This window comes from Eleutherodactylus coqui, chromosome 4 (assembly GCF_035609145.1).
Source record: "Eleutherodactylus coqui strain aEleCoq1 chromosome 4, aEleCoq1.hap1, whole genome shotgun sequence".
Taxonomy (NCBI): domain Eukaryota; kingdom Metazoa; phylum Chordata; class Amphibia; order Anura; family Eleutherodactylidae; genus Eleutherodactylus; species Eleutherodactylus coqui.
The window spans coordinates 116,524,090-116,596,178 of NC_089840.1; the positions used below are offsets into that span (position 1 = coordinate 116,524,090).

Genomic DNA, 72,089 nt, shown 5'->3' on the forward strand with positions numbered 1-72,089 from the left:
TGCGGAATGTAATTTTTTCACTTTCCAGTGTCATAGAAACGGGAAATTTGGCACGAGCATTGATTATGTCATAAATAGGAAAAGCGAATGGGTCCCAACTCCATTATTTAATTCTAGCGCAAAGAATTGGCGTTGAAATTGTACGTGCGGAATGTAATTTTCTCACTTCCCGGTGTCATAGAAACGGGAAATTTGGCACGAGCATTGATTATGTCATAAATAGGAAAAGCTAATGGGTCCCAACTCGATTATTCAATTCTATGTGCAAAAGAATTAGCGTCCAAATTTTATGTGCGGAATGTAATTTCTTCACTTTCCGGTGTCATAGAAACAGGAAATTTGGCACGAGCATTGATTATGCCATAAACAGAAAAAGCTAATGGGTCCCAACTCGATTATTCAATTCTATGCGCAAAAGAATTAGTGTCCAAATTTTACGTACGGAATCTAATTTTCTCACTTTCTGGTGTCATAGAAACATGAAATTTGGCACTGTGAGCGGAATGAAAAGTTCCATGATATTATTGTCTGATGTGTATATATAAAGATATATATATGCATGTTTTAATATTTGACATATTGAACGAATATAAAATATGGAACATTTGAAGGAAACATTTGGAAGCTGCTAATCGTTCATTAATAGAACTTGAAGATCAAACCATGATATGTCAAAATGCATATTCCAGCCCTAAATTGTATGTTTATTTTTATGTTTCTTGATCACATTATGAAATAGTGATATGATGGCTACAAATGGCCAAAGGGTGGATTGTGGTGCAAATACAGTATAATTGGCTATTTGTAGCCCTCCATTTTGTCCTTCATCCTCCATTTTGTATTTTCTTTTATTCTCTATTCTGCATTTTACATACGAATAGCTATGAACATTCATGTGGACTTCAAACCTGTTTGGTATAGGAAGCTTTGATGTAACTGTGAAATGTGTATGTGACTTGTTAGTTCTTTGTATAAGATAGAGGTCTAACATATGTATATTGGTCTTACTTATACAGAACAATGCTACCTGCTTTTACTACAATTCCATTTTGTATAGGTTTGTTTGAGCTCTGTCCATATACATTGTATGGCCATGAATCTGTTGAGTCTTGTTAATCCTGTGATACCATCAGCATTGTCTAGGGAATTGAGTTGTTGATTCTGAACCTTTGATCAAAGAAACTGGCTACTTCAGATGGTGGGGGGGGGGGGTCCAATTGAAAGCACATGGCATAGGAATGTTTTTGTCCTTGACAAACAGAGAGGAGAAACAGGATGTTTCTCTCATGAAGCTAAATTCAAGAATGAACTGAGCGTGCTCACTGAAGTTCCTCCCAGATGGATGACATCACAAGCTACCTCACAAATACCTCCCTCTGAGAACGACCAATCGGCTCGCTAAATACTGTATTCCTAAATTACTTCATTTCCTGTGTTAAACTTATTTAAGTTTTTTACGCGCGCCTAACAGAGAGAGTATTCTCGGGGGCACATGATGTAGACGTGTGGTCTTTGAAAGGCTCTCCAGGCCTGCACATATTATCTTAATTTGGAAACGCACAGTATATCGAAATAGCGAAAATTGCGCTAACAAATTTGGAGGCACTGCTGAGAGTAATGAAGATACAGAGATATGAAGATATTTCATCGTTATCCGGACACAAGGGGACTTCGAAGCAGAGACGGACAGATAATGAGCTCAAACAAGGTAATAAGTTATTCTTGTACCTGTCCCATCTCTCCCTCTCTGCTATGATCCGCCCCAGGCCAGGTGAGTTGAAATATGATAAGTCTGTATCTAAAGAACTATGAAGCAGATATACTGTGTGGTTTTTATGTTCTCTGTGAAGTAATGTGCTGAGTGTAAGAAGGTGTGAGCTATTGGGGTTATATTGTCTCTGTAGTAGTGAATGGTGTGAACAGACTGTGCAGGTTAATAAGGAACAAAGAAAGTGTAGTATAACTTGTTAAAAGAAAGCAAAAAGGAAAGTTGATATAAGCAATTTTAGCTGAAGGTTATAGTAGTGAGTAAAGTTGCTGAGAGTGTCCATGCGGTCAGAGAGTTTCCATTGTGCAACATGTGGTTGATGAGGTCTCCCTTTGTTATGTGGGGGGAGGGGTGCACATGGAATGCTTGCATTTGCCATGTTGGCAAACATCAACTCAAGGGAATTTGGGCTTGGAGTAAAGATGTGGGCTAGCCAGAGATTCTGCTCTGATTATGGCAGGCCAAGCAGGCTGTTGAGGTTCCACAATGTGGTGCCAAAAATACAGATCTGTGCCATGAGGTGCAGGAGTAGAGAATCTCAATTAATTAAGGATTTTTCTAATTATGACAAGATGGGCAGGGGTGAAATTGTAAGTGCTTATTAATAAGATAAGCCAGACCTGTGTCGTGAGTTGTGGGAAAAATCGATGACTCGCAAGCAAATTCAATGAGATGATGTTTGTAAACATAACTGGACACACAAAAATGGGAAAGGAAAAAGCAAGTCAATGAGTTAAGAAAAGGTAGAAGGTTTAACAATGAACGGTGATAATAGTTGCTATCTGGAGTGGTGAATATAAGTATGTGGATGGAAATGGGCATAAGTTGTATTGTGTTTGTCATTGGATAGCCTATTCTGAACAAAATATGTAAAAACCGCGGTACATAAGAGTTTTTCTTATATATATACTTTGTTCAATATGGGAAGTCCTATGTACAGTAAATACAATCCCAGTTTCTACTTCACATGAGATACTTATCAGTCTGTGTATGAGTGAATGAAAACCCCAGTGAGTGTGAGTTTGTGTATTAATGAAGGGCCCGTATGAGAGTTAGATTGTGTTATATGGTGTGTACTGTCCGGTGGCTAGAAATGAAATGAGGCAAGAAAGACCAAACGCTGAGCCAGGCCACAGGGGGTGGAGCTAGGTGATGTAAGGAGATGGGAAGTAAGAACAATAGGAAGAGGTCTTGCTCCACCCTCAACACAGACCAGCCTAGGAGAGAAGTGTGTCTCCATTTAAGTGGATGTTGGTATATATATGTATATTGTGGTAATGTATAGAGGGAAGGTCACTCTTAGACTCCATGTTAAGTCTCTCACTTGAACAAATGTAGGTGACCAAAGGAGGGGCATCTAATTTTATTCCTGAGGGTAGTTGTGTGAGATAATAGTCCAGGATTACCACAGTATATTTATATATAGGTTCATGGAGTATGGGGAGAATTTAAATAATTTAAAATTATTGAGCTGTATTTAATTTGAATATTATTGAATTAAGATACTAAAATGAGATAATTGTGTACTTGAGACACCTGATAAGTACTTTAGTCAAATAAATAGCAAAAGTTCTATTTTAGAGTGTATCTCATTTTCAGTTAACAACAGTATTTTAAAATTTTTAATGACAGAATTTGAATATATCCCAAATGGTATCAGGGATACCAGTCCCTTAGTAAACCAGTAATTAACCATCATTGGTGCAGTTGTTATGGTCATAGATTGTAATAATATTTCCTCTCCTGTTTGCAGTACGTTTTCCTGCAGGTACCAGAGATGGTGTGGGGCCCCTTAATATCACGCTTCCGCAAGGGGTCATAAAATACTGTATAGAGTGCAAACTAAACATCTTTCAGCTTCCAGACTATGTATGAGACTGCCCTGCTAGCACCCTCACATATCGCAATCAAGAGGGGTAGAGTTCCAAATGATGTTTCATGTCTTTTACTGAATTTAGAAGGTTGAGAGGAGGGGCAGCAGGCGCAGACCATGACATTAAATAGCAAGCACATGATTGTATGGTTGTAGAAACACGAATGAAAAGGGAAAATAGGGTCCTAACAATAATGTTGTAACTGCCATGATTAATGTAAATCTTGAGTTTTACCCATAGATAGTTCCAAATATCGACGAAATGGACAAGTAAAACAGGCTATGCAGTGGTAACCGACAGAAAGAGGTAATTGTACAAAAACCACTCTTTCCCTCCTGAGACACTCAGTTACTCAGGAAATAGAGGTGATGGCGCTCACTGAAATATGTAAGCTGGCTGCAGGTAAGACTGTTTGTGTCTGCACCGACATAAGGTACACATTTGGAATCGTACACGATTTCACATCTATGTGGCACAGTGGGAGTTTCATGGGGTCCTTGAGTAAGCCAATCCAGAACGCAGAAGCAGTGTCTTTGTTCTACAAGTTTTTAGCTCTTTCCGCACAGGTGACTTATCATCAAGTCCAGGCTTATGCCACAGAGACAACCACTGAGGCTGGAAGGAACCAGAGAGTAGGCACCACAGTAGCCTGACTTCCCTTGAATGAGGTAACGGCTGGTAACCTGCTTGCACCTGAAACAGGTGTAGATATTTCTCTGTTGCTTGAATTACAGGAACAGGCCTCAAAAGAAGAAAAAGGAGGAGTGGAAAAGCGAGCGGAATGCTACTGGGGTCTGGCAGAAAGGTAAATGCCTGTGCCTCCCCTGCACACTGTACTCCATGATGTCACACCTGATCCCTGAGCTAACCCATTCATCCAAGGAGGTAATGTGTGGTATGGTGTCTTCTGCTTGGCTTACCCCAGGGTTCAACACTGCTGCAATAGGGTTTGTACACGGGTGCATGATATGCGCCCATTACAATCCAGGCCAATTGGTCAAGGTACCTTCTCGATGCGAGCCAGACTATCTGTATCAGTGACTGCAAAATGATAGCATACAGCTACCACAGGTAGGTGTTTGGAGTTGTTGGTTTGCATAGACCTCTTTTCATGTTATTTGGAGGCGTGGCTTGAGAAAAAAAAAATAATAATAATTTTTACACGCCAAAAATATGACCTAAGAATATGTATTATGAAAGTAATTTTGAATATTTAGGTACACCAGAAGTAATAATAAATAATAAAGGTAAACATTTTATTAGTCATCTACTTGGTTAGTCTTGCCCCAGGGGGCCCAAAAACTCCCCGACACAGTACTCAACAGCCTTAGCATCGGTACTACAGCATTGGATTCCACCGGATACTCAAGTTGTATTACTGCAGTATGTGGATGACCTACTACTTTGTGCCCCCTCAGAAGTAGTGTGTTGGAAAGCTTCTGTTTCCCTACTCTGTTTCTTGGCAGAGAATGGATGTAAGGTATCAAAAACAAAATTGCAATGCGTGAAAACCCAAGTCATCTTTTTGGGTCATTGTATTTCAGAAGGGGCCCGTCATCTCACTGAAACAAGGAAAGAAGCGGTAAAGAATATTCCCATACCTACAAATCTTGGGAAGCTTCGGACATTCCTGGGTCTTGTGTCATACTGCAGGCTTTGGATTCGTTCAGCTTCCCAGATGATGCAACCGCTATATGAGTGTCTATCATAAAAGCCTTTCCAACTTACACAAGACGCAGTAGACAATTTTCATTCCTTAAAGTTGGCCATTGTCTCAGCACCAGCATTGGGTACTCCAAACTACGAAAAACGTTTTTTTTTTTTCCTGTATTGTACAGAGATTGCTGGACATGGTACGGCAGTTTTAACGCAGCATCATGGTCAGCAAAAGCGTCCAGTTGCCTACTATTCTGCAAGGCTTGATCCAGTAGCGAGGGGGGCTCCTTCCTGTGTCAGAGTCATAGCGGCAGTACAATTGCTGCTTAATAAAGCATCTGAGATTGTACTCACCTATGACATCATTGTTTACACTGCCCATGATGTATATGCCATCCTGAACCAAGTTCAACCACGTCACATATCAATGGCCAGGCAGTTGCGTTTACAATGTGCTTTATTGCTTCCGCCAAATGTCACCTTAAAACGATGTACCACTCTGAATCCAGCTACATTACTTCCGTTGGATTCAGGGGGGGGGGGGGGGGGGGAATATAGAGAATACCCTCTTTTTTTTAAATCTTTGGATGAAGGCAGGCAGGATGACATCTTACATCCTCATGATTGTATAGCATTAATGGCACAAGAAACTGTTGGGTTTGAACACGTGAATAGCCCTAGGAGCATCGATAGTGAGAGTTTGGGGCTTGGCAGTATACAACGGTCGAGTAATAAATGGAATAGCGTGTGACATGGCCAAGGCTCTAAAATGCTACCTCCCAAGCCCTTGATTCACTACTTTTAGACGTAAAAGAAATACGAAAAGCCACCTTGCAAAATAGAGCCACTATTGACTATATGTTGTTAGCATTAAATCATCATTGTGAAGAATTTGAAGGTATGTGCTGCTTTAACCTGACAGATAATTCCGAGTCTATACATAAAAACATCCAGGATATTCGAAAAATTGTGCAAACCCTTAAGCAAGACAAGGACAAAGGTTGGTTTGATTGGCTTTTTGGCTCATGGTTTAGCATGTCCTGGATCCGACATTTCTTGGGAATTATATGTAGTTTAACAATTTTTTGTATTTCAGTATGCTGCTGCCTTCAATGTGTGCCCACTTTGTTTGCTCTATGTACCGGTTGGGCTACTCAAATCAACAGAAATATCAGGGGGGAGGTACACCTTTTAAGAACTGTCCATCCGCAATATTGACAAATAGAAACAGGATGTAAAATGTTGTGAGATATTTACCTTGTCATGGATTATCACTAGCTGTAGGAAGGGATTATATTAGGAGACAGGGAAAGGGCCCAGGCGTGGGGTGTCACCCTTGCGGGAGGCAGCCTCATGGCGAAGGTGACAGCCAGGGTCCCCTGTAGGTGGTAGGGAAAGGCCCGAGAACACAAATAGGAAGGAAAAACCATCCATGACAACAAAAATATTCACAAAAAAAAAAAAAGAGGGAATTGTGAGCGGAATGAAAAGTTCCATGATATTATTGTCTGATGTGTATATATAAATATATATATATATATATATATATATATATATATATATATATATATATATGCATGTTTTAATATTTGACGTATTGAACGAATATAAAATATGGAACATTTGAAGGAAACATTTGGAAGCTGCTAATCGTTCATTAATAGAACTTGAAGATCAAACCATGATATGTCAAAATGCATATTCCAGCCCTAAATTGTATGTTTATTTTTATGTTTCTTGATCACATTATGAAATAGTGATATGATGGCTACAAATAGCCAAAGGGTGGATTGTGGTGCAAATATAATTGGCTATTTGTAGCCCTCCATTTTGTCCTTCATCCTCCATTTTGTATTTTCTTTTATTCTCTATTCTGCATAGTAGTAATACGTAGATATAACTCGTCAAACTGAAAAGTGACAGGTACCACGCCCCCTGTCACTTTCCGCCCCTTATGTTGCTGTGTCAGCTGTGCTCCTTCTGGTGTATAACAGTGTATAACTCGTCAAAATCAGCCTAAGTTATTATGCCGTCCCTTTCGTTCAGTGAAACTTAGATTTCTGTCCCTTATCTTAATGCGGTATCTGCTTCCCTTCTGGAAGCTGGGAGCTGAACTTTCGTTCAGTGAAACTTAGCATGGGATAGCAGAATTGTCAGGTACCTGTCACTTTCCGCCCCTTATGTTGCTGTGTCAGCTGTGCTCCTTCTGGTTCAGTCTAAGTTGTTATGCCGTCCCTTTCGTTCAGTGAAACTTAGATTTCTGTCCCTTATCTTAATGCGGTATCTGCTTCCCTTCTGGAAGCTGGGAGCTGAACTTTCGTTCAGTGAAACTTAGCATGGGATAGCAGAATTGTCAGGTACCTGTCACTTTCCGCCCCTTATGTTGCTGTGTCAGCTGTGCTCCTTCTGGTTCAGTCTAAGTTGTTATGCCGTCCCTTTCGTTCAGTGAAACTTAGATTTCTGTCCCTTATCTTAATGCGGTATCTGCTTCCCTTCTGGAAGCTGGGAGCTGAACTTTCGTTCAGTGAAACTTAGCATGGGATAGCAGAATTGTCAGTCCTATGACGTGTCAATCATGATATACTCTGCGGAGCAGAGTATATTCTGAATATGTCCGGATTTATCTACATCCGAAGCCTATTACGATTATGTCCGGCTTTACCTACAGCTGATATTGAGTATATTATGAGACTTTATCTACAGTCTCTTATTTCATGAAGTTATCTATCTCCATACATCCCCAGCCTTTTAGCCCCCCACCTACATCCCCAGCCTTTTAGCCCCCCACCTTTTTTTGTTTTCACAACAAGAGAGAGAGAACGCAGGAGACTGATGCAAAGTTTTAAAAAGCTTTATTGAGTACACGTGCGAATACATAAATGAAAAAAAGTTATAGAAATAATATATATAATTATTACACAATGAGCTTTAACACGGATATAGTCGCATTTTTTACAGTGATTTACAAATTTAACCAAGCAGTTTGAAGCATTGGTAGACTCCTCTTTTTAGGCAGCAAGGTGGCCTGTGTCCCACTTGGCGGTGTGGAAGGATAAGGGAGGCTTTTCCTCTGCAGGGTAGCGTGTGGGGAATCGACGTTCAGGTCCATTTTCAGCGCCTGGAGAATTTCTCTAGTGCCGTGGCTGCCAATGACCGTAGAAGGCATATTAATCTCGGCCATCGATCGCATAAAAGCGTCCCAACCCAGAGGGTGATTTTTCTTGGTAGCGCTATGGCTCTGCGTAGCATGACGGATCAGGTCCAATATGTTGGACCCTTGAACGGGTTGCCCTTTGTATACGAACTCCTCCTTAGCATTCCACGCTGTAATATCGCCATTCTGCGATAACCTGTTTAGCAAAAGTTCTGCATTTTTTCTGAAACGGGGATTGACATGATTTACAATTTCATGAACAGCATTTCTATTAACAGGTTCGGCATTTGACAATTGCTGATGACCAGTATCACTCGGAGTTACAATGTTTAACGTTGTTAGCTCTTTTGCAGCCTGTTTAGCATGAACCAAGTATCTTTGTAAAACAGCGGTGTATTTTTTAATTTTCACATCATCCGGTAGGTCGCTACGCTGTAAAACTGAGTTAATCTCGTCATCAAGGCGATGAATAGCAGCCTGTCGTATGTCAGGGGTTGTAGGAACACTTTGCCTTATTTTGTTCAGTTCGTGTTTAGGAACCAAATACATTTTCTCCGCATGCTCCATTATCGGTTGGCAAGTAGACTCGTAATTATCGGTATTGCAAAACCCAAGAGTGAACCTATAAAACCGCCGGCCTGATTGACTATACGCCTCTTTTTCTTTACGGTCAGGGTTTTATCACCCAAACGTCTTATAGCGCTGCGCCATTTTTTTAACGCGCTTCTTTGGCGTTCTTTTAGGGGTATACGACCTTTTAAAATGTTTAAAGCGATCTCCGCTATGGCTGTAACTAAATCATTGCTAGCGTTGCGTAAAATAGATTTTCTGACGTTGGGTTTAGCTTTCACCAGCCTTTTTAAGAGACTCCAATTACGACGGATTCTCTCAGACATCTTTTCACCAGAATGCACGGGGGATAAAATAGGGTGCAAGACGGTGTACTCACTTTTTAGAGGTGATTTTTTTGTGAATATACACAGCTGGTAAGGCTGGTGGAAACAAGCCCGTTCTCAAGCGCAGCTCCTCCGGCGTATTACCCCTTAAATCTACCAGCAAATACCCATAAGGCTCGCGTGTCGCATCCTCAAAGGCTTCTAAGAAGAAGCGCGTCTTTCCGGGGTACATCTGTCTCGCTAGTGTGACAATTTGCAATACATCACGAGGGGATCTGAAGAGAATCAAATACTTTGCATTTAAATTTATCGTTCGGCTTTTCTTACCTTGACAGAACACATTCTGCACAAGATATAAAATGCTGAGATTTCTGTGATGTACATACTTGGTAAATGCTTTTTCTATTTCGCTGTTTTCACTAGCGATCTCCATAAGATCATCAACAACGGTCAAATTTACCTTGTCGGGCGGAAATAAGTCATCATCTATAAATGTCTTCGGAAGGCCCTCGATAAATCTGATGATAGGGAAAGAAGCAGACAGTTCATCATACAGTTTTTGCCAGCAGGAGTAATACCACACAATGTTTTGGGGCTTGTGTGATATATGTGTTTCGGCATTATGTAACAACTGCTTTACAAAGTAACTTTTCCCAGAGTTAGAGGGTCCGGCTAAAATACACGAGAAGGGGTGTTGCAAACGTGTATCCATTATTTCAGCGCTAATAACCGAGATGTTATATTGTAAATTCGTCTAATAATCGCCTCCTCACTCGGTTTTGTACTTTGTGTAGTGCACCTGCGCCAGAGACCCGATGCTTCTTATTTCTTACAAAGCCTGGTCAGGAAAAGAAGCAGACGAGTCATGATACAGATTCAGCCAACATACATAAATTCAAACGATATTACAGGAACTGAATAGAATGTGTCAGACGTCCGTCTGACATATGAGCTAATAGCCGAAAGGCAATGTCGTAAAATCATCTAACAAGTATCTCTTTGTGTAAACACATCTTTGTGTTTTGCGCAACGGCCTTGTTTCAATATCCCAGTATTTCTTATTTCTCACAATCCCAGGCTGTTCTATGTGAATAGATTTCTGCGTTTCAGGGGAGGAATTGTGCTGATAATCCAAAACTAGATCTTTTAGGCTGTCAAAATTTACATGTTGCGTGTTAGCAACGTTTAGAGTTATGCCTTTAACTTTTAAGACGGTTTTACCCGTGTTCAGCTTGTAGCCGTAGGTTTTAGGCCCCGCAGACACAAACTCTGTGATGTATGTGTCATCGGGTATCTCGCTGGTTAGCTCACCCAGGTAATCGCCTAACGGCGGATTCCACTCGCCTTCTCGATGCACAAAAATGACCGAGTCTGTGTCGTGATAAAGACACCTCTCCTGCAGTCGGTCCAGAATAGAGTACAATTCTAGTCTGGCGTAAGCGGTTGTGAAACAAGCTATAAAAATGTTTGTGTTTTTGTTGATTTTGTGATGTTCTTTTGTGTATTTCCAGGTGATGTTGGCTGTCTCGTCATCAATAAAATTCAAACCTGAAATCTCATAGTAGGGGAGAAACACGTACTCAAAAAGCTCGTTGGGATTAGTCACGATGCTGGTACACGGAAGGTCAGGTTTCTGGGCAAATTTACCCCACAAGGAGTTAAGGAAAAGTTTGGAGATTTGCCTTTTAGCGGAATTCACAACCACATTGTCAGGCTGTAATTGCACACCTTCTTTTTCAAGAAAGGCGGCGATGTATTCGCTTTTCTTGACATCATCCGTACACCAGCTTGGGTAACCAGAGGCCTCCTGTTTGTCCCTAAGATGTAACTTAATGTAGGGTGCAAACAGATCATCCGAGGTTCTAGGAAAATGCCAGATTTCGTAGATGTGTACTATCCTGTACCCTTTCTCTACGGCCATCTCTAGCTCTATCGTACACCAAGTACCGACAATAGCGCGGTCCTCCTCACTGTGTGTGCAGGGTTCTACCTGTGTGTTTAGAGCGCATCTGTAACAGAGGGGGAACATCAACTTCTTGTTCATTTTCACAGGCAATACCGGGAAAAATAAATCTCTGGGCGGATATACTTTAACTTTTGCAAGGCCAAAGTAATTTTTGATGTAACCAAAATCTTTATAAATGATCTCAGGGTGTCCTACAGGATATGTTTTTGTTTTGTTGACAAAGGGGTACAGACTGGTGAAATCGTAGTAATTTATCATCTCCCCAGCAGCCTGCTTGTGATAGAGCTTTATGGCGTTAGTTCTCCCGCCATAGAGGGCATCACGCGGTTCTAGCGGAACTGGGAACTGCATTTTGAGAAGAAATGATTGAAGCTGTGGTTCCTTTTCAACCATTTCCTTCCACTCATGCTCCCACAAGACGCGCACTGTAAAACCGCATTGTTGTAAGAAACGTTTCTTGGCTAGAAAAGTGTGATACAGCTGGCTGTATGTGGTCTTAGTGAGTTTGTTTACATCCTTTTCATTGTAACAAGAGGGGCATCCGTGAAAATGACACCCCTCAAATTCAAAAGCGACGTGCTGACCGTTAACAAACGCATAGCCGTCCAAAAAATAGCGGCCCACCTGTTTTTCACCTCCTCTCAGAGCGTGTTGAATGTCAATGTTTTCTGTGTGAGACACGTACATGAGCCACTGAATAGCGGGTGTCGAGTAACGTTTTTTTGTTTTGTGATAATTATCAGCAGGTACAATGGCTATAGTGTCTTTTGGAAGGAATTTAAACATGTACATAGCCATACACACAGATGCCAGAGTGATGAGCTGAAAAGGATCAACACATATCGTCGTCGGAACCTTTTTGCGCCGCTCCGTACAGTATTTTAAAACAGTCTTTTTAGTCATTTCCATGACTCGATCTCTGAAAAGTTCGCATGCTTGTCTCAAAACAGCAACATCTTTTTTGCAATAATTCTTTAGCTCTGCTTTAAAATCAAAAACAACATCTTTTTGCGACTCATACCATTCCATAAACTCCTTTTTCTCATCAGACATCATGTATTCTACCCCATAATATTTAACACCAGGTAGGGGTCCGACATAATTTTGATTTTCCTCAGTGTTGAAAAAGTGTGGGAAGTGTCCCTTGGAATCAGAAAAGCCCATAGCTTGCGGCAACTTGCTAAGTTTCATGGGTATGAAACTCAGCGAGTCTATGAACCTCAAGTTCATATCAGGCACTGTCACACACAAAAGCCGACCTCCTTGACTAATCAGCTTTACACGTATTCGTTCTCGGATCAACTGCTTAACGATAAAATATGCATCATATCTACCAGCATTGTGGGCGATAAAGGTGTAGCCTGCAAACTTGCCACTGGCAAAGAACTGGACAAAGTCACGAGTGCACGTTTTACCCTCGAACTCCCAAGAGTTCTGACCGTACAAGGTCGTCGCAAAAATGAAATTCGCTATATGCAAACCCGTATCCTGTGAACATTCAAAATCGTAAAAAATATACCGTTCGTTTTTCTTAGGCGGTTTGTAGCGCTGCATGTAGCACAGATGTCTATCAAATTTTTGCAACGGGGCACGACAAACGTGGCAGCACAGCCCCTTACATTTATGACCATCATCACTGTTGGGCACAAATCGATAACAACGATCACAAAATGTTTTAACTCTGCAAAACGTAAAATCAATCGCGGCCAACTTCTCATGCCGTAATAAACATTCGCTCGAGCGACAAAATACACGACAGTTGGGACAGCGATACTGTTGCCCGATACTGTCAGCGCAATCATTTTTTTGGCATGCTGTACAAAAATGCTGGCAAGAATGGTTATTCTTGTGGTGGTAAACTGAATTACAATGATCACAAAAATATTGTTCCCCAATAAAGCTTTTGATGTTTGTAATTCCGTAGTAATGTTTATCATGATACAAAATATACACAGTTTTACCCGCGGACACGGAGCCTGTGTGATAATAGCGCCAATCACCATCGCTATGATACAGAATTTTGATAGATATGTTCAGGTATCTCTCAAAAGCATCTACATCACTAAAACTGACCAGCTGGTTTTCAGGGATTCCAAGAGCAGCGTGTAGCTGCTTAGCACGTGCCAATAAATCACCATCAGCAGCAGGAGCAGCTGCCCCCACCTCCAGCATTGCGTACAGACTAGCAGCCAAACATAGGTTTGAATCATAATTGTTAAAGTCATACAACCAGCGCTTTTTCTGTTTGATGATCTTTGTGTAAAGTATCGAATTCAAGCGCCTGCGACGAGTCACACCACCTCTCCTATTTTTTATTATTGTGACAACCAGATGCAAACAATCGCCGGATAAACATTCTGCATTACTTTGAAGTGCTGAAGCCACAGCGCTTAAAAAGCTCTCCACATTAAAATCATCCCTGAGCTGCTTTTTGGAATAAACCGTATCCAGAGAACTGCCACCATTCAGACTTAGATGTATGTAGTCGCCGGGCTGAATATCAGTCCGTATTCTATTGAACAAAGACTCAACAGCACCATGAATGGCCCTCATAGCATCGGTAAATGACTGTATACGGTCTAAATTCACAAACCTGAAATGCTCTACATGCTCAATGCCCCTGAACCTTGAAAGTTCGCGGCGTCTATGAAAAAAAGACTCTAAAAAAACCGACGCAGCACCAGGCTGATCAACAACTACATCGGGCTCATGATGTTCAGGCAGTTGTGAATGTTGCAGAGTGTCTGCATCCTGTCTCTGTGTTGTGTTGTGTCGTGTAGACTTTCTACTTTTTCTACGGTCTATGGACATCCTAGCTGTGTGGAGCATTTTTATAGCTTTTTTAACAACCCGTGATCTGTGAAAGCCAAGACGTTTGTTTTTGTTACATTTTTTCAATCCAGAGCCTGTCATTGACAGTCATGAGGAGCCACTTGCGTGCTTTCTCACTAATTCAGTCAATTCTCGCTTTAAAGCAAATATTTCTGGACCTCTGCGAGAGTCTGGCTCGGAGGTCAAAAGCTTCTGAGCCCTTTCGTGTACAGCTTTCAAGGATGCTGCTATCCCACCAATCTGAAAGGCCATATGGTGTATGCTAGCAAATTCATTCCCTATAGCTGCAGACCAATACCTCTCTGAATTGACAATGGTTTTATCATCGTGCGTTTTTTGTCTTTTACCCTCTGTGTTTTCAAGAGCTGCCCCCCTCTTTCTACGACTAACAGTGTTAGTGAGTGATCCAGATAGATTTTGCGGTGTATCAGGCCCCACAGCGCTATGACCGGGCAGCATATTTGCACCTATTGCTGTGATGTTTTTGGGAGCTATGCTTCTCTTTCTACGTGTTTTAGGGGCAGTGGGTGCTGTGTCTAGTGTTTGTTGTGTATCACATGTAGGTATGCTATGACAGTCCCGTATATCGTTTGAATTTAAGGCATGCGGCTTACCAACGCTTCTGTCGCTATTCGGGCATTCAACCATCGCAGAAACTGCTGAGAGAGCTTCGTATCCACCACTCCCATCTTGACGGGTTAACGGTCCTAGTCCAAGATTTATGCGTGCAAAAGAAGCTGTATTATAATCCTCTCTGACACCTCCATTTTGCGGCTTTAATGGAGGTGGTCTCGGTTTGCAGCGACCAGCAGAAGTTGTGTTGTATTCCACAGATAGAGATTGGTCTTCATCTAGCTCTGAAATCGGTAATAGCGAGTCGTATCTTGGCCGGCCATTTTGAGGCTTAAACACGCTGAGCTCCGGGTTGACACGCGTCGCTGAAGGATTGGCATATCTAGGCACTGGCTGTATTAACTCAGATGCGGGTGTTGGATTATAGTTCATCAGCGATGCAGTATCTATATATAAAAAAAAAAAAGAAAAAGTGTCGGAATGAGTAAAACATAATCCGTCAATATACGTTCTAAGTTACCTATTACGCAGCGTATTAGCAACAAGCGTATAGCCTGACTCAACGCCATAGATTACATCGCTAAACAAGGGTTAATAATGCGCAGCAGAGCCATGTTTGATGCCGCTTAACACAGCTAACGCGTACTAAAAGTTACCCAGACTACAGCAATGCATGGCAGCATGTATATTTACGCAGCGATGTACTAAAAAGCTAATCAGACTACATCTATGCGTATTAACGTGTGTATTTACAAGTATTTAAATATGTTTAATCGCTTAACTTACGCCATTGCGGTATAATGCTAGGGGCGTCAGGCCTGTGCTTTTTTGCCGGGATATTTTCTTTATTCGCCTGCGTTCCAGGATTCATCCAATTTTTCACATGGTCCGACATTTCACAGGCTTTAGAGACTTGGGTGTCTTTAGCATCTTCTGGTGCAATTGACATCTCTGTAGAAAAAAGCAATTTAGTTTCTACATCTACACGTTTGCAAATATGGACAAAGGCCTTAATTATATAAATCATACCCCCGAGTGTGATATCTAGAATGTCAGCAACTGCAGAACATTCTTCAGAACTCGTAGGAAACAGTTCAGCCAGAACGTCAGCGCCCAAATTCTGGATATCGTATAGATCCGCTTAAACATTGAAAAAAAAAAAAAGTGAAAATGATCAGAAATGCGTATAAATAACGTGATTTATAAAAAGAAAAAATTAAATACAGTTTTACCTTGTTCGGCTTCAGTATACAGATTTGCCAGAAGATGTTGCGTATCGTTACCTTGAGCGTCCATCTGAAATTAAAAAAGAACTTTCTGTGAATATTTCTATAATGCACGTCAAAATCTCTTTAGTTATATTAAAATAAAAGAAATATAAACAAATAAAAAAATACAGGAGATATTTACCTTTGAGCTGAGGGAGAGAGAGAGATATCAGAGAGCTTCTGTGTGAGGCTGTTAGATGCTGTTATGACATCGCTGTTTCAATTGTCCTTTTAAAGAGCTTCGCGCGGGAAAATGGTCAACCACCTAGCTATCTATGCTAACTAGTAACAGCTGTGTCAATCTGCCAAAAACCTGCTATGTCATTAGTTTTTAGCCACTAAAGAAATTTGTAGAGTCGAGTTGTTAGCTGCCAAAAACCTGCTATGTCATTCGTTTTTAGCCACTAATGACATTTGTAGACTCGACTTGTTAGCTATCAGTAACCTGCTATGTTATTCGTTTTTATCCACTAAAGACATTTGTAGAGGAGGATTTCATAGAAGCCTTCTTTGGTGTAGCTTGATTAACTTCCAATTCATGTGGTAAAGTTCCTCTTGATGTTTATCACACACAGGGCATCTGTTTTTTTCCTCTGACCCTGTGTTTTTCCCTGGACTTTTGAAAAGCTGGACTTTCTTTAGATTTATTACCCTAAACCAGTATGGATTCTAGAAGCTCTGAAGACATTTTACGCAGAAGATATTTTAATCCCACAAAGCCTGGCTCATTCGGTGGAATTGATAAGCTATGCAAGCATATTAATGGTGTGAAACGCCGACATGTTGCCCAGTGGCTAACAGCGCAAAATACTTACAGTCTTCATAGAGCGGCCAGAAAGAAATTTGTAAGAAATAAAATAATTGTATCAGATATCGACTATCAGTGGCAAGCTGACCTCGTAAGCTTAATACAATATTCTAAAGAAAACAATGGCTTAAAATATATTTTAACAGTTATAGATGCGCTATCAAAATATGCGTGGTGCGTAGGTTTATCAGACAAATCAGGAAGCAGTGTCGCGAAAGCCTTCGAGCTGATATTTGAAAATGATGGCCGTGTCCCCCAAAAACTTCATACAGACCTCGGAAGGGAATTTGTGAACCGCCCCATGAAACAGCTTTGTAGTTCCTACAGTATACATCATTTCTATACGACTAACTCCGTAAAGGCCGCATTGATTGAACGTTTTAACCGGACTTTAAAAACACGAATGTGGCGATACCTCACACAGCGTAACACTTTTCGTTATATCGACATATTACCTGATCTTGTATTCAGTTATAACCGAACTTATCATCGTACTATTCAGTGCCGTCCAGTGGATGTAACGAAAAATAACTCTTTAAGAATATGGCGAAATGTCTACAGCGATATTCTGAACTCGAGGCATGACAACCCTTCATTAAATATTGGAGATCATGTACGAATTTCTCAATATAAAGGAACATTTGCGAAAGGTTATGAGCAATCATTCACGGATGAAATTTTTGTAGTCAAATCTATTAATACGCGGTTTCAAAAACCACTCTATAAACTAGCCGACCTGAGCGGTGATCCTATAGAGGGAACATTTTATAAAGAGGAGATACAGCGCGTACCGGCTGACGCTAACCGTATTTACAGAATTGAAAAAATACTGAAGAAAAGACGGCGACGCGGTACTACGCATTATTTTGTAAAGTGGCTCGGATACCCTTCAAAATTTAACAGCTGGATCACTGAAAATCAGTTGACGACCGCATAGATCATGGAGTCTGGCTCGTTTTATATAACTCTCCCTAGTAACGCGTCCTCTAAAATTTACCCTGAAAACACAATTTCTACTTATACTACGAAATTGGCTAAGCCTGTTCATCTCTCGGGACCTTATGAAGTGGCATTAACGGAGATACAGTACCCCCATACGTGGGACACGCTTGATCCGTACGAAGGCAACTTTTTCATCGCTAAACAGGGGGGTATCTTTAACGAGTATTATATGAAGCCTGGATTTTATTCTAACATTGCGGATTTGGTAAGAGCCATCAACGAACGAATTGAAGTCTTGAAGATAACAAACGACGTATTTAAACTGCGTTATGACGCTGTGAGAAGAATTGTCACAGTTTCCGATTCGCCAACCATACAGTTTGCCCCGGGACATAAGTTGTCGGTTCTGTTAGGCCTGCCAGAATATAGCGAAGCATCTGCCGGTACTATACCTGAAAGACGAAAACAATACGCCGATATAAACGCAGGATTTTATACATTATTTATTTACTCAGATATTGTTCAGCATCAGATTGTGGGAGATAGCTATGTCCAATTATTAAAAAACGTTGAAATCAGCGGTAAAAATGCCGATATTGTCACGTTGCACTACGTCCGCCCGGATTACATACCCTTGTGCAAACATCATTTTGACTCTATCACAATTACAATTTTATCCGATCAGGGCAGTCCTGTTAAATTCAAGTACGGAAAAAGCTTAGTACGATTACACTTTAGGCCGCGCAACGAATCGTCACGTTAAAATGCTGTCTCAGAGGTTGTATGGCGACCCCCAAGTGTACGTGAATTATTACGTGGCTCAGTCGGGTCGTGGCCTGGAAAGCTTCCGGGGTGATGAGTATATGTATGGGGCGGGGCTTGCTGGATTGTTCCGTGGGCTTTTTAGAAGAGCCGTTCCTCTTTTCAGAAAAGGCCTAGAATTAGTAAAACCGCATGTAAAGACGGCTGTCAAAAACATCGCTAAAGACGCAGTCACAACTATCTCCACAGCTGTTATGGATCGGATCAATCAGCCCCAGCAAGCTCAAAGCGGTTCAGGCCTTGTTTATGTCACCAAAAATACTCGTAAAAGAAAAAGGCGTCTCACAATGCCCCCGATGCTCATGGATAAGAGCGCTTTGCGTAAAAGACGACGACGTCAGAAACAGGTTAGACGCTCAGCGGACGACATCTTCTAACTCTCCAACATGGCTTTCATACACGACGGGTCCATAGAATGCACCAAATCTGAATTGGATATTTTCGCCATACCGCCCACACAAACGAGTATTGAAAAATCGCTATTTGTTGAAGTACAGCCTATAGCGGCACTCACCGAGAACGCACCATTGGAATTCTTCATATCGGGCAGCGGTGAATATTATTATGACTTAAATAATACCCTCCTACATCTAACCTGCCGTATAGTTAAACAAGATAACTCGGACATCCCAGACGGTGCTCGCGTTGCATTTATTAATTATCCTATAGCGACGCTTTTCAACCAAGTGGACATCACGCTGGGGGATCGTATTATCTCGCAATCAGATAATCTTTATAGCTATAGAGCGTATATTGAAACTATTTTGAATTATGGTTCTCAAGCGCTGGCATCACAGCTTACGGCTGGACTGTTCTACAAAGACACGTCTGGTCATCATCATGATAGGACTCTTGATGGCCCCAACTTAGGCTTCATCAAAAGAGCCCAGGCCTCACGCCGTTCTAAATCTGTGGAACTTTTGGGGCCTATTTATGGGGATATATTTAACCAGCCAAAGCTCATATTAAATGGATTGGATCTTAAGGTTAAAATGACTAGAAATAAAGACTCTTTCTGCCTGATGTCTTCCGATCCCGAGCCGTATAAAGTTCAAATCACGCGAGCGTCCCTGTTCATAAAACGCGTGCAAGTGTCACCGGCTGTCAGAATAGGTCACAGCCAAGCACTTCTTTCATCCACGGCTAAATATGGACTAGAAAGAGCCTGCCTAAAAGTCTATAGCGTGCCTGCAGGGGCCCGAATTACGAACCATGAAAATCTGTTCCTCGGGCAGATTCCTAAAACAGTGATATTAGGATTTGTCGATAATGAGGCCTTTAGCGGATCGTATCAGAAGAATCCTATCTGCTTTAATCATTACGACATCAATTTTGCTTCTCTGTATCTGGACGGACAACAGATACCCGCCAGGCCTTTTCAGCCTAATTTCGATGCCGAATTAGCCATTAGAGAGTACATGGCTCTTGTGCATATTTCCGGAAAGGACAAATCAGACAGCGCGATCGCTATTGACCGAGAAGAATACATTCGCGGTTATACATTTTTTTCTTTTGATCTTTCTCCGGATCAGGAACCAGGATTACACTACTCCCTCATTAAAACGGGGAACCTGCGGGCAGAAATCAGATTTGCCATCCCTACGCCGCACACTATAAACATGATAGTGTACGCCCTCAACCCAGCTATTCTGGAGATAAACCACAGAAGAGAAGTCCTGTATGATCACAACTAATCATGAACACTCTACAGATTACAAATCTTCTCAAGGCAGATCCTTATACCGATCAGCTATTTGCGGGTGTATATCCCTGTGACTTCTTACCCCGTGATGTTGTATCTCAAAAACCGGCCGCCTATGTTGTAAACACAGACGATTCCAGCCATCCAGGTCGTCACTGGGTACTAATTATCTTGTGTGATGATGAGAAAGCCCTATTTTTTGATAGTTACGGTTTACCACCAACAAGTGAGCTATTTCCAAAGGCGTTTATAAACTTTTTAAACCGGAATTGTCGCACATACATATATCAAGATAATCAGTTACAAGATACGCTTAGCGCTTATTGTGGCCATTACTGCGTGTTTGTACTTTACCAAATTGCTAGGGGAGTTTCTTATAAAAAAGTATTGGATTGTTTCAGTGACAAATTTAAATCAAATGATGTATTTGTGGCAGCGTTTGTAAAGTATAATATACCACGCATAAACTACGGCTGTAGATTGAATTGTACATATAGCCAGGGCTGTTGCCCCTTAGGTCCTTGAGTGGTTATTTTTCAGAAAGCGGCTAATCACGCCCTGTGGGCGTCGCTTTTCGCTGGCTTCCAGCGCAGTAAGAATATGTCAGCCTGCTTCGCAACTCTGACGAGCTCACAACTACTAAGCCATGATGTATGAAGCTATGGACACCGCACCGCGAAAGGCGGATAAAGAGCGCCACGATGCTGATGTGGCTGTTATTTTACAGCGAAGTGATTTGACCCCAGGATTCAAGCATGGCGCTGTGCTTTTGCTACACAGACTCACGCTGAACAGGAAAGTTATAGCGTGGAACACTAAAGGGGAGTTCGTCTACAAAGAAAACGCTATCAGAGGGTCCAGTATCCAGAGTTTGATCCGTCATGCTACGCAAAACCACAGTACTACCAAGAAAAGTCACCCTCTGGGGTGGACCACCTTCATGCACGCTTTGGCTGAGATTAATATGCCTTCTACGGTCATTGTTGACCCCCGACTACGAGAGGACCTGGATGAATTAAAAATGGATTATTTGATCACTGCTTTGGCCGCTCTGAAATTGTAAGAAAAAAGATACTTTTACTTCATACATGCATTATTTGATGAAAAAGGAGCCTTGCTGGCTGAGGACTCTGTACATTACAGTTATAATATTTTATGTATTCGCACGTGTACTCAATAAAGCTTTTTAAAACTTTGCATCAGTCTCCTGCGTTCTCTCTCTCTTGTTGTGAAAACAAAAAAAGGTGGGGGGCTAAAAGGCTGGGGATGTATGGAGATAGATAACTTCATGAAATAAGAGACTGTAGATAAAGTCTCATAATATACTCAATATCAGCTGTAGGTAAAGCCGGACATAATCGTAATAGGCTTCGGATGTAGATAAATCCGGACATATTCAGAATATACTCTGCTCCGCAGAGTATATCATGATTGACACGTCATAGGACTGACAATTCTGCTATCCCATGCTAAGTTTCACTGAACGAAAGTTCAGCTCCCAGCTTCCAGAAGGGAAGCTGATACCGCATTAAGATAAGGGACAGAAATCTAAGTTTCACTGAACGAAAGGGACGGCATAACAACTTAGACTGAACCAGAAGGAGCACAGCTGACACAGCAACATAAGGGGCGGAAAGTAACAAGTACCTGACAATTCTGCTACCCCATGCTAAGTTTCACTGAACGAAAGTTCAGCTCCCAGCTTCCAGAAGGGAAGCTGATACCGCATTAAGATAAGGGACAGAAATCTAAGTTTCACTGAACGAAAGGGACGGCATAATAACTTAGGCTGATTTTGACGAGTTATACACTGTTATACACCAGAAGGAGCACAGCTGACACAGCAACATAAGGGGCGGAAAGTGACAGGGGGCGTGGTACCTGTCACTTTTCAGTTTGACGAGTTATATCTACGTATTACTACTCTGCATTTTACATACGAATAGCTATGAACATTCATGTGGACTTCAAACCTGTTTGGTGTAGGAAGCTTTGATGTAACTGTGAAATGTGTATGTGACTTGTTAGTTCTTTGTATAAGATAGAGGTCTAACATATGTATATTGGTCTTACTTATACAGAACAATGCTACCTGCTTTTACTACAATTCCATTTTGTATAGGTTTGTTTGAGCTCTGTCCATATACATTGTATGGCCAGGAATCTGTTGAGTCTTGTTAATCCTGTGATACCATCAGCATTGTCTAGGGAATTGAGTTGTTGATTCTGAACCTTTGATCAAAGAAACTGGCTACTTCAGATGGTGGTGGTGGGGGGGGGGGGTCCAATTGAAAGCACATGGCATAGGAATGTATTGGTCCTGACAAACAGAGAGGAGAAACAGGATGTTTCTCTCATGAAGCTAAATTCAAGAATGAACTGAGCGTGCTCACTGAAGTTCCTCCCAGATGGATGACATCACAAGCTACCTCACAAATACCTCCCTCTGAGAACGACCAATCGGCTCGCTAAATACTGTATTCCTAAATTACTTCATTTCCTGTGTTAAACTTATTTAAGTTTTTTACGCGCGCCTAACAGAGAGAGTATTCTCGGGGGCACATGATGTAGACGTGTGGTCTTTGAAAGGCTCTCCAGGCCTGCACATATTATCTTAATTTGGAAACGCACAGTATATCGAAATAGCGAAAATTGCGCTAACAGGCACGAGCATTGATTATGTCATAAATAGGAAAAGTTAATAGGTCCCAACTCCATTATTCAATTCTAGTGCAAAAGAATTGGCGTCAAAATTTGACGTGCGGAATGTAATTTCTTGACTTTCCAGTGTCATAGAAACAGGAAATTTGGCAGGAGCATTGATTATGTCATAAATAGGAAAAGCGAATGGGTCCCAACTTCATTATTCAATTCTATGCGCAAAAGAATTAGCGTCCAAATTTTACGTGCGGATTATAATTTTTTCACTTTCCGGTGTCATAAAAACGTGAAATTTGGCACGAGCATTGATTATATCATAAATAGGAAAAGCTAATGGGTCCCAACTCCATTATTTAATTCTAGCGCAAAAGAATTAGCGTCCAAATTTTACGTACGGAATGTAATTTTTTCACTTTCCGGTGTCATAGAAACGGGAAATTTGGCAGGAGCATTGATTATGTCATACATAGGAAAAGCTAATGGGTCCCAACTCGATTATTCAATTCTAGCGCAAAAGAATTGGCGTCAAAATTTTACGTGTGGAAGGCAGTTTTTTCACTTTCCGGTGTCATAGAAACAGAAAATTTGTCACGAGCATTAATTATGACATAAATAGGAAAAGCTAATGGGTCCCAACTCCATTATTCAATTTTATGCGCAAAAGAATTAGCGTCCAAATTTTACGTGCGGAATGTAATTTTTTCACTTTCCAGTGTCATGGAAACGTGAAATTAGGCATGAGCATTGATTATGTCCTAAATAGGAAAAGTTCATAGGTCCCAACTCGATTATTCAATTCGAGCGCAAAAGAATTGGCGTCGAAATTTTACATACGGAATGTAATTTTTTTCACTTTCCGGTGTCATAGAAACGGGAAATTTGGCATGAGCATTGATTATGTCATACATAGGAAAAGCTAATGGGTGCCAACTCGATTATTAAATTCTAGCGCAAAAGAATTGGCGTCGAAATTTTACGTGCGGAATGTAATTTTTCCACTTTCCGGTGTCATAGAAACAGCAAATTTGGCACGAGCATTGATTATGTCATACATAGGAAAAGCTAATGGGTCCCAACTCCATTATTCAATTCAATGCGCAAAAGAATTAGCGTCCAAATTTTACGTACGGAATGTAATTTTTTCACTTTCCGGTGTCATAGAAACGTGAAATTTGGCACAAGCATTGATTATGTCATAAATAGGAAACGCTAATGGGTCCCAACTAGAGATGAGCGAGCACCAAAGTGCTCGGGTGCTCGTTACTCGGGACGAAATTATCGCGATGCTCGAGGGTTCGTTTCGAGTAACGAACCCCATTGAAGTCCATGGGCGACCCGAGCATTTTTGCATTTCGCCGATGCTCGCTAAGGTTTTCATGTGTGAAAATCTGGGCAATTCAAGAAAGTGATGGGAACGACACAGCAACGGATAGGGCAGGCGAGGGGCTACATGTTGGGCTGCATCTCAAGTTCACAGGTCCCACTATTAAGCCACAATACCGGCAAGAGTGCCCCCCCCCCCCCCTCCCAACAACTTTTACTTCTGAAAAGCCCTCATTAGCATGGCATACCTTAGCTAAGCACCACACTACCTACAACAAAGCACAATCACTGCCTGCATGACACTCCGCTGCCACTTCTCCTGGGTTACATGCTGCCCAACCACCCCCCCCTTGCACGACAGTGTCCACAGCGTACACCAAATTGTTCCTGCCCAGCCTTCAGCTGCCCTCATGCCACGCCACCCTCATGTCTATTTATAAGTGCGTCTGCCAGAGGAAAAGCAGGCACACACTGCAGAGGGTTGGCATGGCTAGGCAGCGACCCCCCCCATAAAAGGGGCGGGCCGATAGTCCACAATGCTGTACAGAAGCAATGAGAAATCCAATCCTGTGCCACCTCCATCTGGAGCTGCACATGTGGGCATAGCAATGGGGAACCTATGTGCCACACACTATTCATTCTGTCAAGGTGTCTGCATGCCCCAGTTAGACCGCGGTTTTTTATAAATAGTCACAGCCAGGTCCAACTCCGCAATGGGAATTCCGTGTGCACCTACAGCATGGGTGGCTCCCTGGAACCCACCTGCGGTACATAAAAATATCCCATTGCATTGCCCATCACAGCTGAGGTAATGTCGTGCTTAATACAGGTGGGCTTCGGCCCACACTGCATGCCCCAGTCTGACTGGGGTTCTTTACAAGTGGACAGATGTAGGTTAAACTCCGTGTGCACCTACAGCATGGGTGGCTCCCTGGAACCCACCGGTGGTACATAAATAAATCCCATTGCATTGCCCATCACAGCTGAGGTAATGTCGTGGTTAATGCAGGTGGGCTTCGGCCCACACTGCATGCCCCAGTCAGACTGGGGTTCTTTACAAGTGGACAGATGTAGTAACAACTCCCTGTGGACCCACAGCATGGGTGGGTGCCAGGAAGCCGTAGGTACAGCATGGGTGGCTCCCTGGAACCCATCGGTGGTACATAAATAAATCCCATTGCATTGCCCATCACAGCTGAGGTAATGTCGTGGTTAATGCAGGTGGGCTTCGGCCCACACTGCATGCCCCAGTCTGACTGGGGTTCTTTACAAGTGGACAGATGTAGGTTAAACTCCGTGTGCACCTACAGCATGGGTGGCTCCCTGGAACCCACCGGTGGTACATAAAAATATCCCATTGCATTGCCCATCACAGCTGAGGTAATGTCGTGCTTAATACAGGTGGGCTTCGGCCCACACTGCATGCCCCAGTCTGACTGGGGTTCTTTACAAGTGGACAGATGTAGGTTAAACTCCGTGTGCACCTACAGCATGGGTGGCTCCCTGGAACCCACCGGTGGTACATAAATAAATCCCATTGCATTGCCCATCACAGCTGAGGTAATGTCGTGGTTAATGCAGGTGGGCTTCGGCCCACACTGCATGCCCCAGTCAGACTGGGATTCTTTACAAGTGGACAGATGTAGTAACAACTCCCTGTGGACCCACAGCATGGGTGGGTGCCAGGAAGCCGTAGGTACAGCATGGGTGGCTCCCTGGAACCCATCGGTGGTACATAAATAAATCCCATTGCATTGCCCATCACAGCTGAGGTAATGTCGTGGTTAATGCAGGTGGGCTTCGGCCCACACTGCATGCCCCAGTCTGACTGGGGTTCTTTACAAGTGGACAGATGTAGGTTAAACTCCGTGTGCACCTACAGCATGGGTGGCTCCCTGGAACCCACCGGTGGTACATAAAAATATCCCATTGCATTGCCCATCACAGCTGAGGTAATGTCGTGCTTAATACAGGTGGGCTTCGGCCCACACTGCATGCCCCAGTCTGACTGAGGGTTCTTTACAAGTGGACAGATGTAGGTTCAACTCCGTGTGCACCTACAGCATTGGTGGCTCCCTGGAACCCACCGGTGGTACATAAATAAATCCCATTGCATTGCGCATCACAGCTGAGGTAATGTCGTGGTTAATGCAGGTGGGCTTCGGCGCACACTGCATGCCCCAGTCAGACTGGGGTTCTTTACAAGTGGACAGATGCAGGTTAAACTCCGTGTGCACCTACAGCATGGGTGGCTCCCTGGAACCCACCGGTGGTACATAAAAATATCCCATTGCATTGCCCTTCACAGCTGAGGTAATGTCGTGCTTAATACAGGTGGGCTTCGGCCCACACTGCATGCCCCAGTCTGACTGGGGTTCTTCACAAGTGGACAGATGTAGGTTAAACTCCGTGTGCACCTACAGCATGGGTGGCTCCCTGGAACCCACCGGTGGTACATAAATAAATCCCATTGCATTGCCCATCACAGCTGAGGTAATGTCGTGGTTAATGCAGGTGGGCTTCGACCCACACTGCATGCCCCAGTCAGACTGGGGTTCTTTACAAGTGGACAGATGTAGTAACAACTCCCTGTGGACCCACAGCATGGGTGGGTGCCAGGAAGCCACCGGCGGTACATAAATAAATCCCATTGCATTGCCCATCACAGCTGAGGTAATGTCGTGGTTAATGCAGGTGGGATTCGGCCCACACTGCATGCCCCAGTCTGACTAGGGTTCTTTACAAGTGGACAGATGTAGGTTCAACTCCGTGTGCACCTACAGCATGGGTGGCTCCCTGGAACCCATCGGTGGTACATAAATAAATCCCATTGCATTGCCCATCACAGCTGAGGTAATGTCGTGGTTAATGCAGGTGGGCTTCGGCCCACACTGCATGCCCCAGTCTGACTGGGGTTCTTTACAAGTGGACAGATGTAGGTTAAACTCCGTGTGCACCTACAGCATGGGTGGCTCCCTGGAACCCACCGGTGGTACATAAAAATATCCCATTGCATTGCCCATCACAGCTGAGGTAATGTCGTGCTTAATACAGGTGGGCTTCGGCCCACACTGCATGCCCCAGTCTGACTGGGGTTCTTTACAAGTGGACAGATGTAGGTTCAACTCCGTGTGCACCTACAGCATTGGTGGCTCCCTGGAACCCACCGGTGGTACATAAATAAATCCCATTGCATTGCGCATCACAGCTAAGGTAATGTCGTGGTTAATGCAGGTGGGCTTCGGCCCACACTGCATGCCCCAGTCAGACTGGGGTTCTTTACAAGTGGACAGATGCAGGTTAAACTCCGTGTGCACCTACAGCATGGGTGGCTCCCTGGAACCCACCGGTGGTACATAAATAAATCCCATTGCATTGCCCATCACAGCTGAGGTAATGTCGTGGTTAATGCAGGTGGGCTTCGGCCCACACTGCATGCCCCAGTCTGACTGGGGTTCTTTACAAGTGGACAGATGTAGGTTAAACTTTGTGTGCACCTACAGCATGGGTGGCTCCCTGGAACCCACCGGTGGTACATAAAAATATCCCATTGCATTGCCCATCACAGCTGAGGTAATGTCGTGCTTAATACAGGTGGGCTTCAGCCCACACTGCATGCCCCAGTCTGACTGGGGTTCTTTACAAGTGGACAGATGCAGTTACAACTCCGTGTGGACCCACAGCATGGGTGGCTCCCTGGAACCCACCGGCGGTACATAAATATATCCCATTGCAGTGCCCTACTCAGCAGAGCTAACGTCAGATACAATACAGGTGGGCTTCGGCCCACACTGCATGCCCCAGTCAGACTGGTAATATGTACCTTAACAGTAACCTCGTTGGTAGTAATGTGGTGGTGACTGCGGACCTGGTAGCGCGGTTTTATGTAGTTGGTTTTCGGAATGTGGCCAGGATTAAGTGGGCCGTGGCGGGGGGATGGTGGTGCGGCTCTCTTGTTGTGTAGTTAAAGGTGAAATTCTTGGACTGCCACCAGACGGACCAATGCAAAGGTATTTGCCAAGAATGTTTTCATTGTTGGAGGAGGAGGGGGATGTTTTGGAGGCACTATATGTCCTCTACACGTGTCCGTGGTTATATGCACCTTAACAGTAACAGCGTTGGTGGGAAATGGCCTCGCCGCCATCATGTCTTTGTGAAGCCTCTGTTTCCACACCCCAGTGACATACCATTAGCAGCGGTATAGGCAGAGCCCAGAATTATTAACATTTCAGCGGTAGCATTAGGGACAGGCCCCACTAACATATCACTAGCAGCAGTATAGGGGGAGCGCAGTCTTAGTTCCATTTCAGTAATAGTAGCACTCAAGACAGGCCCCAGTAACATTCCCATTGCAGCAGTTTAGGGAGATAACAGTCTCTTTCACATTTCAGTAGCTGCAGTATAGACAAGGCCCCAGTTACATTTATGTAGCTAAAGTGTAGGCCAACCCCACACACCTTTCTGTACCATGAGTGCAGGCGAAGAACATACAAATTACTATGATTACACTGTAGGTGAGGGCCCCAAAAAATTGGTGTACCAACAGTACTAATGTACCTCAGAAAAAATTGGCCATGCCCAACCAAGATGGCAGGTGAAACCCATTAATCGCTTTGGTTAATGTGGCTTAAGTGGTAACTAGGCCTGGAGGCAGCCCAGTTTAACGAACAATTGGTTCAAGTTAAAGTTTCAACGCTTTTAAGAGCATTGAAACGTATAAAAATTGTTTAGAAAAATTATATGAGTGAGCCTTGTGGCCCTAAGAAAAATTGCCCGTTCGGCGTGATTACGTGAGGTTTCAGGAGGAGGAGCAGGAGGAGGAGGAGGAATATTATACACAGATTGATGAAGCAGAAATGTCCCCGTTTTGGATGGTGATAGAGAACGATGCTTCCATCCACGGGTGCAGCCTACGTATTGCTTAGGTATCGCTGCTGTCCGCTGGTGGAGAAGAGAAGTCTGGGGAAATCCAGGCTTTGTTCATCTTGATGAGTGTAAGCCTGTCGGCACTGTCGGTTGACAGGCGGGTACACTTATCTGTGATGATCCCCCAGCCGCACTAAACACCCTCTCTGACAAGACGCTAGCCGCAGGACAAGCAAGCACCTCCAGGGCATACAGCACGAGTTCAGGCCACGTGTCCAGCTTCGACACCCAGTAGTTGTAGGTGGCAGAGGCGTCACGGAGGACGGTCGTGCGATCGGCTACGTACTCCCTCACCATCCTTTTACAGTGCTCCCGCCGACTCAGCCTTGACTGGGGAGCGGTGACACAGTCTTGGTGGGGAGCCATAAAGCTGTCCAGGGCCTTAAAGAGTATTGCACTGCCTGTGCTGTACATGCTGCTCGATCTCCGCACCTCCCCTGCTACCTGGCCCTCGGAACTGCGCCTTCTGCCACTAGCGCTGTCGGATGGGAATTTTACCATCAGCTTGTCCGCCAGGGTCCTGTGGTATAGCAACACTCTCGAACCCCTTTCCTCTTCGGGAATGAGAGTGGAAAGGTTCTCCTTATACCGTGGGTCGAGCAGTGTGTACACCCAGTAATCCGTAGTGGCCAGAATGCGTGCAACGCGAGGGTCACGAGAAAGGCATCCTAACATGAAGTCAGCCATGTGTGCCAGGGTACCTGTACGCAACACATGGCTGTCTTCACTAGGAAGATCACTTTCAGGATCCTCCTCCTCCTCCTCCTCCTCCTCCTCAGGCCATTCATGCTGAAAGGATGACAGGCAAGCAGCATGGGTACCCTCAGCAGTGGGCCAAGCTGTCTCTTACCCCTCCTCCTCATCCTCCTCATGCTCCTCCTCCTCAACGCGCTGAGATATAGACAGGAGGGTGCTCTGACTATCCAGCGACATACTGTCTTCCCCCGCCTCTGTTTCCCAGCGCAAAGCGTCTGCCTTTATGCTTTGCAAGGAACTTCTCAAGAGGCATAGCAGAGGAATGGTGACGCTAATGATTGCAGCATCGCCGCTCACCATCTGGGTAGACTCCTCAAAGTTTCCAAGGACCTGGCAGATGTCTGCCAACCAGACCCACTCTTCTGTAAAGAATTGAGGGGGCTGACTCCCACTGCGCTGCCCATGTTGGAGTTGGTATTCCACTATAGCTCTACGCTGCTCATACAGCCTGGCCAACATGTGCAGCGTAGAGTTCCACCGTGTGGGCACGTCGCACAGCAGTCGGTGCACTGGCAGATGAAACCGATGTTGCAGGGTGCGCAGGGTGGCAGCATCCGTGCGGGACTTGCAGAAATGTGCGCAGAGCCGGCGCACCTTTCCGAGCAGGAATGACAAGCGTGGGTAGCTTTTCAGAAAGCGCTGAACCACCAAATTAAAGACGTGGGCCAGGCATGGCAAGTGCGTGAGGCTGCCGAGCTGCAGAGCCGCCACCAGGTTACGGCCGTTGTCACACACGACCATGCCCGGTTGGAGGCTCAGTGGCGCAAGCCAGCGGTCGGTCTGCTCTGTCAGACCCTGCAGCAGTTCGTGGGCTGTGTGCCTCTTATCTCCTAAGCTGAGTAGTTTCAGCACGGCCTGCTGACGCTTGCCCACCGCTGTGCTGCCACGCCGCGCGACACCAACTGCTGCCAACGTGCTGCTGCTGACACATCTTGATTGCGAGACAGAGGTTACGGAGGAGGAGGAGGGTGGTTTAGTGGAGGAAGCATACACCGCCGCAGATACCACCACCGAGCTGGGGCCCACATTTCTGGGGGTGGGTAGGACGTGAGCGGTCCCAGGCTCTGACTCTGTCCCAGCCTCCACTAAATTCACCCAATGTGACATCAGGGAGATATAGTGGCCCTGCCTGCCTGTGCTTGTCCACGTGTCCGTTGTTAAGTGGACCTTGGCAGTAACCGTGTTGGTGAGAGAGCGTACAATGTTGCGGGAGACGTGGTCGTGCAGGGCTGCGACGGCACATCGGAAAAAGTAGTGGCGACTGGGAACTGAGTAGCGCGGGGCCGCCGCCGACCATCATACCTTTGAGAGCCTCCGTTTCCACAACCCTATATGGCAGCATCTCCAGGCTGATAAATTTGCTATGTGCACGTTTAACGCTTGAGCGTGCGGGTGCGTGGCGGCGTACTTGCGCTTCCGCTCCAACACTTGCGCTAGCGACGGCTGGACGGTGCGCTGAGAGACATTGGTGGATGGGGCCGAGGACAGCGGAGGTGAGGGTGTGGGTGCAGGCCAGGAGACGGTAGTGCCTGTGTACTGAGAGGGGTGTTGGATCTCAGTTGCAGGTTGGGGCGCAGGGGGAGAGGCAGCGGTGCAAACCGGAGGCGGTAAACGGCCTTCGTCCCACCTTGTGGGGTGCTTGGCCATCATATGTCTGCGCATGCTGGTGGTGGTGAGGCTGCTGGTGGTGGCTCCCCGGCTGATCTTGGCGCAACAAAGGTTGCACACCACTGTTCGTCGGTCGTCTGCACTCTCAGTGAAAAACTGCCAGACCTTTGAGCACCTCGGCCTCTGCAGGGTGGCATGGCGCGAGGGGGCGCTTTGGGAAACAGTTGGTGGATTATTCGGTCTGGCCCTGCCTCTACCCCTGGCCACCGCACTGCCTCTTCCAACCTGCCCTGCTGCTGCCCTTGCCTCCCCCTCTGAAGACCTGTCCTCAGTAGGCGTAGCAAACCAGGTGGGGTCAGTCACCTCATCGTCCTGCTGCTCTTCCTCCGAATCCTCTGTGCGCTCCTCCCTCGGACTTACTGCCCTTACTACTATCTCACTGATAGACAACTGTGTCTCATCGTCATCGCCCTCCTCACCCACTGAAAGCTCTTGAGACAGTTGCCGGAAGTCCCCAGCCTCATCCCCCGGACCCCGGGAACTTTCCACAGGTTGGGCATCGGTCACGACAAACTCCTCCAGTGGGAGAGGATTCGGAACCATTGCTGCCCATTCTGGGCAGGGGCCCGAGAACAGTTCCTGGGAGTCTGCCTGCTCCTCAGAATGTGTCATTGTAATGGAGTGAGGAGGCTGGGAGGAAGGAGGAACAGCAGCCAGAGGATTCAGAGTTGCAGCAGTGGACGGTGCAGAACTCTGGGTGGTCGATAGATTGCTGGATGCACTTTCTGCCATCCACGACAGGACCTGCTCACACTGCTCATTTTCTAATAAAGGTCTACCGCGTGGACCCATTAATTGTGAGATGAATGTTGGGACGCCAGAAACGTGCCTCTCTCCTAATCCCGCAGCAGTCGGCTGCGATACACCTGGATCAGGAGCTTGGCCTGTGCCCACACCCTGACTTGGGCCTCCGCGTCCTCGCCCACGTCCAGGTCCTCTAGGCCTACCCCTCAGCATGGTGTATTACCAGTAGTGCAGAAACAGAACGCTGTGATTAAATGTGCCGCTTCTTGGCCTGTGGTTGGAGGCTGACTTCGCTTACGGAACGCACAGCAGAGCCAGGAAAGAATTTTGCGCAAACCTGCTGTAACACATAGCTGGCTGCGTATGAATTAGGACAACTACCCACAACAGAGACGCAGTACACTTGTGGACGGTCACAGGCAGCCCAAATAGATTTTTTTCCCAAATTTTTTTGGAAAAGACCACTGCCTATATAGACCGTATATGTCTTCTGTCCCTGCCTCACCACTACTGGCCCTGGACTATGTAAAATTACTGCAAACTGTTTCACTGTGGACAGGAATACAGCGGTGATGTGACGGTCAACGCAGAGCCAGGAAAGAATTTTGCGCAAGCCTGCTGTAACACTTAGCTGGCTGCGTATGAATTAGGACAACTACCCCCAGCAGAGACGCAGTACACTGAGGACGGTCACAGGCAGCCAAAATAGATTTTTTTTCCCATATTTTTTGGGAAAAGACCACTGCCTATATAGACTGTATATGTCTTCTGTCCCTGCCTCACCACTACTGGCCCTGGTCTAGGTAAAATTACTGCAGGACGCAATGCTCTGCATGGCCGATATACAAAAAAAAAAAAGTGCAACACTGCTAAAAGCAGCCTCCACACTACTGCACACGGTTAGATGTGGCCCTAAGAAGGACCGTTGGGGTTCTTGAAGCCTAAAATAACTCCTAACACTCTCCCTATAGCAACTCCAGCAAAACAGCACTTTCCCTGAACTATGTCAGAATGCATCTGTGGCGAGCCGCGGGAGGGGCCGATTTATATACTCGGGTGACACCTGATCTCGCCAGCCACTTACTGCAGGGGGGTGGTATAGGGCTTGAACGTCGCAGGGGGAAGTTGTAATGCCTTCCCTGTCTTTCTATTGGCCAGAAAAGCACGCTAACGTCTCAGAGATGAAAGTGAAAGTAACTTGAACATTGCGTGGTGCTCGTTTCGAATAACGAGCATCTTGAACACGCTAATACTCAAACGAGCATCAAGCTCGGACGAGTACGTTCACTCATCTCTAATAAACACCAATACCAAATTAACTCGGGCGAAGCCGGGTATATCAGATAGTAAATTATAAACATCATCGGACATCCATGGTGGGATAGTAAGGGCCATATAATTGGATGATGCAAATAGCTACTTTAAATGGAGGTTTGATAGCTGAGGCTGTTGGAGAGCCAACAATATCAGCAAGCATACTACTAAAAGCTAAATTTTTGGCCTTGAATACACACAAAATACCAAAACATAGTAAGATGTAGTAACAATGCATACTCTGATTGAGTGTAGCTTGTCAAGATTATAACGGAAAAGGTCAATTTCACCTTCTTTGGTATGTGTGTCCTGTAAGGTCCCCAACAGCAAGGTATTAACAACATTGTCCACCTTCCCCAATGTTGATTTCACTTGATAAACACCATAATTGGTGCTGCTAAATTGTGTCAATGAGTGGTAGGTGTGCAAGTTTGTACAAGCTCGCAACCCAACACTCAAGGGTCCTCGTTTGCTTGCGAGTCCCTAACTTAGAAAAAGTGCCAAACGGTAGATAACTAAAAGCAACAAAGGGCACTGCCAGCCTTAAAAAAAGCAATATGATCTTGGGAGCCCAGCTAGTGTCTGCCTCCTTGCACATGGTCCATCTGCCAAGCAACTGCTCCCTGAGGAGTCTGGACGTAGTCTGCAATAATGTTCCTGACTTGGAGAGCAGAATGTGTAGGCCTACCATGCTGTGCAAGCTCATTCACTACTTCCTGATTGAAAGTAGTTGGCCTAGCTGCGTCAGCATATAAAACCGTATTATGTTGCTTGCAAAAATTACGAAGAACCATGCAGGTGCAAGTTACTGCCTGCACGTTGTCTGGAGCCAGCTGAATGGCACTGTGAAACACTCTCCATCGGTTGGCTGGTATACCAAATGCACACTCAACATAATGCCAGGCACGTGTCAGGCGGTAATTAAACACCTGGCTCCTGGTGTCCATGTGTCTGCAAGCAAAGGGACGCATAACATGATTGTCCAGCCCAAAACTCTTATCCACCACTAGGACAAATGGGGCATCGGGGCCAGACAAACCAGGAAGGTTCTGGGGTTCCGGCAGAGAGAGCTGCCCGGCCATCAGCCGCCTACCCATTAAGGAAGCGTTGGAAATGCAAGCATCCGCAGCACTCCCAAAGGCCTCAATATCAACAAGCAATATCAGCTACTGCCAATAGTACCGCCTAAAAGAGCTGCCGATAGCTGAAGTATCCAGACCTTGAGTTTTATGGCTTTCTGACACGAATATGCTTCCCATCCTGGGCCCCGATGCAATTTGGAAATTTGGCAGCATCCATAAAGCCATCAGCGATGTCCATCCAACGTTGCATAGTGGGTGGAGCCATCACTAAAGGCACCAGACGCGGCCAGATGACGTCGCAGGCAGCCCCGGCGATTCCACTGAGGGTGGAGTGTCCAAGCAAAAAACAGATGCAAGGAAGCATAAAAATTGACAGTGGCCAGGAATCTAATTGTGGGGAGAAAAAAAAAGCAAAATCAGAAAACACAACCAACATACACAGATCTTGCAAGCAAACAAATCTCTAACAAATTACCTTCACACTCTGTGACAACACATCTTATAGAAACACAACCCCACCAACAGTAGCATGAAGACAACGTGTGTGTGTGTGTGTGGACTATGTTTCTTTCATCAGGGAAGCAAAACATGGCCTTTACAAACATTTATTTGTCCAACCAGAAAGGCTTTAACCCCTTGAGTGGCAGGTTTCCTACCACCCTGTCAGACCCACCAGGGCAGGTTTTTTAAAATGGTCTAATCATTGAATTTCAACTAATTTTGCAGTTGCGTCTCAAGAGCCATAACTTTTTCATTTTTCCATTGACATGGCCACATAAGGGCTTGTTTTTTGTGGGACAAGTTGTGATTTTTTTAAACAGGGGGGAGGAAAAAAAGAAATGGGGAAAAAAGAAAAAAAGGGGCCATGTCATTAAGGGGTTAAATAATGTATTAACTTCCTTCTCTGGGTCATTACGATGCATGGATACCACATGTGTGATTTTATTTTTGATTTTTTACAAAGTAAAGGGAGGCAAGTGTTTTTATTTATTTTTTTTTACTTTAATTTTTTAACTTTTTTTTTTTTTTTTTACTTTTTTTTTTGTCCCTTTAGGGAACTTCCACAGGGACCCATCAGCACCCCCTGATCACATTCCGGGGGTCCGATGGTGACAGCCCTTTACATGCTGCAGTGACAGCCCTTTACATGCTGTAGTCACATAGACTGCAGCATGTAAAGGGTTAACACAGCAGAGATCAGAGGTTTTCTCTGATCTCTGCTATAAGAGTTGGTACCTATCTGTCCTCTGACAGCTAAGCTCCAGCTCTCCCTACCACAGAGACCATGGGCTTGCTTCTGACAAGCCGATGGTCTCTATGGCAACCTGTAAACAAAGCAGGAGACTTAGAAGCAGGAGATTGCCGGCATATCGGCAATATCTTCTGCTGGTTTTTCAAAGCCCTTGCTTTGTTCTTTGGGGGACAGTGCAGGCAGAGCACACTGCCACAGCTTGGGGCATTGTGCTCTGCAGCTCCCATAGTGATACATAGCCCGGAAATTTCCGGGCGTGCCACTCAAGGGCTTAAATGTGCTAATAAACAAACCTGCACAGCATGGGCAATTTCACAACCTCAAATTAGAAAAAAAAACTTGGCTTAGAACAATGGTGTTTGTGCGGCCACTTTTTTGGCAAGCTAAAATGCAGAAAGGTGTAATGAGCATGTATCCGTGCAAACACACTGTCTGGCTTCTGTATTTCCCTAAACAAACATCACAATTAATGTGAGTGTCCGCCAGACGTGCGTTTAAAAGCAAATACTTTATTGTCACAATTCAAATGCAGCAAATACAAATAAATAAATAATTTAACGGAGGAAAAGGGGCATTTGTGCTCTTCCCAGCGACTCAACAAACATGGTCCCAGGAGCATGCAGCACACGGCAAACTAGCCCAAACCATTTCTTAATGGCAATGCTCCAAAAACAAATATGCAAACATTCAATGGCTAACATGCACACAAGGGGAACACATATACTTACCGCAGAGTAACTAGAGTTACTTAAGGGGATCACATATACTTAACACAGAGTAACCAGGAGCCTTTGCTCAGCACAGACACTCTCCAGCATGTTGGTATCTCTGTGTGTAATAGCGTCACGCACCAACTCCAGAAGTTCATTGAACATAGTCACCAACAAACGACAGAAAACTAACATTTTGTGCGGGTATCGCCTCAAGTCTGCGAAAAAGGTGTAAAACTGCCCAATACTGCCATGCTGAGCCACCATTGGATGCACCCAGTACCTCCTAGTCCAATTACTCCTCCTGACCGGACCAGCACTAGTAGTAGCTTGGCCACTAGGAAGCTCACTATGCACATCCTTCGAAGTCTCAGGCAAGTCCTCACTAACACTCAACAGCAACCAGCTAAAAAGAACATCATCTCCTGATGACATGTCTTCAAGTCCAGTAACTATCTGAGAAATGCAGGTAGAACAAACGGTAGAATGAAGCATAGCCACAATGACCATCAGTTAAATATCAGCTACGCATGGGCTGGGCCAAGTTGCCCATCACAGGGAAGAATATCCCATAGGTGCGGATCTGCTGTGCAGCTATTCATGTCCTTCAAGTATGTAAATTCGCTGTTAAGCCACTAGGCGCACATACACAAATCTTTTACTGCACAATATTTGCCTATCATTTCAAACTAATTTTTAGGCACAGTAAAAACATCCCATATGCGGGATTGAAGTGTGAGCACATGTGAGCACACAACAGTTTCGTGTGCACGTCTTCTACGGAACCCATAGCAATCACCTCGTCCCTCCAGAGCAGCAACCCTAGGCGACAATGTGTTATGAGTAGAGATGAGCGAGCGTACTCGTCCGAGCTTGATGCTCGTTCGAGTATTAGGGTGTTCGAGATGCTCGTTACTCGAGACGAGCACCACGCGGTGTTTGAGTCAATTCCATTTCCTTCCCTGAAAGTTTTGCACAATTTTCTGGCCAATAGACATGCAGGGAAGGCATTACAACTTCCTCCTGTGACGTTCCAGCCCAATCCCACCCCCCTGCAGTGAGTGGCTGGTGAGATCAAGTGACCGCAGAGTATATAAAGTCGGCCCGCCCGCGGCTCGCCTCACACAAGCTGGCAGAGATTAGGGAAGGTGCTGCTGCTCACTCAGGGATAGTGTTAGCGACTACAAGAACCCCAATGGTCCTTCTTAGGGCCACATCTGACCTAGTGCATTACTGTTGTGTCTACTGGTAGCAGTTTTGCTCATTTTTTATTTTTTTTTATATCGGGCGTGCAGGCTATAGCGTTCTATGGCTGCAGTCTGTAATACATAGTATAGGGAGAGTGGTGGTGAGGCAGGGACAGTGGTGGTGTGGAATCCTGTCTACAAGAACCCCAACGGTCCTTACTTAGGGCTACCTGTGACCTTGTGCATTTAACTCCGTGGCTGCTGGGAGTTCTAGTACCTCACTATTGCACAGCTAGGCCTGCTTGCAGGCTTCTGTATAATTTTTTTTCTGGCTGCAGTTTGTGTAACATAAGCGCTGTCTCCCTCCAACTGCACGCCAATAATTCAAAAACTTTTTACACCGCTCTGTGTCTGCCGTCAACTGCACGCACAGCGTACAGCGACAGCCCCTGATAGAGGGAAAGTCAGATACACGCTATATAGCCAGCATTGCATTTCCCCCCTCCAAAAAAATCCTTCTTACAGCTACCTGTGACCGTTTGCATTTCACTGTGTGACTGCTGCGAGTTGAGGTGCATCACTATTGCATATTGCACAGCTAGGCCTGCTTGCAAGCTTCAGTATAATTTTTTTCTGGCTGCAGTTTGCGTAACATAAGCGCTGTTTCCCTCCAACTGCACGCTAATAATTCAAAAATTTTTAACACCGCTCTGTGTCTGCCGTCAACTGCACGCACAGCGTACGGCAACAGCCCCTGATAGAGGGAAAGTCAGATACACGCTATATAGCCTGCATTGCATTTCCCAAAAATAAAAAAAAATCCTTCTTACGGCTACCTGTGACCGTGTGCATTTCACTGCGTGGCTGCTGGGAGTTCAGGTGCATCGCTATTGCATATTGCACAGCTAGGCCTGCTTGCAGGCTTCCGTATAATTTTTTTTCTGGCTGCAGTTTGCGTAACATAAGCGCTGTCTCCCTGCAACTGCATGCCAATAATTCAAAAATTTTTTACACCGCTCAGTGTCTGCTCTATTTGTAATCCACCATTCAGAGGGGTAGGGGTAGGGCTAGAGGACGTGGACGCGGGTGAGGACGCGGAGTTCCAAGTGAGGGTGTGGGCCTAGGCCAAATTCTTGCTCCAGGTGAATCGCAGCCGGCTGCTGCGGGATTAGGAGAGAGGCAAGTTTCTGGGGTCCCCAGCTTCATATCACAATTTTTGGGTCCACGTCGTAGACCTTTATTACAAAATGAGCAGTGTGAGCAGGTCCTGTCATAGATGGCAGAAAGTGCATCCAGCAATGTCTCCAGCAACCTGTCTTCTACGCCGTCCACTGCTGCAACTCTGAATCCTCTCGCTGCTGCTCCTCCTTCCTACCAGCCTCCTCACTCCATTAAAATGACACATTCTGATGATCAGGCAGACTTCCAGGAACTGTTCTCGGGCCCCTGCCCTGATTGGCAAAAAATGGTTTGTCTCCCACCTGAGGAGTTTGTCGTGACCAATGCCTAACCTTTGGAAAGTTCCCGGGGTCCGGGTGATGAGGCTGGGGACTTCCGGCAACTGTCTCAAGAGCTTTCAGTGGCTGAGGAGGGGGATGATGATGATCAGACACAGTTGTCTATCAGTGAGGCAGTAGTAAGGGCAGTAAGTCCGAGGGAGGAGCGCACAGAGGATTCGGAGGAAGAGCCGCTGGACGATGAGGTGACTGACCCCACCTGGTTTGATAAGCCAACTGAGTACAGGTCTTCAGAGGAGGAGGCAAGTGCAGCAGCAGGACAGGTTGGAAGAGGCAGTGGGGTGGCCAGGGGTAGAGGCAGGGTCAGAGCGAATAATCCCCCAACTGTTTCCCAAAGCACCCCCTCGCGCCAAGCCACCGTGCAGAGGCCAAGGTGCTCAAAGGTGTGGCATTTTTTCACTGAGAGCGCAGACGACTGACGAACAGTGGTGTGCAACCTTTGTTGCACCAAGATCAGCGGGGAGCCACCACTACCAGCCTTACCAACACCAGCATTCGCAGGCATATGATGGCCAAGCACCCCACAGGGTGGGACGAAGGCCGTTCACCGCCTCCGGGTCGCACCACTGCCTCTCCCCCTGTGCCGCAACCTGCCACTGAGATCCAACCCCCCTCTAAGGACACAGGCACCAGCGTCTCCCGGCCTACACCCACACCCTCACCTTCGCTGTCCTCGGCCTCATCCAGCAATGTCTCTCAGCACAGCGTCCAGCTGTCGCTAGCACAAGCGTTGGAGCGAAAGCGCAAATACGCCGCCACACACCCGCACGCTCAAGCTTTAAACGTGCACATTGCCAAATTGATCAGCCTGGAGATGCTGCCGTAAGGCTTGGGGAAACGGAGGCTTTCAAAAACATGATGGCGGCAGCGGCCCCGCGCTACTCGGTCCCCAGTCACCATGACCACATCTCCCGCAACATTGTACACGCCCTCTCCAGCGCGGTTACTGGGAAGGTCCACTTAACAACGGACACGTGGACAAGCACAGGAGGGCAGGGCCACTATATCTCCCTGACGGCACATTGGGTGAATTTAGTGGAGGCTGGGACAGAGTCAGAGCCTGGGACCGCTCACGTCCTACCCACCCCAGAATAGCGGGCCCCAGCTCTATGCAGGTATCTGCGGCTGTGTATGTCACCTCCTCTAAACCTTCCCCCTCCTCCTCCTCCTCCTCCTATGCAAGCTCTGCCTTGCAATTAAGATGTGTCAGTAGCGCGTCGCCAGCAGTCGGTGTTGCGTGACGCGGCAGCACAGCGGTGGGCAAGCGTCAGCAGGCTGTGCTGAAACTAATCAGCTTAAGAGAGAAGAGGCACACGGCCCACGAACTGTTGCATGGTCTGACAGAGCAGACCGACCGCTGGCTTTTGCCGCTGAGCCTCCAACCGGGCATGGTCGTGTGTGACAACGGCCGTAACCTGGTGGCGGCTCTGCAGCTCGGCAGCCTCACGCACGTGCCATGCCTGGCCCCCGTCTTTAATTTGGTGGTTCAGCGGTTTCTGAAAAACTACCCACACTTGTCAGACCTCCTCGGCAAGGTATGCCGGGTCAGCGCACATTTCCGCAAGTCCAACACGGACGCTGCCACCCTGCGGAACCTGTAACATCGGTTTAATCTGCCAGTGCACCGACTGCTGTGCGATGTGCCCACACGGTGGAACTCTACGCTGCACATGTTGGCCAGGCTGTATGAGCAGCGTAGAGCTATAGTGGAATACCAACTCCAACATGGGCAGCGTAGCGGGAGTCAGCCTCCTCAATTCTTTACAGAGGACTGGGCATGGATGGCAGATATCTTCCAGGTCTTTGGAAACTTTGAGGAGTCTACCCAGATGGTGAGCGGCGATGCTGCAATCATTAGCGTCACCATTCCTCTGCTATGCCTGCTGAGACGTTCCCTGCAAAGCATGAAAGCTGACGCTTTGCGGTCGGAACAGGAGACGGGGGAGACAGTATGTCGCTTGATAGTCAAAGCACCCTCATGTCTATATCTCAGCGTGTTTTGGAGGAGGAGGAGGGGGAGGAGCCTGAGGAGGAGGAGGGGGAATAGACAGCTAGGCCCACTGCAAAGGGTACCCATGCTGCTTGCCTTTCGTCTGTTCAGCGTGTATGGCCTGTGGAGGAGGAGGATCCTGAAAGTGATCTTCCTAGTGAGGATAGCCATGTGTTGTATACAGGTACCCTGGCACACATGGCTGACTTCATGTTAGGATGCCTTCCTCGTGACCCTCGCGTTAGACGCATTCTGGCCACTACGGATTACTGGGTGTACACACTGCTCGACCCACGGTATAAGGAGAACCTTTCCACTCTCATTCCCGAAGAGGAAAGGGGTTCGAGAGTGATGCAATACCACAGGGCCCTGGTGGACAAACTGATGGTAAACTTCCCATCTGACAGCACTAGTGGCAGAAGGCGCAGTTCCGAAGGCAAAGTAGCAGGGGAGGCGCGGAGATCAGGCAGCATGCTCAGCGCAGGCAGGGGAACACTCTCCAAGGCCTTTTCCAGCTTTATGGATCCCCAGCAAGACTGCATCACCACTCCCCAGTCAAGGCTGAGTCGGATGGAGCACTGTAAAAAGATGGTGAGGGAGTATGTAGCCGATCCTACCACTGTCCTCTATGACGCCTCTGCTCCGTACAACTACTGGGTGTCAAAGCTGGACATGTGGCACGAACTCGCGCTGTATGCCCTGGAGGTGCTTGCTTGCCCTGCCGCTAGCGTCTTGTCAGAGAGGGTGTTTAGTGCAGCTGGGGGAATCATCACTGATAAGCGTACCCGCCTGTCAACTGCCAGTGCTGACATGCTTACACTCATAAAGATGAACAAAGCCTGGATTTCCCCAGACTTCTCTTCTCCACCAGCGGAGAGCAGTGTTACCTAAACATTCTTTTTGCTGCAACCATTTAAGCCACAGTAAGCTAAAATATTAATGGGTTTCACCTGCCCTCTCGGTTAAGCAATTTTTCTGTGGTACATTTGTACTGTTGGTACACTAATTTTTGGGCCCTCGCCTACACTGTAATCCAAGTAATTTTTCTGGCCTTCGCCTACACTCATGGTACATCAATGTGTCAGGGGTTGGCCTACACTCTTGCTACAGAAATGTAACTCGGGTCTGCCTGCCTATACTTCTGCCACAGTAATGCTACAGGACTCTGCCTATACTTCTGCAACAGAAATGTAACTTCGGTCTGCCTATACTTCTGCTCCTGAAATGTTACTGGGCTCTGTCTATACTGTTACTACTGAAATGTTACTAATACTGGGCTCTGCCTATACTACTGCAACTGAAATGTTACTGAGGTCTGTCTATACTGTTACTACTGAAATGTTACTAATACTGGGCTCTGCCTATACTGCTGCTACTGAAATGTTACTGGGGTCTGTCTATACTGTTACTACTGAAATGTTACTAATACTGGGCTCTACCTATACTGCTGCTACTGAAATGTTACTGGGGTCTGTCTATACTGTTACTACTGAAATGTTACTAATACTGGGCAATGCCTATACTGCTGCAACTGAAATGTTACTGGGGTCTGTCTATACTGTTACCACTGAAATGTTACTAATACTGGGCTCTGCCTATACTGCTGCTACTGAAATGTTACTGGGCTTTGCCTATACTGCTGCTACGGAAATGTTACTGGGGTCTGTCTATACTGTAACTACAGAAATGTTACTGGGGTTTACCTAGACTTCTGCAACATAACTGTTAGTGGGGTCAGCTTATACCTTTGCTACAGGAATATTACAGGAGTCTGTGCATAGTATGGGTGCACTAAGTTTTCCCATCGCAGTGTTCTACGTATCTGGCCCCCCCAAAAAACCCAGACTAACTTGGGCATGCAGTGTGGGCCGAAGCTAACCTGTACTTTATCTCACGTTAGCTCAGCTATCCGGGGCACTGCAATGGGATTTATTTATGCACCGTCCGTGGGTTCCAGGGAGCCACCCATGCTGTGGGTCACATAGACTTCCCATAGCAGAGTTGTACCTGCCTGTGACTATTAAAAAAAACCCAGTCTGACTCGGGCATGCAGTGTGGGCTAAAGCCAACCTGTATTTGATTTCACGTTAGCTCAACTATCCGGGGTACTGCAATGGGATTTATTTATGTACCGTCGGTGGGTTCCAGGGAGCCACCCATGCTGTGGGTGCACACAGACTTCCCATAGCGGAGTTGTACCTGCCTGTGACTATGAAAAAAGGCCAGACTGACTAGGGCATGCAGTGTGGGCCGAACCCAACCTGTACTTTATCTCACGTTAGCTCAACTATCCGGGGCACTGCATTGGGACAAACAAGAGGAGTGATACAGCGCTAATGAGACGTTCACAGCTACGCTAGCATTGGAGTCCGCTCTAGGCCTGCGATTGCTGAGGGTTTTGTGCAGAGGCCTATGTCCTGGGTGCAGTGAAAGTCTGCTTCCTGCCTACAATTGCTGAAGCTGTTGGCCGAGGCCTGTGTCTCGGGGGAACTGCAACTTCGCCAGGTTGGGGCTGTGCAACTTTTTCCTGGCTAATCCAGTCATTGGAGCCGTGAAAGGAAAGGTAACTGATTTACTGAGTCTGTCGCAGATGAACTAGCATCGAAGTCCGCTTCATGCCTGCGTTTCCTGAGGGTGTGGGTTGAGGCCTATGTCTCGGGGGAAGTGCAAGTACGCCAGATTATGGGCTGTGGAGCTTTTTCCTGCTAATCCAGTCAATTCAGTCATCAAACTCTGCTTCATGCCTACGATTGCTGAAGCTGGGGCCGAGGCCTATGTCGTCGGCGCGGTGCAAGTCTGCCATGTTTGGCCGCTCTGATTTATTTATTGTTCATGTCTTGGGTTGCCTAGGACCCACCTATGCTGTTGGTGCACACTTAGTTCCCATCGCGGTGTTTGACCTGTCTGGCACAAACACACTGACTGACTTGGGTAGGGAGCAGAGTGCAGATGGCTTTACCTTTGCAGTGTCGATTGAGCTATGCGACACCTAGACAGAATGAATACTGTGTGGCCTTGCCTTAACCTTTCTTTGACCAATATGCAATCATAGAGCAGAAGCTCTATTCTACTTGTGTTTCTGAAGTCTACTATGGCAACCTCTAATAATGCTAATGTCCCATTTTACCTTCCACCCACAACATGAGCAAAGGTGTTACAACATTTTAATCAATTATGTGCACACCTTTGCATTTTCTCCCGCCCCTATATAAACCTCATTGAGTGTTGGGGGAGACGCAGCTGACATTTATCTTAGCTTTTCATCTATTACTGTGGTGATCTGTGCTTTTTTTTTACATGCCATCAAAATGAACAAATGGCTAATGATTGCTACCATAGAGAATCGCCCTGCGCTCTGGGACATACGCTGTGAGGGCGCATTCAGACGATCGTATATCGGCTGGGTTTTCACGCCCAGCCGATATACGGCGTCCCTCTCTGCAGGGGGAGGAAGCTGGAAGAGCCGGGAGCAGTGCACTGAGCTCCCGCCTCCCCTCCACCCCCTTGCCGCCCCTCGCCACTATTTGCAATGGGAGGGGCGAGGTGGAGCTATGCAAGGAATTTAGCTCCGCCCTTCCATTGCAAATAGAGGCAAGGGGCGGAGAGAGGGTGGAGAGGAGGCGGGAGCTCAGTGCACTGCTCCTGGCTCTTCCAGCTTCCTCCCCCCCTGCAGAGTGGGAAGCCGTATATCGGCTGGGCATGAAAACCCAGCCGATATACGGTCGTCTGAATGCACCCTGAGGCGTATAGGAATAGGGGCCAGAAGGGAATTTTGTGGCGGAAAGGTCATACCAGCATTGGTCTGCTTATTCTGATACAGAACACAAGAGGTGAGTCTTTCTGAGAATGTTGATGGTAACATGATGACCCAGCAATTGTGATGATGCTCCCTAATGATTTCCTTTATTTTGCTCTGTTCCTAATAATTTGGTTGCAAGTGTGAATTGTGTCTGTGTTTTGCCAGCTCTGGTATGTGCACTCTGTGGCCCCTGTATGTGTGTTTGGTGCCGCTAACATGCGTTTTTTTAAAACCTACTGCCCTACGATTAAGCATTGCAAATGGCAGCACCGATTTAGGTATATTTGCACATACAGCATGTTTTTTTTAGAAGGGTGAATTCTACTGCCATATTACAGATGTATGGCCTTGCAACCAAACTCATCTCCCCCTTTTGGGTTACTTGCACATACAGCATGTTGCGTTAAATCTGATGTTTATGTGTATTAATTGTTTTTTGGGGTCTTATCTGGCCCAAATATTTACCCCTCTAGTGGCAGCGGTGTGTACTTCCTGGCGTTCTATACGCGACCATGACACCAGGGTTCTGCTACAGCAGCTGACGGCTGGTATGTCCCCTAGCGAACCAGTCCATTACAAATTTGGCCATATTTTAGGTTTCCTCAGACTAGTCCTAGAGTACAAACGTAAGTATATACTTTCCTTGTGGCCTTTATATTTTGTAAATATGTTTTTCTTTTGTTTAACCCAAAACTGAAAAAAAAGGGAGGGCTATGGAAATGTGTGTATCATACTGTCTTTAAGCAGGGCTTCCAGCAAACCAGGGATAAATTAGGTTTGCACTATGTAAAAATGGAGATGCATGCATGTGCCCTATTTTAGCTAAGCCACAAATACCCAGTCTGTGTGTGCATGTTGGATTCCAAACAACTACATTTTTGGCTGTTTGTAGAGTTGAAAATGGACACAGACAAATCTTGATATTTGACTCCAGTCTGCATTGCTATGTGGACAAACAGCACATTTTGCTTTTTTGGATTGACCAAAAATATTTTTAAAAAGGCTGAACCGCTCTGTTACGGGGCTAATGATTTTGCAAATCCAAGGTAATTGACCAAAGTATATATTTCTTCAAAGACATTTGTGTTTGTAAGATCAGTATGCATGACAATAAGTGGCCAAATCGGCCAGGCACAAGCGAGGTGTTTATTTTTGGATTCAAGCGATATGCTCTTGGCCAAATAATAATTATATATGGATAAAGATCCTTGGCCTCACTTGAGGAGGCATATTTTAATTTTGTTTTGACCCAATTGAGATTTTGCACTAATGTTATAATTTTACAATCCCTCTTATCAGACGATCCAGCAATCTGGAGGAAGTGCCGGAGCAGCGTGAGGAGGAACCACAAGAATTACAGGAGGAGGAGGAGCAAGAAAATTCCAAGCAGGAGTTGCCCTCAAGATCTGAGGGCTCACAGGATGGTGGCTGAGAAGAGCAGAGCCCTGTGTTGCACAGGCCGCCTTAGCAGGATTCCTTGCATCGCGGGTCCAGGGTTTCCCCCACGCAGGCTTCGTAAGCCCATCGGAATATGCCTCCCCAAGGTCTGGAGGTCAGGGTCCTGGCACTCCGAGTGAGGGGAGTGCACTGCACCCACTCCTCTTTCAAGAGCCGGCCACTGGGGCAGCACCTCCAAAACTCAGCTCACCCAGCACTTCCTGTGTCTACCCCCTTCCCCTCCCTGGTGGTTCCTGGCCTTTCACGGGTTGTGCCCCTGCAAGGCGCGCCCCAAGTGCCTTGTGAACCCATACAGCCGAGGCAAGCAAGGCACTCTGGCTTGCATGAACAAGCCCCAGCAGCTGATGGGGTCAATATTCTTGGAGGATTGGAAGTCAGCCAAGACACAATTGCTAATGTAGATGCCTCTCTACAGCCTCCAGTACCCCCTGGGCATCTCGAAGATTCAGTGATTGATGCACATGGCCAAAATGAGCCTGCAGAATCCCAGTCCCAGGAGTTGTCATTGCAGGGCAGGGCTCCAACTGGAAAGACACAGGGGCGCCCACAGAAGAGGGGTCATCCACGAGACTCATCCCAGCCGCCAGCAAAACGTGGCCAGCGGGGAAAGTGACCACCATACCCTTTTCATTTGTTTTTATTAAAAACAAAAACGCAGCAAAAATAATTTTGGTAGCTAAAGGAAAGAAAATAGAGCAGTAAAACCACCACATGGGTAAAATCCCTAAAAAGGGTCTGGTCCTTAACCCCTTAATGACATGGCCTACTTTGGCGTTGAGGACCAAGCGATTTTTGGTATTTTTCCATCTCCATTTTACAAAAGCCATAACTTTTTTATTTTTCCGTCGACGCGGCCGCATAAGGGCTTGTTTTTTGCGTGGCGAGCTGTAGTTTTTATCGGTGCCACGTTTGGGTACATAGACTATATCATAAAACTTTTATTATTTTTTTATGATAACAGGGAGAGAAAACGCATCAATTCTGCCATAGAGTGTTTTTTTTTACAGCCCTAATCATGCAGTATAAATGACACACAATTTTTTTTCTGCGGGTCGGTACGGTTACAACGATACCAAAATTCTTATATTTTTTTAAGTTTTTACACTTTTTTGCAATAAAAACCCTTTTTTTGAAAATCTTTTTTTTTCTCTATAGCTGCATTCAAAGTCCTGTAACTTTTTTATTTTTCTTTGTACGGAGCTCTATAAGGGCTTATTTTTTGCGAGACAAGCTCTAGGTTTTGTTGGTACTATTTTAGGGAATGTACGGCTTTTTTGATCACTTTTATTGCATTTTTTGGGAGGCAAAATGCTACAAAATTAGCATTTTGCCTCTGGTTTTTAGCGTTTTTTGTTACGCTTTTTGCCGTACAAAATAAAAAGTGTGTTCAAGTTTTTTTACACATCGTTACAGACGCGTCAATACCCAAAATGTGGTTTGTTTTTTTTAATATTAGAAAAAGCAGAAAAAAGGGTTTTTTTTTACTTTTTTTTACATTTTTCTTTTTTTTAACATTTTTCTTTTCTTTTTTTTTTTTTTTACACAATTTGAGTCCCCCTGAGGGACTTGCAGCACTGTGCCTATGATCGCTGTGATAAGGCATGGCAGAGCTACTGCTCTGCCATGCCTTATCGCTTATACAGCGATCATAGGCATTGGCAATACATGACGCCACTGTCTGGCGTCCTGTTGCCATAGTGACAGGCCAGGCTCTTGCGATGACATTTCGAAGCCGGCCGGAGACACAGAACTCTTTTACTGCTGCGATCTACTTAGATTGCGGCAGGGAAGGGGTTAACAGCCGGGGGCGCATCGCTGATGCCCCCCCCCCCCCCCCACTGTTGCAGTGGGATGCCGGCTGTGGCTGACAGCCGGCTCCCGCTGAGGAATAGCGCAAGGTCAGTCATGATCTCGCGATATCCCGATGACGTACCGGTACGTCCTGTTGCGGGAAGTACCAGGCTCCCAGGACGTACCGGTACGTCCTGGGGAGGGAAGGGGTTAAAGCACTTCCCTGAGAAACAATTACTGGGTGTCGGCAGCTGTATCGCTACCGCAGCTGTCATCTGTGACAGCTGCAGTAGGGAATTCTTTATTCCCCACAGAAAATCTCTGCCGCATGCAGCAGAAGTGTTCTTCATCCCCGCGGGGATTTAGAATTATTTTGCTGCATCTGTCACAGATGTGGCAGGTGCAGCAGGGAATTCTTTTTCCACATGTGTTCACATGTCCGTGTTTTACAGATGCGTGCCTGTAAAGATAGGACATGCGTGCACAATAGGAAATGCCCGCATTGTCTTCAATGGAGCCGTAATTGTTTTTCAGGGAAGAACTTTACATATAAGCCCTTCCCTGAAAAACAACAATTTTAGTGTAAAAAAAACAAAACCCAAAACTTATCTGTCAGCCGCTGCCATGTTCCCGTGGGGATGAAAAACATATGACATATAGGACTATTTTTTTAAAATATTTTTCACTGACTTTTTTCCCCGTTTTTTAGTTTTATTGGGGGGTAAAAAGCTAAAAAAAGATTTTTTTAAAATTTATAGTTTTTTAAAACAATTATTTTATATTTACACTAAAACAAAGTATGGGAATGAGTTCCTCTATTTGTTTCGGACGTTTTGATATATAGTATGTATGGTTTTGGTTCACAGGGCGCATATGGCGACTATTTTTGTTGGCGTCTGCTTTGTGTAATTCTCTTTCTTATGTATATATTTTATTCTGTAATTTTATTTTACCTATTTATGTAATTGTGTTTTTTACTATCTATGATGTCATATAAGACCTCTGGGGGACATTCACATTATTTTTTTTCCCTTTATTTGACACTTTCCCACTGTAGCTGGGGTGTCCATGGGAGCCCCAGTTACAGGGGAAAGCAACCCCTGTAGTGATAGTAGTTACTTGCAGAGCTGCCAGGGTCTACTTTTACCCTTCAGCTCTGCAGTAGCAGGGAATCCCGGGAGGTCACATGACCCCCCCCCCCCCAAGGCTCCCGTAATGAAAGTGCACGTTACTTTCACTTTCCCCACACAGTGCTGATTGAGCACTGTGTATCGGCGAAGCAAAAGGCAGAAAGGGTTAAACACCCCTCCTGCCTACTGCTCTGGGTTATCAGCTGTCACTAACGGCTGATAACCCGTTCCTGGCTCTGATTGCTTGCAGAGGCAGGAGACTTAAAGGGGTTGTCCCGCGGCAGCAAGTGGGTCTATACACTTCTGTATGGCCATATTAATGCACTTTGTAATGTACATTGTGCATTAATTATGAGCCATACAGAAGTTATAAGAAGTTTTTCACTTACCTGCTCCGTTGCTAGCGTCCTCGTTTCCATGGAGGCCGTCTAATTTTCGGCGTCTAATGGCCAAATTAGACGCACTTGCGCAGTCCGGGTCTTCTTCTTTTCTCAATGGGGCTCCGTGTAGCTCCGTGTAGCTCTGCCCCGTCACGTGCCGATTCCAGCCAATCAGGAGGCTGGAATCGGCAATGGACCGCACAGAAGCCCTGTGGTCCACCGAGGAAGAAGATCCCGGCGGCCATCTTCAACCGGTAAGTAAGAAGTCACCGGAGCGCGGGGATACAGGTAAGCGCTGTCCGGTGTTCTTTTTTAACCCCTGCATCGGGGATGTCTCGCGCCGAACGGGGGGGGGGAGTTGAAAAAAAAAAAAAAACAGTTTCGGCGCGGGACAACCCCTTTAAAGCACTTAAAGCAATTTTACTATCGGCAGTGCTCTAAGCCCAGGACCAGCCGCCGTAAATTTACTGTGGCTAGTCCTAAACAGATTAAGTATGAGCCCTTCCCTGAAAAACAAGGCAAAATAGTGTAAAAAATAAGAAACACCACATACTCACCTTCCTTCTGCTTCCGGGGCTCAGCTGCGTCCTCTCAGCGCTGTCCCCGGCTCGGCAATGCAGTTCTTTCAGCAGGCGGGGATTTATAATCCCTGCCTGCTGAAAGAGCTGCTTGTGATTTTCGTTAAGCCGTCGCTGAATTTTCAGCATGCTGAAAGATCACTGATCAGTTATCAGGAATTCACAGCAGGATACAGCTGATACTATTGATTCAGCTGTATAACGCTCCCTGAAGACTGGTGTGGTATGAAGAACAGAGCGAGCCAGCTGTGTTCTTCATACCCTACTCGGAGCACTAGGCTGTATAACAGCAAAATGCTCTGAGCAGAGAACAGCTGGATGCAGAATACAAGCGGGGCAACACCACTTATCTTCTGCATCCCCCGCTCGGAGCTCTCAGCTGTATAACAGCTGGGCCCTCCGAGCAGGGAACAGCTGGATGCAGAAGACAAGCGACCCCGCTTGTCTTCTGTATCCCTCGCTCAGAGCACAAGGTGATCGCTCGATGTTTGAGTGATCACCTTGTGCTGTAAGCACACAACGATTATTGCTCAAAAATCGTTCAAAAGATTTGTTTCAAAAACATAGTCTATCAATGCATACTGTACAGCATATATCCTGAAACTCCTTACTGGTGTGTTTTTATCCTCTTGTACAGCTGTGATAATCACGTCCGTATAATGGGACAAAACAAAACCACTAATTTCAATAGAAGTTAAGTGGTTTTGTTTTTACTATTGGGATTTCTTGGCTGAGAAAAGATATGACCTGCCTTCGTTCAGGTGCAACTACACGGCAGTGTGTTTAAGCCCTAAGGTTGTCAAAGTCCCACACACAGCACATGTCTATGTCAAACTGTTTGAAAAAAAACAAAAATATACCTGTACCTCAGGGTCCTCAAAATCCCCGACAAAGTGATGCAACCCTGAGGGGATCAGAGCACAGGCTGCTTTGTTGGCCCGATGGATTACAATCCAGGGGAGAGGCGATTCCTCCCCTTGGGGGTTATTGTGAGTTACTTTGATGATTGATGGGGGAGGGGGGTCCCCCCACCCCCACACACACACACTTTGCTCCTGGCCAGGGTGCGGTCCTTTTGGGACCAACAATCTGGCTGGAAGGTTTTGGCGGGAGTGAGCTGGAGAGAGGAGAGCATTAAAGTTTGGGCGCCGTTATGAGCAGTCCCGGGAGGAACTTGCAACGCAAACATTTGTAAACTGTTGAAACATTTCTTCTTTATGGGTAGTACATCTGCATCATTGCAGGCATGCTGGTGTGGCACAGAGGATTTATCTCTTTGTGTTTATTCTTGTTGATCTTTTCCTCATATGGTGCAGAAAAGATAATTGTTGTGGTGGCTTTTTTGCAGTGTTGAAGTTGCAGGTTCAAGCCTGACCGTGGACAGTATCTCGATTGGGGTTTTTAAGTTCTCTTTGTGTTTATTCTTGTTGTTCTCCACCTCCCCTACAGTAGAATAGAAAAGTGAGGTAGCTCAGTTGTAGCATTGCTGTCTTGCAATGCTGGAGTTCTAGGTTTAAATCTCCCCGAGGACAACATCTGGAAGGAGTCCTTGTAGATGCTATCCTCGATGGTATTTGACCCTAGCACTGAAAGGCAACTTGCTAACAACTGAGCGACACTACAAAAGGAAATACTCACTTTATAAAGTCATGTTTTGGTGATTTATGCTAAAAATCATGCTTGGATGACCCCATACAATTTTCCAAAAATTGACCAGATTTTATCATTCAGCCAATCAAGAGCAACACTAGTCATAAATATGATTTCTTCCCCCATCAAAATTGTTTCAGACAGACTGCACCTTTGAAAGCAACAGTGCCAAGTAGATAAGTGTCCTACATTGTGCCCCTACGGTTTGTAGTGCATAACATGATTAAAGTGCCATTTTTGTACTCCAAGTACAAAAGTAATACTGGCAGGGAAAACCCGACAAAGTAATAATGTTTTTCAGCGCCAAACAGTAATAGTTTAATTATTGCTCCAAAATAGTCATTTCTACTATTATGCCCTCTCAAAAGTAATATTGCGCCTTTTGCGCCTACTCAAAACAGAGTCGCATTTAAAGATGGTGAGAGTAACTAGCATCAGATTATTAATTGGGGCCACCCCAAACATACCTATTTCAATCAACCATTGACAGTGGCACAGCACATTTCACGTCCACACGTTTAGTAACTACAGTACGTCTATTGTATTCTATTTGGTTATTATGATAGAAAAAGTTTGGTACCGTGTTAGCCAGTAGAGCAAAATGTGATTGTTTCCAGCAAGATAAATCAAGTAAACTTGAAGATATGATATCTTTTAATGACGAAAAAAATACATAATGTTGCGAGCTTTCAGTCCTCTCAGTATTCTTCCTCAGGCATAATGAAATAGAGCCAAAAAGACATGAATATATACATATACACATATTTATGACAAGACACAGACATGAATGTGATTAATTTGTACTTAAAAGAATACCAAAATAGGATGAGTAGAGAAATAAATATATACATGCATAGTCCACTGATAGAGATGTAAAAGTTTTATGGTCCCTGAATTAGTGTTAGGATTGCTGGCCTGGTGACCCCCTATCTGTGCTGTAGATTTCCCATACTCCCCAGTCATACATGAATTCTCTTGAATAATTTATCCCTCTATTGAAAATTTCAAAAGTTGTTCTAAATTTGTACACCCAAATTCATCTATGGCTTTGTGATTTGAAATTGCCTTTAAGTATATTAAATTTTGTGTGTTCTATTTTGTGTCCATGACTAGAAAAGTACTTGGACACAAGTAATTCTGTCTTTCTCTCTTTACTTGTGTGGCAATGAGATCTCATCCTGGCTTTCAGTTTTTGTTCTGTTTCTCCAACATAAATGGCCCCAACAGGACATTTGCTGCATATGGATGTGGAACATGTGAATGTATTGGGGATCTTGTAGCCCTGCTGTGTATTAGAGATTTGTATCCTATCCATGGTCTGTACATGTGAGTAGTTCTTCTAGCTCCTTACATTGCAGGGATAAGTTCATTTTTGTGTGTCAGAGGGCAATGCAATCCTGATTGCAAAGTTCTTCAAATTTGGGGGTTGCATGTAACACAGAAGGGGAGGGTCCAAAAAGAGGGTTTTCAAGCAGTCATCCTTCTGTAGGGTATAATGGAGTTCTTTGCGGTTTTCCTTAGTACCTCTAGCTGTAAATTGTAGATCCCTGCTAGAGGTACACAGTCATTTTCTTCCTTCTCTCTGTATTGGAGCAGTTGATTTCTGGGTATCCTGGTGGCTCTGGTGATTTAGCAATCAATTGAGGTGGGATGGTAGCCCTGATTTAAAAATGTCCTTTTAAGATAGTATAGATGTTCCTCTCTGTCTGTTGGGTTGGAGTAGATCTAATAGTTCCTGATGCCCCAGCTGTAGGCAATGGAATTTTTGAAGTGTTATGGATAGAAACTGTCCCATCAAGGTATGTGGGTGGATCAATCAGTTTTCGGTATAGGGATTTCTGTATTGAGTTATTTGAAATATTTATGGTGGTACCCAAAAAGTTGATTTCAGTATATGAGTAGCTTAATATCAGGTTTATGATGGGTGGAATTCATTGAATCTCTCATAGAATTTGATTAGTTCTTGTTTGCTGTTGGTGACATGTTGTATGCAATATAGACCCCTCAGAAGGTGAAGTGTACAACACATATCAGATACTTTAGCCCCACCACTTGGAATCTTTCTGGTGTATCAAAATATTAAATGTATAAACATATTATTAATTTGGATTTTATGAACTTTTTCATCATTGAAAGGGTTAACAAACCCACATGGGAAGGGGATTGGAGATGTGTGCTTATGTCTAGAGAGACCTTTTGAATTACTACATTGTGGATTGTGCAGTTCAAAGGGCCCTCAACTATAAAAAGTAAAATAGCAATTTCTATTCAAACAATGATGTCTTTGTTTACTTCTCCCTGAATTGTCATTTTTCCTATGTATTATGCTTTGCATTTTTGACTATGTGAGGGTGAAACTGATTTTCATTATGCATTGCTCAATCCCTACTTGCATGTTTTCTTGGCCTATGCTATGATTAAATACAAGAAGGGGTAGAGGTAGAACTCTCTTACTTATAGGGTAATATTACTTATTAGAAATGGAGTGAGGTGCTACCTGTCCACTAACGCCAACAATATACATGGAGCGCAATGTGTAGACTAGAAGGAAAAAGAAAAAAATTGTGGACTTAATTGTCAAAATATTTCAATGAGTATTATACCGGTTTCTTCGTTTATTAAAAATTTAAAAAAACGACAATATAATGTTTTTTTTGTGGATACAGCCTTTTTTCTTTAAAAAGGACTATGAGCAGCACTGAATATAGTCATACAAGTAAGAATTAGGTAGCAACATGATACAATGGCAGAAATTACATATCTTTAGATATGTGACTATAAAAAAATAACGATTATAAAATACAATTAACATAACTGGTAGGTCACAGTATAAATAGCCTGATATAAGAACAGGTATTGAAAAATACAGAAGCAGTATGATGTACACAGGATAGAATGCATACATATGAACTTTTCTATAATAAATACCAGAGATATTATATTCCATGAATAAATAGATACATAAACAATGATTAATTGATAGTCATTATTACAATTTACCAGCAACTTTGGGGTCGGGATCATAAATGTACAATAATAACTACAATGTGGACAAAATAACTGTGTTTGTTTTTCTCATCCACTAATGTGTATTCTGGGTCACATTTTCTAAGAGCACTTTTCATGATTTAGAATTAACTACATGTTTCATTACCTCGAGGACATTTGTAAATATCTTTATTGATTCTTCCCAGCTTAGTTCCCATTTGTCATAAGTTTACTAAAGGGACACTGTCATCATGGAACAGCAGCATAACCTTAGTCATGGTGCTGTTGAAGAATGTGAAAGGGAATGGGGGGGATGTCATTTTAATACTCACCCATTCCCCGATTCAGTGATGTCTCCCTGTGAAATCCACATGTGATCTGAAAATCTGACTCTCTTTAGACTGCTGTGTATGTACTCTCCCTTAGACTTCTACCTGGTGTGCAAATAAGCAACTCGCCATGGAACAAGTGAAATGCCAGTACAATGTGGGTGATGTTGTATGGGGAATCTTGCTTCACGTTTCAATGGTCTTTCCTGGCCTATTGCATGTTGAAAATATCTTTAGCCCATTGTAACTTGATGGATAGGTTGTCAATAGTTTAAAACTCGACAACCATGTAAATATGTAATCACTTGCTTCTCCTATCCATTGCATATAACAAAAGCCGGTGCCTTTCAGAACAGACATTTTGCTTAAAGGTGTTTTAGGCCCCATTGCAAAATTATAGAGCCTTTGAGCAGCCAAAACGATGGAGAAGTATCATCTCCTCTCAACGATCACATCGGCCCTCGGTCACTGCCCCAGGCTCTCGGCTACTTTTAGTGAGGAGATTTTACACTTGGGCTCTTCCCAGTTTCTGTGCTTCTATCTGCCATTTTGTCGACAGGCAATTGCACCGAAGCTGGGGAATGGTTGGCGGATAAAGATCCCATGCGGGAACATTGCCATAGCCCTTAGGTAAGTAATTTCACCTCGCCTCATAGACCGAACCAAAATCTCCTAGTCCGCCTCCTCCTCCTGACCACCTAGCACTATTGCTAGTATTAGGTTGGTTACTAGAAAGGTCACTAGGCACCTCCTCCAGGGTCTTACACGACTGTCCAAATATGCTCAACAGCAACCAGCCAAAAAGAATATCATCTCCCGACAACATGTCTCCAAGTCCAGTAACAGTCTTGCACATCTAGGTAGAACCAGAAGCAGAATAAAGTACAGCCATAATTGCCCCCGTTTTATAGCATCTTGCAGTCGGCTGGACAAGGCAATTTTCTGTTCCGGGATGAAGATTCGGCCATTCATAACTTAATGCGATGCTATGCTGTGATGTGTCTTTAGCTTCAGTCACACATTGTTTATACATGTCTCCGGTGATTTTTTTTTTGTGTACCTATTCATCCACAAAAAAAAAATAAGCTTGTCTAACCGAGCCCTAATAAAAAGAAATACTACAATAAATATATTTTTTTTTTCGAAGCCCCATTTTTTCCACCTGTTACATTAAAAAATGGGGAAAAATTTCAGAAAAATTTCTATTGTTACACTCATAAAAGTTCAGTTTATTATTAGAGATGAGCGAGCACCAAATTGCTCCGGTGCTCATTGCTCGAGTCGAGCTCTTGGCGATGCTCGAGAGCTCATTCGAGGAACGAACCCCATTGAAGTTAATGGGGGACTCGAGCATTTTTGTATATGACCGATGCTCCTCATAGGTCTTCACTTGTGAAACTCTGGAAAACATCTGAAAGTCATGGAAACACCACAGAAACGGATAGGGAAGGGCAGGGGCAGCATGCAGGGCTGCATCTCAGGCTCCCAGGTCTCACTATTAAGCCACAATAGGGGCTAGAATCTGCCCCCCCCTAACAATTTTTACTTCGGACAAACCCTCATTAGCAAGGCATACCATAGCTAAGCACCACACTACCTGCAACCAAGGACAATCACTGCCTGCGGGTCACACCGCTGCCTCTTCTCCTGGGTTACAAGCTGCCCAACCCCCTGAACAACCCTGCGTCCACAGCGCACACAAAAGTGTCCCTGTGCAGCCTTCAGCTGTCCTCATGCAACACGCTCGCTTCATAGCCACACCACCCTCATGTCTATTTCTAAGTGCGTCTGCGATGAGGAGGAAGTGGAGGCACACACTGCAGAGGGTTGGCAGGGCCAGGTAGTGACCCACTTCGAAAGGGGTGGGCGATAGCCCACAATGCTGTTGAGAATCGATGACAAATTGACGTATGATCATCATTCCAATCCAGTGCCACCTCCGTCGCAAAAATGTCATGAGCCGCAAACGTGGGCATAAAGGGGACTCAGGTGCCAGCCCAGCACTTCTACACATCTCCACAATGCAGCAATACTCTGTGTGAGAAGTATGTGAGAGGGCCCTGGGTCAGGCTCGGTCCCAGCAAACACCTTGTGTGGCCCAAGGTGCTGCGAGTGACATAGCAATGGGGACTCCATGTGTCCACACACTACGCATTCTGTTTGGGTGTCGGATACATCATTGACAACGCAAGGGGAAACCCATCTGCACTCTGCTCCCTACCCAAGTCAGTCAGTGTATTTGTGCCAGACATGTAAAACACCGCTATGGAAAGTCTGTGTGCACCCACAGCATGGGTGGGTCCAAGGAACCCAAAGACAGTAAACATAGAGAAATCATAGTGCCCAAACATGGCAGACTTTCACTGCGCCGAGGACATAGGCCTCTGCACAAACCCTCAGCAATCACGAGCATAGAGCCGACTCCGATGCTAGTGCAGCTGTGATCGTCTCATTAGTGCTGTATCGCTCCTCTTGTTTTTCCCAAAGCAGTGCCCCAGATAGCTGTGGTAACGCGAGAGAAAATACATATTGGCCTAGGCCCACAATCCATGCCCTAGTCAGCCAGTGTTTTTGGGCCAGATAGGTAGAACACCGCGATTGGAAGACTTAGTGCACCCATCGTATGCACACACAGACCCCTGTAATATTCCTGTAGCAGAGGTATAAGCAGACCTCAGTAACATTTCTGTTGCAGAAGTCTAGGCAGACTCCAGTAACATTTCTGTAGCAGAGGTATAGGCAGACCCCAGTAACATTTCTGTACTAGAAGTATAGGCAGACTCCAGTAACATTTCTGTAGCAGAAGTATAGGCAGACCCCTGTAACATTTCTGTAGTAGAAGTATAGGCAGACCCCTGTAACATTTATGTGGCAGAAGTATAGGCAGACCCCTGTAACATTTATGTAGCAGAAGTATAGGCAGACCCCTGTAACAATTATGTAGCAGAAGCCCAGGCAGACCCCAGTAACATTTCTGTAGCAGAAGTATAGGCAGACCCCTGTAACATTTCTGTAGCAGAAGTATAGGCAGACCCCAGTAACATTTCTGTAGTAACAGTATAGACAGACCCCAGTAACATTTCTGTAGCAGAAGTATAGGCAGACCCCAGTAACATTTCTTTGGCAGAAGAATAGGCAGACCCCTGTAACATTAATGTGGCAGAAGTATAGGCAGGCAGACCCCAGTAAAATTTCTGTAGCAAGAGTATAGGCAAACCACTGAAACATTGGGGTACCATGAGTGTAGGCGAAGACCGGAAAAATTAGTTGCATAAGCGTATAGGCGAGGGCCAGAAAAATTAGTGTACCAACAGTACAAATGTACCCATGATAAATTGCTCAACCGAGAGGGCAGGTGAAACCCATAAATACTTTTTGAAAGATATAGCTCGCTTTTGCTTAATTTGTAACAGAGCCTGGAGGCAGCCCTGTTAAAAAAAATTGGTTCATGTTAAAGTATCAATACTTTTGAAACTTTGAAAAATTGGAAAAAAATTGTTAGATGAGCCTTAGTTGACAGGCGGGTACGCTTATCCTTGATGATTCCCCCAGCTTCACTAAACACCCTCTCTGACAAGACGCTAGCGGCAGGGCAAGCAAGCTCCTCCAGGGCATACAGCGCAAGTTCGTGCCACGTGTCCAGTATTGACACCCAATAGTTGTATGGAGCAGAGGCATCACGGAGGACGGTGGTACGATCGGCTACGTACTCCATCACCATCTTTTTACAGTGCTCCCTCCGACTCAGCCTTGACTGGGGAGTGGTGACGCAGTCTTGCTGGGGAGCAATAAAGCTGGCAAAGGCCTTGGAGAGTGTTCCCCTGCCTGCGCTTAACATGCGGCCTGAACTCCGTGCCTCCCCTGCTACTTGGCCCTCGGAACTGCACCTTCTGCCACTAGCGCTGTCAGATGGGAAGTTTAGCATCACTTTGTCAGCCAGGGTCCTGTGGTATTGCCTCACTCTCGTACCCCTTTCCTCTTCGGGAATGAGAGTGGAAAGGTTCTCCTTATACTGTGGGTCGAGAAGGGTGTACTCCCAGTAATCCGTAGTGGACAGAATGCGTCTAACTCGAGGGTCACAAGAAAGGCAGCCTAACATGAAGTCAGCCATGTGTGCCAGGGTACCAGTACGCAAGACATGGCTGTCCTCACTAGGAAGATCACTTTCAGGATCCTCCTCCTCCTCCACAGCCCATACACGCTGAACAGATGAGAGGCAAGCAGCATGGGTACCCTCTGCAGTGGGCCCAGCTGTCTCTTCCTCCTCCTCCTCCTCCAAAACGCGCTGAGATATAGACATCAGGGTGGTCTGGCTATCAAGCGACATACACTCATCCACCATCTCCTGTTCCGACCACAAAGCGTCAGCCTTTATGCTTTGCAGCGAACTTCTCAGCAGGCATAACAGCTGGATGGTGACGCTAATGATTGCAGCATCGCCACTCACCATCTGGGTAGACTCCTCAAAGTTTCCGAGGACCTGGCAGATATCTGCCATCCAGGCCCACTCCTCGTTAAAGAATTGAGGAGGCTGATTACCACTACGCCGCCCATGTTTGAGTTGGTATTCCACTATTGCTTTACGCTGCTCATACAGCCTGGCCAACATGTGCAGCGTGGAATTCCAACGTGTGGGTATGTCGCACAGCAGTCGGTGCACTGGCAGATTAAACCGATGTTGCAGGGTCCGCAGGGTGGCAGTGTCCGTGGTGGACTTGCGAAAATGTGCGCAGATGCGGCACACCTTGCCGAGGAGGTCAGACAAGTGTGGGTAGTTTTTCAGAAACCGCTGAACCACCAAATTGAAGACGTGGGCTAGGCATGGCACATGTGTGGGGCTGCCGAGCTGCAGAGCCGCCACCAGGTTACGGCCGTTGTCACACACAACCATGCCCGATTAGAGGCTCAGCGGCGAAAGCCAAAGGTCTGTCTGTTCTGTCAGACCCTGCAACAGTTCGGGGGCCGTGTGCATCTTTTCTCCTAAGCAGATTAGTTTTAGCACGGTCTGCTGATGCTTGCCCACCACTGTGCTGCCGCGCGAAACCGACTGCTGGCGACGTGCTGCTCACCTTTATTAATTGCGAGGTAGAAGTTGCGTAGGAGGAGGAGGGTTTAGAGGAGGTGGCATAAACTGCCGCAGATACCAGCACCGAGATAGGACCCGCTATTCTGGGGGTGGGTAGGACGTGAGCGGTCCCAGGCTCTGACTCGGTCCCAGCCTCTGCTAAATTCACCCTATGTGCCGTCAGGGAGATATAGTGGCCCTGCCCGCCTGTACTTGTCCACGTGTCCGTTGTTAAGTGGATCTTTCCAGTAACCGCGTTGGTGAGGGCGTGTATAATGTTGCGGGAGACGTGGCGGTGTAGGGCTGGGACGGCACATCTGGAAAAATAGTAGCGACTGGGGACCGAGTAGCGCAGGACTGCCGCCACGATCATGTTTTTGAAAGCCTCCGTTTCCACAAGCTTGTACGGCAGTATCTCCAGGCTGATTACTTTGGCAATGTGCACGTTTAAAGCTTGTGCGTGAGGGTGCATGGTGGCGTACTTGCGCTTTCGCTCCAACGCTTGTGAATGCTGCGCTGGGAGACATTGCTGGATGGAGTGGAGGACAGTGGAGGTGAGGGTGTGGGTGCAGGCTGGGAGGTGCTCGTGCCTGTGTCCTGAGAGGGGGGTTGGATCTGTGTGACAGGTTGCGGCACAGGGGAAGAGGCAGTGGTGTGACCCGCAGGTGGTGAACGGCCTTCGTCCCACCTTGGGGGGTGCTTGGCCATCATATGCCTGTGCATGCTGGTGGTGGTGAGGCTGGTAGTGGTGGCTCCCCGGCTGATCTTGGTGCGACACAGGTTGCACACAACTGTTCGAGGGTCGTCCGCGCTCTCACTGAAAAACATCCACACCTTTGAACATCTAGCCCTCTGCACGGAGGCTTGCCGCAATGGGGTGGTTTGGGAAACAGTTGGGGGATTCCTCGCTCTGGCCCTGCCTCTACCCCTGGCCACTCCACTGCCTCTTCCAACCTGTCCTGCTGCTATACTTGCCTCCCCCTCTGAAGCCCTGTACTCAGTAGGCTTTGCAAACCAGGTGGGGTCCATCACTTCATCGTCCAGCTGCTCTTCCTCTGAATCCTCTGGGCTCTCCTCCCTCGGACTTACTGCCGTTACTACTACCTCACTGACAGACAACTGTGTCTCATCATCATCATCCTCCTCACCCACTGAAAGCCTTTGAGACAGTTGCCGGAAGTCCCCAGCCTCATCCCCCGGACTCCGGGAACTTTCCAAAGGTTGGGCATCGGTCACGACAAACTCCTCAGGTGAGAGAGGAACCGTTTTTTCTCACTCATGGCAGGGACCCGAGAACAGTTCCTGGGAGTCTGCCTGCTCAGAATATGTCATTTTCATGGAGTTAGGAGGCTGGGAGGAAGGAGGAGCAGCCAGAGGATTCAGAGTTGCAGTCCCTAGACCGGGAGTATTGGACTGCGTAGAAGACTGGGTGGTTGATACATTGCCGGAGGCATTTCCTGCCATCCACGACAGGAGCTGCTCACACCGCTATTTATGTAATAAAGGTCTACCACGCGGACCTGTAAATTGTGATATGAAGCTGGGGAGCCCAGAAACTTGCCTCTCTCCTAATCCCGCTGCGGCCCGCTGTTATTCACCACACCCAGGAACTCGGCCTGTGCCCACACCCTCACTTGGATGTCCGCGTCCACGTCCTCGACCCTTACCCCTACTCCTCATCATAGCGGATTAAGAATAGAGCAGGGCCCAAAGAAATTACCCCACTGTACAGCACTGACAACTGGGCCTTAATTCACCGCACACAGAGACTTGTAGATAGCGGAGGCTCTATGCTGTGTCTAGAAAAAAGGAACCCGCTGTCTTGCGCTGATTCCTAGGGGTAATTTACTGCTCGCAGAGACTTGTAGATTATAGAGGCTGTGTGGAGAGGGAGAATACTCTAAAGACAGTTGATAGTGCTGGTATCAGCGGCGATGTCAACCCCACCAACGGAAATGGTATTGTGAGATGCTCTGCACAGCGGCTGAGCGGAAAAACTTTGCAGTGGCCCCAGTAATATAGTAGTACTATTTTGCGGTGAGACCGCTGTCTAATTCACTGCAGACACAGAACGGTATAAAAAAGTATGGAATTATTAGAGTACACTTTCACACTGAGAGCGGTATTTTAACGCGCATTCCAGGCAGAAAAAATTATTACGGATGGCTGTAAACAGACTTAGCTGCGTAATAGTAAAATGCAAGCACTACAACTCCCAGCAGCCACCCAGTAAAATGCACACGGTCATATGTAGCCCAACGAAGGAGCTTTTGTTTTTTTTGGACAGAGGATAGAGGCTGTATAGTGTATATCACTTTCTTTGTAGAATTTGCTGTGGAACTACGCTGTGCGTCAAATTCACTGCAGACAGAGAACGGTATAAAAAAGTATGGAATTATTTGCATGCACTTTCACGCTGAGAGCAGTATTTTAATGTGCACTCCTGGCAGAAAAAATTATTACGGATGGCTGCAAACAGGCCTAGCTGCGTAATAGTAAAATGCAAGCACTACGGGGGGTGTGGCCAAGCCTGCAGAGTGTGAGGACGCACTGAAACTAGGCTCCTGAGCCATAGAGGTTCTCTGACATCTTTTGGCATTTTTAAGCCGACAGTTCTACCCCACACTACCTGGATCATCTTCCCTGCAGTGCGAGGAGCATTTAGAGAGGTCTCCCCACAAGATTAGTGAGGCTGGAGATTCGGGGCCTAGCGCCTGAACAGAGCCGGGGACTGGATTTCGGGAGAGAGGAGATAGTAGCGCACGCGGAGGAACTCCTGAAGGACTCAAGCTTATAACAGACTCACCCCAGAGAGCCTCCGGTAGCGGCGCTCGCCGAGGAGAACAGAGGAGAGCCCTGCGCATAAGGACGACACACAGGGCACTTTACCGGTCAGCCCCGCAAGAGCAAGTGTAAGCAGTGGCATCCGGCACGGAGGAGTGCTACAGCGGTCACACAAAAAGTGAGTACCGGAGACTCCAGAAAGTCCCTCCACACAGCGGGCGGTCCCTCCTGAGCCAAGGGGGCATTCACTCCATCTCACCTCCCTGCTTCCCTCCGTCAGGCCCGTTTTCCCGCCCGAACCTTCAGCCATCTCTCCCCCCCGCAACCCCCTCCTCGCTGATCTCTCAACAGTGAAGGGGAGCAGAGGCATCAGTCCAAAAGAGCAGCCTGCTCATACTGCTCAAGTTTAAAGGAATCTGAGGTCCACTGAAGGGTGCTGCCCTAATTTTTTCTGGAGCTGGTTTACCCAGCTTCACTACACAAATAATTTTTTAAGGATCTCAGACAATAGTCTGCTATCATCATAACTCCATAACTCCCTCAACAATTTTTTTTCTGCTAGCAAGCATTGTGATTAAATCATAGTCAGCCTGTTGGCATACAGAGAAGTGAAAATCTTTTATGGACTTATTACGATTTTTCTCTTCTAACAATTAGTAAAGTTAAAGCAAAGCATAGGTGCACGAACGTACGCGGGGAGTGGTCGTTGCTGCCCACCCTGGCCCGGAAAATAAAGCCTTAAAGCCTGGAGACTGGCCCGGGGGGGGGGGGGGGAGGGGGTTGTGGGGACTTTTTCCGTAGCTAATAATATTATCAGTAAATATAGTAACATAAGCATGCATTTGGTAAGAACCTTCATATACCTCCCGATGTAAGGCTTTGGTAACATCAAAATGTAAAATGTACCTGTGCAATGTTGAATTCAATGTTGAAACACCCTGTATTGAAAAATGTCTTCAATAAAAATTGAATTAATAAAGAAAAAAAATGCAAGCACTACAACTCCCAGCAGACACCCAGTAAAATGCACTCGGTCAGATGTAGCCCTAACAAAGACTGTTGGGGTTCTTGAAGACAGGATCCTACACTACCACTTTCCCTATATCAGCAGCACTTTCCCTATACTCTGAAAAATAGACTTCAGACTGAGAATGCTATAGCTGTAATGGCCTGCACATGCTATAGCTGTAATGGCCTGCACAAAAAAAAACATTGTGCAAAACTGCTCCCAGCCAGCCACAACAGTAATGCACACGGTCAGATGTGGCCCTAAGAAGAACCATTAGGGTTCTTGAAGACAGGAACCTACACTACCACTTTCCCTATAGCAGCAGCAGCACTGTCCCTGATCTCTCCCAGTGTGTGTCTGAGGCGAGTCGCAGGCGGGACCGCTTTAAATACTCGGCGGTCACATGATCTCGCCAGCCTCTTACTGCAGGGGGGTGGGATAGGGCTGGAACGTTCCAGGAGGAACTTGTAATGCCTTCCCTGCATGTCTTGTCTATTGGCCAGAAAATGGCGCTAAACATGCGGGGAAGGAGATGGAATTGCCTGAGTACCGCGTGGTGCTCGTCTCGAGTACCTTAATACTCAAGCGAGCATCAAGCTCGGACGAGTGTGCTCGCTCATCTCTATTTATTATCTATCTATATATATAAAGACGAAAGCCCTCACTGACTCACTGACTGACTGACTCGCCAAAAGTTCTCCAACTTCCGGATGTCGTAGAAACATGAAATATGGCACAAGCATTGATTATGTCATAAGTAGGAAAAGTAAAGAGGTCTCAAATTGATTATTCAATTCTAAACACAAAAGAACTAGTGTCCAAATTTTATGTACATAATCTAATTCTCTCACTTCCTGATGTCATTTTATATAAAGGAATTGTCGTATGGTTACCTCCACGTGTTGTTTCCTGGGTAACGCAAAGAAACATGCAAAATGGTGAACATATTTTTTTCCTTGGTATCTCTAAAGTAACCACGACTTCATAAGATTTTCCGTGTGAATACCAGATAAACACCAGTAAAGGAGCTGCATGCAGAAAACAGCAGGTGGCCTGAGTACTGCATTCAGCTCATGTGTCTTTGCTGTCAGATGAATACAAAGTAATGAGCAGCTTTTTGAGGAGAACACAGCACCACACCCAGCAAAACGGTCTGTTATCTACTCTGCAGAACTAACGATTTTATGCTTTCCTAAAATTCAATGTTCAGCCAAAGAGTAAAAGATGCGAGCATTTAACACAACAATTATAGTGCAAAGGAGTGATTTGGTGCAAATGTTGAGCGAGAAGTGTGGCATGTAAATGGGCCATAATCCACATCATTTCAACAATACTGCTTTGGGTGCGGCTTAAAGTACAAACCAAACCCCACATGCTGAATCAGCCTTTAGCTTCCATTCACATACGTTCTGTTGGTGGGCATTAGAAAAGGGCCCAAAAAGGGCATTTGCTACACAGTGTGATTTTGGGATATTAAAGCATGCAAAAAATAGCAGTAATACAAACACTTTTTTTTGGTTAGGCCCTTTTAGGTTGGGCGTCAATGGCAAAACATATGTGCATTTGTACATGGAGACTTTCATAGTGTTTCCTGTATAGGTCACAAATAGGGATGAGCGAGTATACTCGCTAAGGCACTACTCGCTCGAGTAATGTGCCTTAGCCGAGTATTTTCTCGCTCGTCCCGAAAGATTCAGGTGCCGCCGCTGGGCGGGGAGCGGCGGGGGAGAGCAGGGAGGAACGGAGGGGAGATCTCTCTCTCCCTCTCTCCCACCCGCTATCCCCTGCTCCTCGCCGCAACTCACCTGTCAGCTGCGGCGGCCCCCGAATCTTTAGAGACGAGCAGCGAGATACTCGGCTAAGGCACATTACTCGAGCGAGTAGTGCCTTAGCGAGTATACTCGCTCATCCCTAGTCACAAATTATCCCATGTGCATGGAGCGCTTAAAGGGGTGGTCTCGCGAAACAAAGTGGGGTTATACACTTCCGTATGGCCATATTAATGCACTTTGTAATATACATTGTGCATTAAATATGAGCCATACAGAAGTTATTCCACTTACCTGCTCCGTTGCTAGCGTCCTCGTCTCCATGGTTCCGTCTAAATTCGCCGGCAGCTTGCTTTTTTAGACGCGCTTGCGCAGTCCGGCCTTCTCCTCTCAGCACGAGCCGCTTCAGTGTGCTCCCCGCTACAGCTCTTCTGCGCATGCGCAGACGAGCTGTCACTGCTCGGGAGCGCGCTGGAGCGGCCATTCTGTACCTTCCTCTGTTAGAGGAAGGTGCAGAGCTGCCGAGCTGTCCGGAGAAGCCGCCCAGCTGTCCCGCCGTCCAGCTGTCCTGGTAAGTGATGGGCCGGGGGGGGGGCTGCCGCTGCGCCGGGCTGCGTCGGTGGGGGGGGGGGGGGGCTGTCGCTGCGCCGGGGGGGCTGCCGCTGTGATGGGGGAACTAGCGCTAGGCCGGGGGGGGCTGTCGCTGCGCCGGGGGGGCTGCCGCTGTGATGGGGGAACTAGCGCTAGGCCGGGGGGGGCTGTCGCTGCGCCGGGGGGGCTGCCGCTGTGATGGGGGGGGGGGCTGCGCCGGTTACCTTCTGCCTGGCGGTGGGTGACTGGTCGGCGGCTGCGGGGTGTCCGGTCGGCGGCTGCGGGGCGTCCGGTCGGCGGCTGCTTGGCGTCCGGTTGCCATGGAGACACAGCTGGCAGCGTCTCGGGAGCGCGCACGTCGGGCTGCAGCGAGCGACGGGGAAAGAGCCGGCGGCCATCTTGGGGAAACTTTTATAAGTTGCTGAAACGCTGGAACGGTAAGTAGAAACCAGCTAGGAAAGTAATTTACAGGGGTAATTAGTAATGTATGTTTAATTAGGGGGACTGGGAAAAAAAAAAAAAATCACTGCTTCCTCGAGACATCTCCTTTAAAGGAGTAGCCTAAAAAAGCATGGCTAGTAAAAGATACAAATCCTACAACAAGAAGGTCAAAAATAGGATAAAACCATGATGGAAAATAGAGGCACATCTGAACTTACCGCAGAGTGACCAGGAGTCTTTGCTCAGCACAGGCAAACTCACACGTGGTGGTATCTCTGTGGGTAATCCCAGAACGCACCTCCTCCAGAAGTTCATCGAACATAACGACTGACAAACGATAGAAAAAGATGACCTTTTCCGGTTGGTGCATCAAGTCCTTATAAAAGGAGTAAAACTGCCCAATACGGTCACGCTGCGACACCATCAGATGCATCCAGAGTCTCCTAGTCCGCCTCCTCCTCCTGACCACCCTAGCACTATTGCTAATACTAGGTTGGTCACTAGCAAGGTCACTAGGCACCTCCTCCGGGGTCTCACACGACTGCCCAAATATGCTCAACAGGAACCAGCCAAAAAGAATATCATCTCCCGACAACATGTCTCCAAGTCCAGTAACAGTCTTGCACATCTAGGTAAAACCAGGAGCTGAATAAAGTACAGCCATAATTGCCCCCATTTTATAGCATCTTGCAGTGGGCTGGACAAGGCAATTCTCTGTTCCCGGGATGAAGATTCGGCCATTCATAACTTAATGCACTGCTATGCTGTGATGTGTCTTTAGCTTCGGTCACAAATTTTTTTATACAGGTCTCTGGCGATTTTTTTTTTGTACCTATTCATGCACAAAAAAAAAAGCTTGTCTGACCGAGCCCTAATAAAAATGAATACTACAATAAATAAAATAAAATATATATTTTTTTTCGAAGCCCCATTTTTTCCAGCTGTTCCATTAAAAAATGGGGGGGGAAATTTAGAAAAATTTCTATCGCTACACTCATAAAAGTTCAGTTTATTATAATATAATAAATATCACAATATTTTTACTGCACAGTAAACACCATCAGAAAAATACTAAATGCAAAAGTGCTTTTATGCTATAAACATAAACCCCTCAAGAATACTCAATTGCATTTTTTTTCCCATTTTGTCCTAATTAGAAGTTTATAATATTGTAATATAGTATATTGTACATTGAATTGTACCATTTAAAAAAAATATCTTTCCCCCCCAAAACAAGCCTTTGTGTAGACATGTTGCCTGAAAAATAAAGAAAAAAGTTATGATTTTTGAAAGTGTGGATGTTAAAAAGGAAAATCAAGTAAAACATAAAAGGGCTGCAGCAGCAAAGGTGTTAATGAACTCATGAAAAATGTCATATGAGTCGGCAAACAGTACTTGCAAATGTACACAACATATTAAAATGCATCTTTCAATTCTAAAACATGAGAAAAGTTCTTCAAAAATGTGACCCACAATACAAAGAAGTGGATGAGAAGAGCAAACAGAGTTCTCTTCCCTGCAGTGTAGTCATTGTAAATTTATGATTCCACTGACCAATTTACTTTTGTTTCTGATATGGGTTTGTACTAGAGATGAGCGAACGTGTTCGTCCGAACTTGATATCCGTGCGGATATTAGGGTGTTCGGGATGTTCGTTATTCATAACGAACACCATGCGGTGTTCTGGTTACTTTCACTTCCTTCCCTGAGACGTTTGCGCGCTTTTCTGGCCAATTGAAAGACAGGGAAGGCATTACAACTTCCCCCTGCAACGTTTAAGCCCTATACCACCCCCCTGCTGTGAGTGGCTGGCGAGATCAGGTGTCCGCCTAATATAAAAGTCGGCCCCTCCCGCGGCTCGCCTCAGATGCATTGTGAGTTAGATGAGGGACAGTGCAGTTTGTACCGGAGCTGCTGTAGGGAAAGAATTGGTAGTTAGTGTAGGCTTCAAGACCCCCAAAGGTCCTTATTAGGGCCACTGATAGCTGTGTGTTGGCTGCTGTTAGCAGTGGCAATTTTTTTTTTCTCTCAAAATCGCCTCTGCAGAGCGTTGCACCCGGCATTAGGGACAGAAGTGTTGCATAGGCAGGGAGAGTGTTAGGAGTGAGTGTAGCCTTCAAGAAACTCAACGGTCCTTTCTAGGGCCATATTTAACCGTGTGCAGTACTGTGCTGACTGCTGTTAGCTGTGCTGCATATTTTTTTTCTTCTCAAAATCGCCTCTGCAGAGCATTGCACCCTCCATTGATACTGCAGGGAAAGAATTGTGTAGGCAGGGCCACAACACAGTTATTATTCATTGAATATACGCAGTGCGGCCTTTTGCTTGTAAAACAAGTGAAAAAATTCTATTTGACCTGCCTCTGTCCGTCCTAAGGGCAGTGGACACGTGTCGGCTGCGTGTGCAACGTTTAAAAATCAGACGCACCCAGCTACGTTTTACTGCTGGCTTCGCCATTTGCTTTCCTTAATTTGGAAAAAAATACCTGCTCTGCCAGAGTTATAATAACTCTGCTACCCTCAAGTTCTGTGCCACATTAGCAGGGCCACAGCACAGTTATTAAACTTCTCATGTTCATTGAATATACGCAGTGCTGCCTTTTGGTGGAAAAAAACTGAAAACAAATCTATTTGTCCTGCCTCTGTCCGTCCTAAGGGCTGTGTGTACGTGTCGGCTGCGTGTGCAACGTTTAAAAATCAGACGCACCCAGCTACGTTTTACTGCTGGCTTCGCCATTTGCTTTCCTTAATTGGGAAAAAAATACCTGCTCTGCCAGAGTTAATAACTCTGCTACCCTCAAGTTCTGTGACACATTAGCAGGGCCACAGCACAGTTATTAAACTTCTCATGTTCATTGAATATACGCAGTGCAGCCTTTTGGTGGAAAAAAACTGAAAACAAATCTATTTGTCCTGCCTCTGTCCGTTCTAAGGGCTGTGTGTACATGTCGGCTGCGTGTGCAACGTTTAAAAATCAGACGCACCCAGCTACGTTTTACTGCTGGCTTCGCCATTTGCTTTCCTTAATTGGGAAAAAAATACCTGCTCTGCCAGAGTTATAATAACTCTGCTACCCTCACGATCTGTGACACATTAGCAGGGCCACAGCACAGTTATTAAACTTAGATTATTCATTCACTAGAGGCAGTGGGGCCTTTCGTTTTCAAAAAAGGGAAAAAATTATATTTGGACTGCAGTCTTGCGCCAATTTATTTCCTGCCTGTGAAATCAAATCACTGGTAATACAGCATGCTGAGGGGTAGGGGTAGGCCTAGAGGACGTGGACGCGGCCAAGGACGCGGAGGGCCAAGTCAGGGTGTGGGCACAGGCCGAGCTCCTGATCCAGGTGTGTCGCAGCCGACTGCTGCGCGATTAGGAGAGAGGCACGTTTCTGGCGTCCCCACATTCATCGCCCAATTAATGGGTCCACACGGGAGACGGTTATTGGAAAATGAGCAGTGTGAGCAGGTCCTGTCCTGGATGGCAGAAAGTGCTTCGAGCAACCTATCGTCAACACGCAGTTCTGCGCCGTCCACTGCTGCAAATCCGAATCCTCTGTCTGCTGCTCCTCCTTCCTCCCAGCCTCCTCACTCCACCCCAATGACACCTGCTCAGCTGCGTGAAGACTCCCAGGAACTGTTCTCTGGCCCCTGCTCAGATTGGGCAGCAGTGGTTCCTCTCCCACCAGATGAGTTTATCGTCACTGATGCCCAACCATTCGAAAGTTCCCGGGGTCCGGGGGAAGAGGCTGGGGACTTCCGCCAACTGTCTCAACAACTTTCTGTGGGTGAGGAGGACGATGACGATCAAACACAGTTGTCTTGCAGTGAGGTAGTAGTAAGGGCAGTAAGTCCGAGGGAGCAGCGCACAGAGGATTCGGAGGAAGAGCAGCAGGACGATGAGGTGACTGACCCCACCTGGTGTGCAACGCTTACTCAGGAGGACAGGTCTTCAGAGGGGGAGTCAAGGGCATCAGCAGGGCAGGTTGCAAGAGGCAGTGCGGTGGCCAGGGGTAGAGGCAGGGCCAGACCGAATAATCCACCAACTGTTTCCCAAAGCGCCCCCTCGCGCCATGCCACCCTGCAGAGGCCGAGGTGCTCTAAGGTCTGGCAGTTTTTCACAGAGACGCCTGACGACCGACGAACAGTGGTGTGCAACCTTTGTCGCACAAAGCTCAGCCGGGGAGCCAACACCAACAGCCTCACCACCACCACCATGTGCAGACATATGATGGCCAAGCACCCCACAAGGTGGGACGAAGGCCGTTCAGCGCCTCCGGTTTGCACCCCTGCCTCTCCCCCTGTGCCCCAACCTGCCACTGAGATCCAACCCCCCTCTCAGGACACAGGCACTACCGCCTCATGGCCTGCACCCACACCCTCATCTCCGCTGTCCTCGGCCCCATCCAGCAGTGTAGTTCAGCGCACCGTCCAGCCGTCGCTTGCGCAACTGTTGGAGCGCAAGCGCAAGTACGCCGCCACGCACCCGCACGCTCAAACGTTAACCGTCCGCATAGCAAAATTCATCAGCCTTGAGATGCTGCCGTATAGGGTTGTGGAAACGGAGTCCTTCAAAAGTATCATGGAGGCGGCGGCCCCGCGCTACTCAGTTCCCAGTCGCCACTACTTTTCCCGATGTGCCGTCCCAGCCCTGCACGACCACGTCTCCCGCAACATTGTACGCGCCCTCACCAACGCGGTTACTGCCACGGTCCACTTAACAACGGACACGTGGACAAGCACAGGCGGGCAGGGCCAATACATCTCCCTGACGGCACATTGGGTGAATTTAGTGGAGGCTGGGACAGAGTCAGAGCCTGGGACCGCTCACGTCCTACCCACCCCCAGAATTGCGGGCCCCAGCTCGGTGGTGGTATCTGCGGAGGTGTATGCTTCCTCCACTAAACCACCCTCCTCCTCCTCCTCCTCCTCTGTCTC

At 46.1% G+C, this 72,089-nt stretch overlaps 2 protein-coding genes across 2 annotated transcripts; one reads left to right on the forward strand and one right to left on the reverse strand.

The window, feature by feature from the left end:
• Positions 1-9,397: 9,397 nt before the first annotated feature.
• Positions 9,398-16,033, reverse strand: LOC136626525 (uncharacterized). Its single transcript, XM_066601579.1, has 7 exons — positions 15,952-16,033; positions 15,749-15,859; positions 15,506-15,670; positions 14,761-15,165; positions 10,114-10,186; positions 9,676-9,866; positions 9,398-9,588 (listed from the first exon to the last, which is right to left on the reverse strand). The coding sequence occupies exons 1-7, from the start codon at positions 16,013-16,015 to the stop codon at positions 9,398-9,400; spliced, it is 1,200 nt and encodes a 399-aa protein (XP_066457676.1). The 5' UTR covers positions 16,016-16,033.
• A 2,912-nt stretch (positions 16,034-18,945) lies between these two features.
• On the forward strand, positions 18,946-20,253 carry LOC136626526 (uncharacterized protein F54H12.2-like). Its single transcript, XM_066601580.1, has one exon. The coding sequence runs from the start codon at positions 18,946-18,948 to the stop codon at positions 20,251-20,253; it is 1,308 nt and encodes a 435-aa protein (XP_066457677.1).
• Positions 20,254-72,089: the final 51,836 nt, after the last annotated feature.

Coding starts and splice junctions, on each gene's coding strand:
- LOC136626525 (XM_066601579.1), bottom strand. CDS start 16,015: ATGGACGCTCAAGGTAACGATACGCAACATCTTCTGGCAAATCTGTAT. Junction 15,860..15,951: donor GTATACTGAAGCCGAACAAG/GTAAAACTGTAT, acceptor TCAATGTTTAAG/CGGATCTATACGATATCCAG. Junction 9,867..10,113: donor GTACAAAACCGAGTGAGGAG/GCGATTATTAGA, acceptor CCCTATCATCAG/ATTTATCGAGGGCCTTCCGA.
- LOC136626526 (XM_066601580.1), top strand. CDS start 18,946: ATGGCTTTCATACACGACGGGTCCATAGAATGCACCAAATCTGAATTG.